A 71,910-nucleotide genomic window follows, 5' to 3' on the forward strand; every position below is an offset into this window, starting at 1 on the left:
ACCAGTTGATCTATGCTCGGCAGGGGATAGCTGTCCTTTGGACATGCCTTGTTGAGGTTAGTAAAGTCGATGCATATCCTAACCCCTCCATTTTTCTTAGGAACGACGACCATGTTGGAGATCCATGTAGGGTATTTGACTTCCTTGATGAAGCCTGCTTCTAGTAGTTTCCGAAGTTTTTTTCTACTGCCTTATGATACTCTGGTGCAACTTTTCTTATTTTTCCTGAAAGGTGGCGTGCCTGGTTTGATGCGCAGCTCGTGTTGGATTATTTTCGGATCAATCCCGGCATGTCTCCTAACTTCCAGGCGAATACATCCGCGTTTTTAAGTAATTTGGTTAAGGAATCTTCCTTTTCTTCATTATGGTCCCTACTTTGATCATCTTCGGGTTTTCTTCCGTTCCTATGTTGATTTCTTTTACGGGCTCCACTGGTATGAACACCGGCTTCGGGTCCCCGAGGACTGGGACGTTCTTTAATTGCTATTTGGTATGTTTCTGTTCTTCGTTGGCTGCTGAAGTACTTTCCTCTGTGTTAAGGACATTATCATCTTTTGTCAAGCCCTTCCTTGTGGTTTCCTTGAGAAACAGGTCTATGGCCTTTTCTTTCGCAGCTTCTTTATTTTTGATCCTTTGGGTTTTTCGCTGCTCTTCCTGTTCGTTGTTGATACCATCCTGAGTGGTCTGGCACTCTTTTGCAGAGACCTGATCTCCCTTGATTTCCATCACTCCCTCGGGTGTAGGGAACCTGAGATATTGGTAGTAAGTTGCTGCCGCTCCCTTGAGTTTATGTACCCACTTTCGTCCAATAATGGCGTTATAGGGGTATGGGGCGTCAACCACGCTGAATCGTGTTTCTACTTTCATGGGCCCGGCGTTCACCTGCAACACGATATCTCCCAATGGCTTTGTGGGCGCTCCATTGAACCCGTAGATGGTGTAATAAGAGGTCATTAGCTGTTCATCATGGAGCTTCATCCGTTTGAATGCGTCGTAGAATAGAACATTCACTGAGCTTCCCCCATCGATGAGGATCTTTTTGAGGTTACATCCGGCCACTGGTAGTGTGAGGACCAAGGTATCATTATGGTCTTCCATATCTTCTTCGATATCTTCAGTATCGAAGATGATAGGTACGTCCATCCACTCTTCGTGATCGTCCACCTCTACGCCATCAATCTTATATAATTCGCAGTGGTTTTCGAATTGCTTCCGTAGCCTCTTTCATATCTGCGCTGTAAGTGAGGGCCCTGCGGCTTCGGAACACGAGATGGTGTTGATTGTGCGGCTTCCCTCTGGAAGTTGGACTTGCTTGGTTCGTTTGGATCTGTCCTCGGTGACCTCCTTTCGTATGTATTGCTTGAGTTCGCCAGCATCAATCAATTTTTGGATCATTATTTTGAGGTTTTTGCATTTATCGGTCTGGTGTCCATTGAAGCAATGATACTCACAGTAATCTTTAGACTTCTCGGTTCTTGGGGGATGTTTTCCCTTAGACCACGGCCACTCCAAATTTTCCCTTCCTTTGATATCTCGTAAGATCCGAGCGTAGCTAGCATTGAGCTTCGTGTAAACCTGATCTTCGAATTTTCGATCGTCTTTTCGTCGTTCATCTCTTCGTTCCTTCCTATCTTCGTGAAGTCGTTCCACCGAGCTATTTCTTTTGGCCCCGCTGGTTTGTTCTGCGGAATTGGTACGGTGAGACCTCTGCGTTTGTGCCCTCGGGTTCTCACACTGGATTTCTTCAGGACGAGCGTACTTCTCAATAATTATTCGAAGATCTCCTTCTGTCTTAGGTACGCTTCCGTGGATCTCAACAAATAGTGGACTCATTCGGTCTAATCCCCACTTGTAGCAGTTGATACTTACTACGGGATCCACACTCCCTATGGCTTGGAAGATCTTGTGCCATCTGTTGTTGTATTCCCTCGTGTTCTCCTTGTAACCAATTGCCAGAGAAAAAGTTTATCCATTCCGGTGTTGACAGCTTTGTTGTACATGTAGGTCCTCAAGAATTTCTCTGCGAGTTGATCGTAGGAGTTGATGGAATCAGGTGGCAGGTTGTCAAACCAAGACAAAGCCGATACCTTCAGACTTGATGGGAAATATCTACAGAGGACGACATCGTTTTGACTCAATCGGGATAAGATACGATTATAATACCGGAAATGTGCCGCGGGATCACTTGATCCGTCATAGCATTCAAAAGTTGGGACATGACACTTTAACGGAATGGGGGTATTTTCCAGGCGATGAGTTAGGGGCGTGGAGTTAGCTTCTTTCATCACCTATTCAAGCCTTCCTCCGCCTTGTCTGGATTTTAACTGCCTGATCTCAACCATCATCTCATCACGCAGCTCCTCCATTGCATGGTAATATCCCACGTTCTCATGCTCAGTTGAGCGTTTCTTTCTTCGAACTTCGCTGTCATAATAGTCTAAGTCTTCAGCGGCATATTCCGGATCGGATGCACTGCTTCCCCTGGCGGTGTTTGCTAGGATGATTCTTCGGTCTCGATTAGGCTCTGGTGCTTTAGAATTTGCTTCCTCCAGTTGTTGTCTAGTCTTCGTGCTTTGGGCAATACTATCTTTCAAGTCTTGGTTCTCCCTAGCCAGAAGAGCTACGACATCTGCGTATACCTGCTGGCTCTTTTTCAATTCTTCGAGCTCTACCATCAGTCGGTGGGACTGGTTTGATCCCTGATTGGGAGTTCCGGCTTGTACCCCTACGACCATAGTTCCCCCTTCGTATACTGTGTGTATTAAGGGTGGCCGAGGATCAGCTTCAATTGTTGGTATCTCCAAGTTTGGTCCCCTCGGTTGAGCTTCCACTTGCGGTACTAAAACCACTGGTATGGTTTGATTCTGACCGTTGGTTGACGGCATTCCGAAGATTTCTGGATGTGCGGGCTGATGTGTCATAGATTCTGCCACCCCTTCTTTTTGTTGATGGATTTGGTTTGAAACCAAAGTCTTGTTAGCTTCTGTAGCCTGGAGGGACGCAACAGTCTTCGTGGATGCTGCTTTGAGAGCCGCGGCTGCAATGGAGTTAGTGTTCATAGGTGAGGTGATTTCCGCAGCATCCTGCCTCTGCGTAGCTGTTTTAGCTTTGTCTCCTTTCTGCTTGCTTCGGGTCATGACCGGGGTAATCCTCGGTGTCTCCTTTGATGAGGCTTTGGTTTTTCATGCCTCTAGTATCTTTTCCATTTTTAATTTTTTTCTGCATAGGGGAATAAATAAAGAGAACCAAATATATCCACGAGGATCGGGTTAGTGTCATTCGTATCCGCAAGATTATTGGAATAGAAGGAAATGAGCTGCCCAAGGGCCTTAAATAAAGAGAAATGTAAAGACTTCATCGGTATAATTTTTGCAATACAAATCCTCTAATAAACAATCATGGACCTTGTTTTCAGACTACTTTTGAAAAAGAAAACTCTTGAAAAGGCAGATCCGTCGCGAGAACTCATGAATCTGGATTATTAAGTCTTAGTTTTAAAAGGAAAACGCCTCACGTGCAAATATGTGATAGATAACCGTGGTTTTGCCTGCTTTGAAATGGTGTTTGTGAAAATGAAGACCATGAACCCAGAATAAAAAAGGTTTTGAAAGCACGCTGAACCCAGAATAAGGCACAACCATAATGCCCGTTTAAGGTGAAATCACAGGATAAGATAAATCTTTTACCGGGACAAAGTCGCTGTTTCTAGCGCCAGATTGTGAACACATAAATCACGAAGCCATACACGTGTTCACAAACAAAATTCGCATACATCCTAATTCTAGAATTGTACGTCGTATGCGTAACGAGGATGATTATATCGATTCATCGACTCGAAGCCTTCGGGATTGTCATTGTCTAGTCGAATATTATCATAAATAATGTTCGTATGAAGGAATAAACCAAGAATCAAGTATAAATGTAAAGAATATGAAGTTTAACGCTGAATGCAAGATGCTGAAATGTAAATAAGACAGATTTACGTGGTTCAGCACTAAGGCCTACATCCACGGGGTTGGTGTTTCACTATGTATTGAATGGTTACAAAGATAGTCGAATGACTTTAGAGTATACATAGGTCTGCGGAAGTAGGGGGATTACTTACTCTTCCTATTTCTCTCTCCTATATTCTCCTATAATTGCTCTCAATTGGTCGACCCCTCCTCTCTTAGTAGGGAGGGGCATTTATAGGGTTGGAATGTGGGTCCCATTTCTGAGGCGCCGTTGTAATCTTATCTTCTTGTGCTTTGTGCCTATTACGCAGAGGTCTTCGGCATATGCCGTGGCCTGAGCTTGAATACGAAGGATTATCCTCGCCTCTTCCACGAGATGATTGACACGTGTATATCTCTTTGGTATTTAATGCGGGTAGATGGATGTCTGCTCGTGTCAGACAAGTGTCTCTTTGTCTGGTCACATCTGTGTCATCCAAACTTTCTCTCGGCCGTTGATCTGGGATCTTCCTCGGGATTGGGTGTGATAAAACCCAGGGGGTATTATCTGGTGCTCCTTTGAGCCATCATACCTCTGTGATCCTCTGTCCCTGACCGTCAGATCTGCTGACCGGTGGCATCTTCTGATGAGATGCTTGCTATCATATTTTGATATCTTGTTTTGCATGCCTTCCACGTGTCTGTTTCTGTGCACGTGGTGGATGATGAAAGGTGTACATACAACTGTCATTCATTTTCTTCGAGCCTCGAACAATACCATCTCGGTCACGTCCAGGCATCATCTTCTTCATCACTGAATATCAATTCCATTATTTGGTAACAACAGCTGCTTGGATTTCTTTCCTTGCAATAAGAACATCACACCAGCTGGATAAGAAATGAAATTATGTGCTGAGAGAGCTATACACACGTTAGGCTCTGGTGGGTTCCACGTTTTTCCCTGGAGTGAACAAACACAATGGGCCGTTTCCCTTCTTGATGTGCTGGCTGTGACATTTAGCAAGTGGGCAATTAATTTACATGCCATGACAGATCTAGCTCTCTCCTTACGGCACTGTGAGCAGCATTCATTATTTCCTTCGTTACTGTCACTGTAACGCCCAATTAGCCATTTATCTCTAATTTATTGGAATTCAATTGTACTTTCTACAAACGCACTAAAATAGTGTCGTTAGCCAAAATATTGAGTCCTAACTAATATAAATATGGGTACAAAATGTAGCACATACGTACTTATCAATGCTCCAAATTGGAAAAAGATTATCCTAAAAAATAGTCATTCTGATTTCCCTTCAAGGAATCTTGAAGAGAATAACGGGAAGAAGAGGATACCGAAGAAATCAGTCTCATAAACACATGATCACAGTTTTGAACCTTCAGACAAGGGTTGATCATAAAATTTCTGATCTCAGAAAACAGGTTAACCAATTACAGGGAATTAGGAAAACAAGGAAAAAGATGAATTCAGATTTCAAACAGCCCAAAGGAAGATAACAAGAAAATGGGAATGATGGTTCCACGGGAATTGTTGAATTTTACGATAATCCTGTCACCATATCATGTTACTTTGCTCAAGAAAACTCAGAGTCAAGACCCTTTCATATGTCTCGAGATTTGGTCGGAATCATTATGAGTGACATCAAAGTTGTGTTCGAACAATTGTCTGCTGCCAAAAGGGATCTCAAGCTTCTTAATTCGGAATTGAGAAAAGCATCTGATGATCTTGGTTCTCTCAAAACACAAGTCGCATACTACATATGAGTTATAGTTCTTCTTTTTTTGTTTTTTTATTTTCTAGGAAACTTCTTGCAAGAATTTATTCTTACTTTTGAGAAGGATAACTAGGGTTTGCTATAGCAAATATTATGATTACATAAGTTATTTCCAACTTTTTTCATCTTGCATCTTATGAAATATATGTGCCTTTACGTTTTTCGTGAATCGAGCTGATATTTCATACATGCTCAGAAGTTAAATCTAATATGTTTTTTATAAACTGAAAAATATAACAAACTCTTTGAGAAATTTTATCGTAGCATCGATCTACTCGTGATCACACTTTTGTGTTATTACTGCAATATACATTTCGTTAGATTTTCTTATGTCGAGTCATACCGATTAAAATTATCTCTTTGTTCGTAACTGGTGTTGAGATTAATTTCAGTCGATATTAAGGATACAAATCCATGTGGTTTGTTAATGTCCGACAAAAATCCTTCTTTATTATTAAAGTAAGGTCACTCATGTTGTTCTTTTTGGAATAACAACAAATGGGGGAGAATTCTTAAATGAACTTGTGCTTAATTGTTATATCTTCGTGGGGTGTGTGGCTGTGGAATTTGAAGTGGATGCTTGTATCTTAAATCTCCTAGACGAGCGCTAAGTATTGTCGTACTATGTGAAATCATCTAAATAAAGTTGATATGTAACCACCTTGGAATCCTGAAGTATCTTTTGGTTGTATTCATTACGATCCCATGATTTTCATACATTTGCCAATTTTATTGAAAAAAAGGGGGACAATTAATAATATGAATGACTAAGTTTATTTTGTGATTCTTTGTTTCATTCTTTGTGATAGTTTTGATTGCATAGCTTGTTATGAATGATTATCTTATGCTTTGATTTCAATTTATGAGATGTTATTCTTGACGAAACTCAATAGATGATCATGTGAAAATCACCTGATAACATCTTACATGATTTGTGTGACACAGTTATTTGATGTAGGCTCGGAATGTTTGGTATTGATCATTCGATTACTTGAAAATTGCTTAGAAGCTAACAGTTTGTGTGAGACAGCTATTGTCGTCTTCTAAGAATGTTTCAATGATTGAAATGGGAGTTAAGAGATAAAACCTATGTCTGGACACATTACGGTTTTTCTACTTAGTGTACGAACTGTTTTGACGGATTTCAGGACCGGAAGTTTGCATACCCGTTTGCAAACTTATTCGACTGTTTAAGTCAGGGTACTTAAGTTTGCATACCCGTTCGCAAACGATTTAACTGTTGAAGTCCGGGAACCAAGTTTGCATACCCGTTCGCATACGGTTTCAACTGAATTCGGTCCGGAGCTAAAGTTTGCGTACCTGTTTGCAAACTGTCGGCTTGTGACCAATGTTCGGAACTTAAGTTCGCGTACCAGTTTGCAAACTTAAGTGGTTCAAGTTCTTAAATCGGTTATGTATGATTTCATACTCATGAAAAAATAAATTTATAAATTAAGGAATGCAATCTTTAAACCGCGGCTAAAATGTTCATGAACTGATTCTTTTGAATAAATACGATTTTGTTTCAATTGTGTCTTGTATGCTTCTATGAGAATATAAAAAATTGAACAACTCTATGAGTAACACAATTGGATTCATTTGATTATAAATCTAGAAGTGTTAAAATGAACAAGGTTAAGAGAAACGTGTTCATATGGCTAACTTCGGTTAACTGTTATTGAGCCAAGTCAATATACACGTTTAGGTACAGTTACCCATATCTAAATGAATGTATATTTCATCTGTGTGTAACAAGATAAAGACCATTTTACGGTGGAAAGATATTAGCTTGAATCTTGAATCAGGTTTCATCTAACGGCGAATATTGAATGCTTTGTTAATCAAGGTAACATTGATTGCAAACCCTTATTTGAAGACTATATAAGGGAGAACTCTAGCAACTGGGAAACTTAATCCCCACACCTCCTGTGTGATACTAGTTGCGACTAGAGTCGATTCTCCTTTAACCTAGGTTTTTCCTAAAACCATTATAGGTTAACGACTTAAAGACTTCACTGGGATTCTGAAGCCATACCCAACTATTTTCTCTGTAGTTGCGTGTTCTGATCTTACTTTGTTCTATTGTGTTGAGTATTATCTTCTCTAAGATTGATCGAGATTTATCTCCGATAGGTAAGATATAAAAAATAATCACAAAGCTCCTCGTCTCATTCTTTGTGATTTCACAATAACTTGTTCTACTACCATATAATTAAGTTATTGTGAGGTGATTTATATTTCTAGGTTGTTCTTCGGGAATAGAAGACTGGATTATCAATTGGTACCTGTTCACCTTGATTTATCAAAAGATGGAACAAAAACTTTGTAGGTATTTCTGTGGGAGACAGATTTATCTATTCTAATAGACTTTTCTATGTGAGACGGATTTGTTTATCAAGTCTTCGACTTTGGGTCATAGCAACTCTTAGTTGTGGGTGAGATCAGCTAAGGGAATCAAGTGCGTAATGTTAGAGCATCGCTCGGTTGAACCCATCAAGCGTTGGTATGTCAAGTTTGGTTGTCATATTTTAGTGAATCAAAACTCATCTAAGAGTCGCTTGATTATGTACAAGAGACAACTTCGTTTTGGTTAGACTAGAAAGTCTAGGAATGTTGAGACATACAAGTATTACTCGAAGACCTAAAGAATGTGAAGAACTAACGAGCTACAACGACGACATCATCCTTCCTATCGAGGTTAGTAATATTGACTTGAATTGTTTCATTCCTAACGTATCTTTCAAGTCGTGGTATATTGAAAACATAACTGCGAAGATGTGTATGGATATATTACTCTAGTAGTGAGACATGATCATATGATCATAGTATTAGGGAATTATACTACGAAGTATAACACTTATCTTTTGAGCTTCGTAGATATGACATCGACATGATATTATGAATGATGTTATGATTATATGAATGGGTAAAGGTGAAGATTTCATCCTAGGAAACAATGTTTTACATTTGTTTAAAAGAAGTACATTCATGAAATTGTTTTATGAATCGAAAGGTAAATCACTAGGCTTATTGGTACGATTATTCATTGCAAATATTTGGATTACCAATATGTGTGAGATGGTAGAACCGATCGTAACTTTGTTATCTATCTTGGTACAACTAATCACAATGCTTGACTTATGATTTGGTATGACTAGTTTTGATTAATTAGTGTAACCGATCCTAAGTAATCGCTTGAGATGGTATGGTCGATATTTGTAATTGGTGTGACCGATCCTAGTAATTGGTGTGACCGATCACAGAGAGTTGTGTAATCGATCCTTGTAATTGGTGTAACCGGTCCTAGTAATTAGTGTAACTGATCCTAGTGACTGGTGTGACCGATCACAAGCAATACCATGTGTATATGGTAACCGGTCATGGTAATTGATGTAACCGATCCTGGTAACTGATGTAACCGGTCCTGGTAACTTGTGTGACCAATCACAAGTGCTTCCATACGAGGGTATAACCGATCCTAGCGATTGGTAGAACTGATTGAACCATAGATGTGATTTAATATTTGATCAATCACATAGTTGTCTTGGAATACAGATGAACCAATTCAAAACTTGTTTGGAAATGTGGTATAATCGATTCCAAGATTGTAAATATGAAAGAGGATTTACAAAGAAGAGATGTCAACATTCTTTGAACACGTACAATAACTCTTATCTTTTATTGTTAAAAGATATTCCTTAGTACTCAAGGAGATCCTATTCCGAAATAAATTAAGAATCTTTTAATTAAGATTAGTAGTTTTATATGCTTTAATTACTAGCAATTAAATGCATATCTCTAAAGAATAAAAATTAATAACGTGCATTTACTAATTGGATATTTTCTATTGAGAGATTTCAGAAAATATTGGACAAAGAATTTAATGGAATTATGAAAAGCGAATGGGCATTTACTGCATATCTTGAGAATACTTTCGGTTTTGGAAATTCCTTGGTGTCCAAACTTCCTTGGTTTATAAATACCTAAGTTTGCATTTCTAGCAAACTATCCTAAGAGCTAGGCAAACTTCATCTTTTTGTTATTTCTGGTGGAGCCGTCTAATAGGAGAGGAAAGTACCCTAATTAGGCGAAATCTCTTACGACCGCTCGTTTAAAGACTTCTGTGGGATCAAGAAGCTCTATGAGTACCGTTGGTGGGAAACTAGATAATTGCAGTGTTATGTGTTATTTTTCGATTGATTTGATTGACAAACGGTTGTTGAAACTTTGATTGCACCTAGTTTTTTTATTTTTGAGAATCTTCTCTTCTGATAGAAGATTCACTCAAACTAGATCCAAGTATCAACAAGATCTTTAGAATTGTTTGTAGATCTAAATACATCTTGCGATAATCCATTGTTAACAGACTCCGTTCTGTGCTTAATTGATCACAAGAGATTCAAGTGGTGTTATGCAGGTTAATTGAAGATTAAAGAAGATTTGAAAATGAAGAAGATTTCTTATTGGTTTCTCATATCTTTGTGTTGCACCAACCTTGATCAGATGAGATTTAACTAGAATCGGATTTATTCGATTGATTAGTTGCGTAAGATCGGTAATGCCTAATAGTTCTCTTGATATCTATTTTAATTGTTACAAATCCGAATCTTATCACTTAGGTAATAAAGATTGGATTGATCTAACCAGGAAAAGGAGTTTATTAGCTTAAACGGAAGAGCCTTCGCATATGACTTGAGATATATTATCTTAAGAATCAATAGAGTTGTTACCAAATAGATTTGTTGTTCCTTTACTATTTGGAATACGATCCAAAGGAATTGTTCCAGTGCATGCACTCATCGAAGTCGGAAGCGCAGGTATAATGAGGAAACTGAGTGAACTAGGGGTAGTTTTTTGGTCTCAACTATACGAAGTTGGTTTATATTTTTCATAGCAGCTTAATTCTGAGAGTATTCAATTCTGGACTAGGTCCTGGGGTTTTTCTGCATTTGTGGTTTCCTCGTTAACAAAATCTTGCCGTGTCTTTTACTTTTCTATTTCCGCAATTATAATTGTTTATTATAATTAGAAGTAAAATACACAAACATTAACTCATCTTTACTTGATAGTGATCCTATAGAGTTTGGTTAAGTCCGAACCTATTATCAAGTAATCACACTTTGGTAGTCGTACTGTATCGATCTTGTATCCATGGACAATCACACAAAGTGTGAATAACGATTTGTAGTATTGTCTCGACTTTTCCATAGACAATCACTTTTGGTAAGAGTACATATTGGTGGATAAATAAAAGATTGTGGTGTACTTGGGTACCCTCGTCTTTTCACGTAGAGTCCTGCTGGGATTCAGAGACGTAAGAAACGCGAATATACCTTAATCATTGTGAGATTGGTTAGGGATCAACTACATTCTAGTCCGAAGTTAACTTGTAGTAGGCTAGAGTCTGTAGCGGCTTAATACAACGTGGTGTTCAAATCTGGACTAGATCCCTGGGTTTTTCTGCATTTGCGGTTTCCTCGTTAACAAAACTTTTGGTGTCTGTGTTATTTCTTTTCCGCATTATATTTTCTCTGTTGTTGATCCCATTGAGACTGATTTATCAGATGAAGATCTTGACAACTCAGTTTTACTGATCATAAGACAGTTTAAAGATCCTCTTTTGAATATAAGTAAACGGTTCATCAGAGATAAACCCAGGTCATAACTCAAACCTCATGACCATGCCCCTCCGAAAAATAAGGACACTGTCGATACTGATGATGAGGATATGCCTTAGTGCTTCATGTGTAAAGGTTTTGGTCATTTTTCTAATGAGTGTCAAAATCGTAGAAAATACACTGGGAACAAAGATCTTGCTGCAAATCTTGATGAAATGTCTGATCACTATGATTCAAACAATGATGAAAAGTCAAGTGTTGCACTCCTTGGTGAAAATCTTGATTTTGGTAATTGTAGCAATATGTACATCAATCTTGATATTATTCCTGGAGAAACTTCGATAACCACTATGAAGGATAAAATGGATTTTTCCTTGTCTACTGAAAATTCTATTTCACATGTTTTAGGTACCTCATTTTGTTTAGCAGCGTGCTCAGCTGTGGTGTCTGAACCGTCCTCCATATTGACATGTTCTTATTGTACTTTTAAGGGTCATGAACTCTGTAAGTGTTACAATTACAAGCATAAAACAAGATATATATAAAAACTTCAACGGAGAACAAATTAAGTAGCAAACAAGCTCAGTAGTCTAATTCATCTGAGGTATGTAAACTCAATACTTTTCCGAAAAAGTTAATTTCTAAAGAAAAAATTAGACCCCTTCCGAAAACAACAAAGTCTAAACATTATGTGAAAAGGGTATTAAGAATTTCGTACAAGAAGTGTATGGTGGAAAAAGTTTTGTTCACCCCAGCATAACTGAAGTGTGTTGAAGGTGCATCTTGTCTCATGTGCCTGATTTCAAAAGAGACAAGAGATGAGCACATATCAGGTTTTAGGAAAAGATTTTTTTGTTTTTTTCTTTCTCTTTGTTTTCCAGAACTCTGTTGATCTTTTCATAACATAAATTGGTATTGAAAAGGTTTCCCTTTTTTTCGGTCATTAAAAGAGGGTTAAAATCGACAATTCTACCTTCTTAAGGGTTATGGATTGGTCGTACGTGAATCCTATCATGTATAAAGGTTACCTAACCCTACATTCTTTTTTTCCTTCCCTGCAGACTCTTTTTATCATAATATTGCTTGTAGAGCTTTAATTGTGTATTTCGCTCACAATTCCATATTTGTATGGAGACTCCAAGCATTATGTATTCTGATGGAAAAGATGTTAATATGATTGCTAAGCCATCAATCATGAAGGAAAAATATAAATCTCATTCCTATACAACTTTAAAGATAAAAAAGAAGAATATGAAGAAACCAAGGGCTATCCCCTCTAATCTTGAGAAGTTTTATGGTGTTCTTGAAGAGTTGAAGGAAACAAGGAAGGAGATTCAACAAATAAAGGTTATTGTTGTGAGAGCTCTTGAAATTCATAAGGCCCTGGTTCGGCATCAGTCAAGAAGGTTTGTTGGAATTGAATCCTTTCTTCATGAACCTTATGTTCCAATGACTGTTGACGACAAGGAGTTCGGGGACGATAACGAATTTTTCAGAGGTCTTAATGTCTAGGAAACATCTTATGAGAATTTATTCTTGCGTTTTAAGAAGGATAAATAGGGTTTGGAATAGCATATATTGTGATTACACATAGCTAGTGCCAACGATTTTCATCTTGCAATGTTTTTTGATTTAATTATTTAAATTCTAAGTTATTTGGAAGATGATGTTGCAGTATAATCTTTATTGGTTTCATATATTGCAAATAATGTTATGGTATATGTATCAATGTGTGTTTACATCCGTGAACTATGATTGTCCCATATATGTCAAAAGTTAAGTCTATTGTGTCATTATGCAAATATTGATGAAAAATAGAATGAACTTTTGAATTATATGTCAAAGATTAATTCTATGGTATCATATGCAAATATTGATGAAAAATAGAATGAATCTTTGAATATTCCGCAGTATTGATTTTTTCCTGATCCACTTCTATGTGAAAGTACCGTGTGGCTCCTAAGTTTTCTTATGTTGATCATTTTCGATTAAATTAATCATTAAGGTTCCCTTGTGGTTACTTTAATTGAGTTTTCTGGATACAAATTCATGTTTCATGAGATTTGTTAATGTACAAAGAAATCCTTCTTTTCTTGAAAAAGTAAGATCGCTCTTGTTGTTCTTTCGGGAATGACATTTTATGGGGGAGAGTTCTTAATTGAACTTGTGCTTAATTGCCTAATCTTTATGGGGAGTACAGCTATGGAATATTGTAGGAGTTTTCTTGTATCTTTATAAACTCCTTGATGAATACACTAAGTTTCGACCACGTGAAATCATCGAAACAAAGTTGACATGTTCTGTTTTAGTCATGAAGTATCTCTTTGAGAATTTATATTGACAAAAAGGGGGGGAATTATTTTGTAGTTCATACTACATGTACATATGGTTTACGGATCATTATGTATTGACTAAGGGGCATTCATACATATCACCGTAGTATTATTGTCAAAGTTGTGATACAATTGAACTTTGATGTTGTGTAATAATACTATGACAGTGTATAACAAATAATTGAGAACAATTGTTTTCTTATTGTTATGGCTACGGATCTTCAACAACTATGATGCTGAGTTGAACACAGAATCACCGGAGTACTTGGAATGACGAAGAATTCAAGGAATGTTGAAAAACCAAGGAAATCAAGCATTGGATGAGAAACTACAAAGTTTATTTATTTTGTAATCCATATGTATTTGTAGTTTTGTCACTAAAATTGAAAAAGGGGGAGATTGTTAGAGCACTGCTTGATCGAACTCGCATGCATTGCTATCTCAAGCTTGTTTGTCAAGTTTAGTTGTCAAAACTATAAGTCTTGATTTCTAGTCTACTTATAGCTATGTCTCGGATTAGGATAAAATGTGTAGTTGAGCTTTATACTTCACGGAGTTCATCAATTGAAGACGAAGAACTACTAAGGGGAGATTGTGGAACTTCATCAACAAAAGGTATGTGGAGACTTAAAATCATCTATCACTCAGAGGTGTATTCTATTAAATCTCCTACTGAGACAAAAGTCGTATAGCTATATAGACTTAAGATTATACACATTATATATTTCGAGATGAGTTTAACTCACTTAATATCCTTTTCTAAATATGTGTTGGTAAGCTTTTTTATTTAACCACATTCATCATTATTCTTTATGAAAGTCAAAAGATGATCATGTGAAAATCACCTGGTAACATCTTACATGATTTGTGTGAGACAGTTACTTGATGTAGGCTCGGAATGTTTCGTACTGATCATTCGATTGCTTGAAAATTGCTTATAAGCTAATAGTTTGTGTGAGACAACTATTGTCGTCTTCTAAGAATGTTTCAATGATTGAAATAGGAGTTAAGAGATAAAACCCATGTCTGGATACATTACGGTTTGTGTACTTAGTGTACGAACTGTTTTGACGGATTTCAGGACCGGAAGTTTGCATACCCGTTCGCAAACTGATTTAACTGTTGAAGTCCTGGAACCAAGTTTACGTACCCGTTCGCAAACGGTTTCAAATGAATTCAGTCCGAAGCTAAAATTTGCGTACCTGTTTGCAAACTGTCGGCTTGTGACCAATGTTCATAACTTAACTTCGCTTACCCTTTTGCAAACTTAAGTGGTTCAATTTCTTAAATCGGTCATGTATGATTTCATACTCATGAACAAATACATTTATAAATTAAGGTATGCAATCTTTGCAAACCGTGGCTAAAATGTTCATGAACTGATTCTTTTGAATCAATCCGATTTTGCTTTAATTGTGTCGTGTATACTTCTATGAGAATATAAACAATTGAACAACTCTATGAGTAACACAATTGGATTCATTTGATTATCAATCTAGAAGTGTTAAAATGAACAAGGTTAAGAGAAACGTGTTCATATGGCTAACTTCGGTTAACTGTTATTGAGCCAACTAAATATACACATTTAGGTACGGTTACCCATATCTAAATGAAGGTATATTTCATTCGTGTGTAACAAGATAAAGACCATCTAACGTTGGAAAGATATTAGCTTGAATCTTGAATCAGGTTTCATCTAACAGTGAATATTTAATGCTTTGTTACCAAGGTAACATTGATTGCAAACCCTTATTTGAAGACTATATAAGGGAGAACTCTAGCAACTGGGAAACCTAATCCCCACACCTCCTGTGTGATACTAGTTGTGACTAGAGTCTATTCTCCTTTAACCTAGGTTTTTCCTAAAACCATTATAGGTTAACGACTTAAAGACTTCACTGGGATTCTGATGCCATACCCAACTATTTTCTCTGTAGTTGTGTGTTCTGATCTTACTTTGTTCTATCGTGTTGAGTATTATCCTCTGTAAAATTGCTCGAGATTTATCTCCGATAGGTAAGATATAAAAAAATAATCACAAAGCTCTTCGTCTCATTCTTTGTGATTCCACAATAGCTTTTCTACTATCATATAGTTAAGTTATTGTGAGGTGATTTATATTTCTAGGTTGTTCTTCGGGAATATAAGACCCTATTATCAATTGGTTCCTGTTCACCTTGATTTATCAAAAGACGGAACAAAAACTTCGTAGGTATTTCTGTGGGAGACAGATTTATCTATTCTAATAGACTTTTCTGTGTGAGACAGATTTGTTTATCAAGTCTTTGACTTTGGGTCGTAGCAACTCTTAGTTGTGGGTGAGATTATCTAAGGGAATCAAGTGCGTAGAGTCTTGCTGGGATTCAGAGACGTAAGGAACGCGAATGTACCTTAATCAATGTGAGATTGGTTAGGGCTCAACTACATTCCTGTCCGAAGTTAACTTTTTGTAGGCTAGAGTCTGTAGCGGCTTAATACAGTATGGTATTCAAATATGGATTAGGTCCCGAGGTTTTTCTGCATTTGCGGTTTCCTCGTTAACAAAACTTCTGGTGTCTATGTTATTTCTTTTCCGCATTATATTTTCTATATAATTGAAATATCACAGGTTCTGCGTAGTTCAATCAATTGGTAAATCCAACCTTTGGTTGTTGATTGAAATTGATTGACGCTTGGATATTGGTCTTTGGTACCATCCAAGTTATTTCTCATGTTGATCCGGCTTACTGATTCCTATCTGTTCGATTACAGATCGATTTGAGAAATTAAGATATAACTCTTGGATATATTTTCCTTGATTGAATCTGACTGTCTAGTTGATTCTCTTGGAATTATATTGGAGTTAGTTCATACAGATTTCCTAAACGAAATATTGAGTGTGGTTGTTAGACCCCGGCTTTTTCACAATTGATGAGATTTTTGTTTGGTATCATTCGGTCTTATAGCCATCACAAGCTTTGATTATTTGCCAAACTATTTTTTTTCCATGATGTCTTCTAGACACAACAATTCTCACAATGATTTTCACCAACATTTTTCAAATCTTCTTTCCAAAGAAAAATCCTCTTCCACCATCAACCTCAAACTTTCCTGGATCTAAACTCAATCATCAGAATTGTTTAGTCCCAAAAGTAATCGCCCCTAGAACTCCTTAAATCAATACTATCAGAGACATTCTTCGAAAATTATGGAGAACTAATCATGCTTATTATGTCTCATTGTTTATAGATGACACTTTTTTTGGTTAAATTTGAATCTCATGCAGATTTGGTAATGATCATGGAAGGTACACCATGGATAATTAAAGATGACGTGTATGCTTTAGATAGATGTGCTCCAGAGAAACTTCTTAGTGATTACAAGTTTGATTAAGTGGAATTTGTCTTGAAGATTCATGACCTTCCTGTTGAAAATCTCTCAGCTATGTTTGTATCACAATTGTGTAAAACCTGTCCTATCCATGTCTATCAAACAATTACTTTGGGGAAGTTTTCCAGAACCAAAACTCACATCGATATTAACCACCCGCTTTCGTAATCAATTTCATTCCCTCTCCATAACAACCTTATGCTGTTTCTCTCAAATACGATCGTTTCCCGACATTTTTTGTGTGTGTGGGTTTATAGGATATTTAATGAAAGTATGTCCTAAACTCAATGACTACAAGGATTACATCTTTAGGAATTACCCAGAAGATTTTCAGGAAGAGGCTTTGGGGATGATAAAACCAAAGTACTCTTCATCAATTAATGCTTCTGCAATCCGTTGAGGAATATGAAAATATAAAAATAACCAATAATATATCCCCAACCTCACATGTTGGAAAGAAATCTTCAACAACTTCTTTCAAGTTAACAATCCTTTCTCAATCCAATCATGGGTCTCAAAACATACTTAATTCTTTCTTCAACAACAAGATTGAGATATGAAATTGTGATTCCATAAAGGTTTATGGTGGAGAGAACTTCTGTTGATTTCTTCAACTTTGAATGTACTGATACCAGTACAGGCTTTGTTCAATAGGATGCAAGTCATAGGAATATATCTATAGGGAGAGGTAAACAAATTATGCAGTAAGGTAACAATTTTCAACAATGTTCTGCTAGGATGAACTCCTTGAATGCTTCAATATATGTCTCAGATATTATCCAAACTGTCACTGAAGATCCAACATGTCTCAACCCTATTATGGCATACTCAAGACTTGACGGCGTGGATAAGGGAAAAAGGTTGTTGCTAAGCCTCCGGGAAACTTCTCAGGGTAGAATGAAGAGCAATGATAAGAGCTTTAGGGTAGATATTTATGCCTTTGATTGAAAAATTAAGAGAACCAAAAACTCCTAAGAAAAGGAAAGATACATCGTACATTAATATCAACTCTCCCCATCCAAAGTCTCATCGAAAATTATAAACCAGTACTTCTCCTATCAATGGTAAAGCGGCAAACCCTCAACAACCGCAAGATAATTGTTGATGTTGGCATAGAATTATTGGGGACTTGGGAATCCCCAACAATTAGAGCATTGGAAATATTTCTCAGGGGTACAAATAATGTAATTTTTTCTCTCGGAAACAAAAATGCCAGAGCATTCTGCATTACAACGAGTTAATCAGTTTGGTTTTCAAAACCATTGTATTGTTGCTTCTGTGGGGAAAGTGGAGGATTGTGGTTGCTTTGGAAAGATGAGGTAAACTTTGAAATAGTGTCACATTCTTCAAATCTGATCCATGCTATTGTCCATCATGATGGTCCACGACATCCATGGCATTTGTTTAGTATCTATGGCCCTCCAGTTACTTCTCAAAGAGCAAACTTCTGGCAGAACATGACATCTTATGTTCATAATTTTAATGGTCTTTAATGCTTCATAGGTAATTTTCATGCTATTGTTTCCGGTGATGAAAATTTTGGTGGTCTACCGGCTTTGAACTCAAACATTCCATACTTCAATAACTTTATAAAACCGAATCATCTAATCGATTTAGGATATAAGGGGCCTGCTTATACATGGACAAACGGAAGAGATATCGAGGGTTTAATTCGTCAGCGTCTAGATAGAGTTCTAGAAAATCCAGAATGGTGCACTGGCTTTCACAACGCGACAGTACTACATCTACATAGAATGGTTAGTGATCATGCTCCAATCATGTTAAATACCTACAAGAACGTTGCGAGACCTCCTCCTAATTATAAATTCGAAGCTTTCTAGTTATCTCACTCGAAATTTTAAGATAAGGTTAGTGAATATTGGTATCAGGATGAGGAAGAGGATATTCAGTCGACGTTGAGAAAGCTTGGATCTTTTCTAACTGAATTGAATCGTAGAAGGATAGGTTGTGTCAAGCATAAAATAACTATTCTGAAACCAAAATTATTAATGATACAAGCTTGGCGTCCATCTTCATCTAATATTCAAAAAGAAAAGCTGGTGGTTGCTGAACTTAAAAAATATCCTATTATGGAGGCAACATATTGGGATCAGCGTATGAAACGACAATGGGCAAAGAGTGGTGATCAGAATACGCGATACTTACACCTATATGTTCGAAAAAGACGTCGGACAAAAACCATCATTCATCTTCTAAAGGATGATCAAACGTGGATGTCAGATCAAGGGGAAATATCACGTCAACTTACACATCACTTCCAAACATTATTTCAAGAAACAACTTCGCCAGATCCTCCTCAATTCATCATTCAGGGTCATGCAGTTTTTAACCTGGATAATGATGTATTATGTAATCAAGATGGGTTCTTTCACTTCACCAGGACCGGATGGTTATTCTCCCATGTTCTGCAAGAAGTGTTGGGATACGGTTTGTAATGATGTTTTCAAATTAATAAAAATTATATTTATGTTGTGTTTCTTGAATTACTAAATTACACTAACATCACCTTGATTCCCAAGATAAAAAAACCCAGCTACACCTTCAGATTGTGGACCGATATCGTTATGCAACATGCTTTACAAGATTGTCACAAAAATCTTATCAAAAAGACTCAAGCCATACCTAGAGGAGTTTATATGTTGGTACCAAAGTGCACTTGTTCCTAGTCGCTAGATTCATGAAAACATCATTATATCTAAGGAATTGTTGCATTCTACGAACAATTCTAGAGCCATTAATGGCCACTTTGCTCTAAATGTGGATATGGTTAAAGCATATGAACGAGTTAATTGGAGGTTTTTTGGTGACATGCTTCATGTTATCGGAATTACTGGAAATTATCTTTCCTTAATAATGGCTTGTGTTATGACCACTTCCTTCTCCATCAACATAAATGGTTCTCCACATGGTTTATTCAAAAGTGAAAGGGGTATATGTCAGGGATGTCCTTTATCGATTATTTTATTCATAATTTTTTCGCAGGGGTCTCTCCAAACTGAAGCAACAATATGAATCTCAAGGATTATATTAGGGTTATAAACTAAATAGATGGGCACCTACAATGACACATTTTATGTTCGTGATTTCTTTTTTGGTGAACATTCTAGGATAAATGTTAACAATCTGAAGAAACTCCTTCAACAGTACGCTGCTATGCCTAGGCAATTAACCAACTAAAATAAATCTTCGATTTATTTCAGTATGGGGATTTCAACTTTGCGGAAGGAAACCACTATTCAGGATCCGGGGGTTAGAGAGATAGAGACAGAAGATAAGTATCTTGGTATCTATCCTTTGCACTGCTATTTGGAGCAATTTATTAGAAGTTAGGCAAATTCTCGTGAACAAGGTCTTCTGGCAGATATCCAATGGAGAGAAAGTTCGCATTTGGGACAATCCCTGGTTATCTCAGAGTATGGAACATGTCATCTAAAAACCAGAATCTCTCTTCATAGATATTGAAAGGAAATCAGAACAACTGATGGCGGATTCTAGGGCTTGGAATATGCAGTTATTGAATGAGTTATTCCCCCCGGAAACTGTTTCATACGTCTCTGCTATTCACATAAGCCCTTACAATAATTTAGCCGACACTTTAATTTTGCCATGCACTCCTCCAGGTAAGTTTTCAACAAAGTCTTGCTACAAACTTATGATGAACAACTTTCCTTCTACTTCAGAACTCAATGCTTTTCCTTGGAAAATTGTTTGGTCTTTTTCGCATCTCCTTCCAAAGATTCAATTATTCATTTGGAAGATTCTGCATAACGGTATTACGGCAAAAACGAACATTGGTAGATTTATTACTCATGTTCAATCAGAATGTACTATATAATGCCAAGATAATGAAACTGTTCTCCATTTGTTATTTGAATATGACAAGGCAAAGATGGTTTTCGATACTGCTAGTTTGGGTACACATGATTATTTGCACGAAAATAGCGTCAACCAAATTATTCAGGATTGGATGGAGGACAATATTGTACAGAAATTCATCAAGAGAATGTGCATCTTCTGGAATATTTGGCAAACCAAAAATGATATTTCCTCCTGTCAGGGGAATTTCTCGGTTAATATTATTATCAAAAAGACTTATCAAGATTTCAAGCTGTGTATGGAGAATCCCCCTGAAAATAGAAGCAGTCAACATCGTCCAAATCTATCTCGGATACCTCCGTATAATCCTCATGTCAAAATAAATGTCGATGTAGCTTTCATTCCAACCAATGGAGTAGCAGAAGCGGTAACTCATGACTTCAATACAAGATTTTTGGGTTGTGCTTCGATCACATTTGACGCTATATCTTCGTTACTGGCAGAAACCATCGCTTGTAGGCTTGGAATGGAACTGGGTTGGGAGTATAAATTCAATAAAATTATTATAGAAGATGACGCCTCCAATGGGACTGCAACGGTTCAAGAAAATATTAGGGATATTCTGTGGAGTATTCGATCCGAAGTCCTCAAGATTAAGGACCTAGCTAGTTTCTTTGTTGATGTAAAATTTCAGCATGTTCTCAAATGTGCAAACTCTGTGACACACTTATTATGTCAACATGCTATGTATGATAATATAAATAGAAGGTGGAATGCAAATTCTCCGGTAGTTTAATAAATGTCTTTTCAAGCCCTTTTCCTCTTAAAAAAAAGAGAGGTAATAATTGAATTTTCTGATTAAAAAAAAAAGAAACAAGGTTACTAATAGGGGTAGCCGTTTACTGGGGAGATATCGAAATTCATATAAGAAACTGAAAAGTGCTTTATTCAGTGATACCCTTCTAGTAAATGGTACCCTGTCGGCAGTGTAAGAAAGATATGGCATAATTAGTTGTCCGGAACCAACTGGGACAGTTGGTTAGGTTATAGGTTAGGAGTACAATTTCAGCTGCTGATTAAAAAAGAAAAAAAAAAAAAGCTTCTGTCCACTCCACTAGGTTACAGCTGTTGAGAGGTGTGACTACTTGGGAGTATTACTGTTAGTCTATTGGCAACAAGGAAAACCGAGTGAGGGATCACTCCAGAAATCCATCACCAACCAAAAATCCCGCAGTTTAAATGGCGATTCGCAAGCTTGCAGTTATAATCGACAGCAATTCCAATGAGGATGAGTATCTCCTTGTGAAACAAACTCCACCACCAAAATTTGGCGAAGAAGAATACGATTCTTGCATTGATTCTGATCTATGGGACTTACCTTCTACTACATTAAACCCCTTGGTAGGAGGAGTATCTCACAAGTCTGAATTTTACATAAAAAATGCGGAATCTTGTTGTTCCAAGTTGAATTTGAAAATATTTGATGTTGAATCGGCTCTCAAACAGGTATGGGGTTCTTTTATTTTATCTGAATCGATTTGTGAATTATGATTAAGAAGCTGAACTTTGGGTTTTGGGTAACTTTGTAGGTTCTATCAGAAGTGGGTTTTCAAGGAAGGGGAGGAATTTGTGAAAAATGGGTGTTTCGGAAATATGATGAAGAGGCTGAATTTGGTCCTGGACCTCCTACTCAAACAGTTTTTATCTTCGGGAAGTTGGGGGCTGAAATTGAGATGATACCAAGTTAGTATATATATATACGTTTTTTTCTTTTCTTCTGTCAGTAATAATAGTGGAGAAATGATGAAGCAATGAAGCACAACATCATGCAAGTATAAGTAAATTTCATTTTGTTCCAGGGAGCTACACAAAGATATGGTAGTAGGACTGGTGAAAATTGTGTCTAGAATATGTATGAGAAGGAAAAAGGATAAAACATGCATAATGACTACTGGAGTAGTTTGTAACATCAGGAAAATGGCCATTTACTCATTTAGTGCAGTGGAAAATATGAATAATGTTTAATGCATATTGTAATATTGTGCATAAGTTCTTACTGTGTTTTCTTGCAAGTAATCCATGTTGTGTTGTCTATTGAAGAGGTTGTCTCTAAGGATGGATTTTTTTTGTGTGTGTGCGTGCGCAGATGTTTCTAAATGGATGTCTATCCAGAGTTGCAGAAATTTGTTATTGGAAGTGAACCCTAATAGTGATCGTGTTGGACCTTTGACGGCTGTTGGGCTTCTAAATGATCATCTGCATTGTGGAAGGTGCAAAGTCCCTTCTCCTTTGCGTTACCAGGTTTGCATTTTTCGAGTTTTGCTGTATCTGTTTTTTGGATATAATATTTACACCAATCTGGTCGCGACAGAAATGGGCTAATTAAGTGGACAGCAAGAGTTTAGGCATTATTTGTCTAATAGTAAGAATGGAATGGTTTAAAAACAGGACCACTTGATGTGGTTACATGACACTTGATAAAGTCTTTGTTTTTCATCAGGAGTACCCTCCAGGTGTCACACTTGTGCCAATGAAAAGCAAAACTCAAAAGCCGTTCCTTACAACAAACTTAGTTGTAATTGCACCGGATAATGTGACTGGTAGCCGTGGAGGTTCAGATTTTTCGGTGTATGGAGATGCACTGATAATGGATCCAGGGTGCTGTTCTGAGGGTCATACAGAGGTAATGCATATTGTTGTTGGTACTGATGTACTTGATATCCTTGTTTGCCTGTATTTTGGGACGTTAAATTAGAGATCAATTCCGACTCTACAAGTTGTACTTAAGTCTTCTGTTAGTCACAGTTGTCCTTGACTTAAAATTTTAGGTATGCTTTTGTTAATAAAATGTCATTGCAGGATGATTTTAGAGTTGACTGTAGCTTTGTATGTCTTCTCGAAGTTCTAACTTCTCTATATCTGATGCCGTGTAGTCTGTTTTCTGCACTTCTGGATGTTGACTCAGTACATTTGTTCTTAAGCCTATCAATTTCACTAGTATTTACAGTATGTCTTGGGGATACAGATCCAGCTTCTGGTGCCCATTTCTTCTTTTTATTCGTCTGAAATTTATGCTAGTTTACTTCTTATCTTTTCTCTGTCTAAGTAAGTTATTGCTTGTCATTGATCAGCTTATGGAAATTGTCGTCTCTTTGCCACGGAAGTTGGTGGTTTTTGTTACTCATCACCACTACGATCATGTTGAAGGTAAGTGTCTCTAGGAAGCTAAAAACAAATAAAACGGACTCCATTACATTCTGTCACTGGGTTTAGAACTAAGAATTTCGTCGTCTAGGGCCCCATGAGACTACCAACGTATCTGACATCCAAGGATATAAACACCTGATAGCGCCAGTGTGGAGTCAAATGTTCTAGTTTTTTGTGGCAATTTGATCTTATTGGCTTAATGTTCCTTGCAAGCCGCCAATGCTGCATCCTGCTGTTATCCTCATAAATCTTTATGTGGTTGAAGTTGGAGATTTGGCCGCATATAATAGCATTACCTCTGAAGAGGCATTGATAGTTCAATGGCATGATTTCAGGTCTCTCGGTTATTCAAAAATGCAATCCAGATGCTACTCTTCTAGCACATGAGAACACCATGCGTCGTATTGGAAAAGGTTATTACTTATATTATATCTTATTGCTCATATTTGATTTCCGTGGCATCATACAATGACTTAGACAACCTAGTTGAATAATTAGATACTTGAAGTACAATGCTTAAATCTAAAGTGTCTAATGACAAATCCATGCTTCAAATCTCGCGGTTTTACTACTATTATTATTATAAACTGCAACTTTATTGAAGAGAGCGAAGGAGTATTTTACACGAGGTTAGTTGGTAGCCTGGCAACAAGCTGGGCACCAACACTGCTGCAACTTTATTACTATTATTATTATTGCTGAATTGAGGAACGAATCTCGTTTGGTTATGAAGTGTATCAAGAATTAGACTATTTTTTTCATTAGAATACTGCTGCATGGCTTATAAAACCGATAAAGTTCTTATTTTATCAAAATCATGAAACATGTTGGTATGTGATTAGTTTTCTTATTATATATCATGAGTAAATGTTGGTGTATGATCATTATGTATTTTATTGTTTGTGTTGGATATACTATTTATCAGTCTACCATGGTTGTACTAATAGAAACACCAAAAGAAGAATCAATTTAACTCTCGTTTCTTCCCACAGATCATTGGTCTCTTGGTTATACAGCAATATCAGGAGCTGAAGCGATTTGCATTGGTGGTGAACGGTTAAATGTCATTTCTGCTCCGGTAACACACTTCCATCTTGTTTGTATGCAATTATCAATTATGCATATAATGTTGTTAAAATTAGATCTTTAGTTGGTACTTGGAGCGGTGGCGTGGGTTCACAGATCTAGTATTACTTAATTTTGTGGGTACCAATCTAGTATTGCATAAGGTACCGATTTTTTAAAGTGGTTCAAGCATTCATGACCATTTGCAATACTTGTATCTCTTTATTCTATTCAAAGGAATCGCTGAAGAATGCTTGCCCTGAAATTTAAAACATCTGTGTTTAACTGCTGACATGTTAGAAACTACTAGCACGTGGTTCGTGAACTTCGTGTATATTGCTAATGATAGTGTTTTTATAATTGTTGACTTGCCAAAACATGTTGCCGCATCAGTGGAGATTCTCGAGGTTAATTTTGTTACATCATTCCTTTTTCATGGTCTATCATTTGCATCGTATTAGCCTGCTTATACTTTTTAGCGTCAGTTCTATCCAAAACTTGCCATATGCCTAGTCCTGGTTTACCACTTTATCCATCTAATCATTGCTCAATTCCAGGGGCATACAGATGGTCATATGGCTTTGCTTCATGTTAGAACGAACTCACTGATTGTGGGGGATCATTGTGTCGGGTACGGTTTTCTGTTAAGAAAAAAATTGCATATTAAAGCAGCAGTTTTCGAATGCTAGTTGTTAAATAGACGGAAAACAAACAAAGAATGTATACAGTCATCAATTTGGTACCACCTTGTGCCCACACTGTTACACAATATCGTAATGCTTCTCTATGGATATACAATTCTGCAGAAATGCAGTAAGTTGATCTATGAAATACCAAGTGCATCTGTTTTAGCCAGTAGAATCTGTTCTGCTTCTGTCTGTAAACATAATCAAGAAGGTGGAAATGAGCTTTTACTGGGGAAAAATTTCTAAAACACATGTAGTGACATTGTTTTTTCTTATTTTTTTTAAATAATTTGCAAATTGAGTTAAAATTACTATATTTTCTCTATTGGCGTTGTGCAATGATTTATTATTTTGGTATGTCTATTGATTTTCTTGACCACTATAATTCAGTCAAGGAAGTGCGATCCTGGATATTCAAGCTGGTGGAAACATGAAGGCAAGTAAAGTCTATCCCAAAAGCTGCAATAGTGAATCATTATGATTTATGGAAGTTCTTTGTTGAGTGGAGAAATATGAGTTAGTATCGAAATCAGTTTTGATTCTCGAGCATCTGATATTTATGCAGGATTACTTTGAAACAACTTACAAGTTCTTGGAGCTCTCACCTCACGCTTTAATCCCAATGCACGGGAAAGTCAACCTCTGGCCAAAGCACATGCTTTGCGGATATCTCAAGTATATACTAGAACTTTTTACATAGATTTACTCGTTCCCGTTGGAGGAAGAGGAACTTACATATTTCTTGTTTTCAGGAACAGAAGAAACAGGGAAATGTCCATTTTGAAAGCCATGGAAGGTGGAGCGGAGACATTGTTTGACATAGTCGCGAAGGTATATTCTGATGTTGATCCCAGTTACTGGATTCCTGCTTCATCAAATGTGCGGATTCACGTTGAGCATTTGGCTCAACAAGATAAGTTACCAAAGGTAACATTCTTATTTCATTTACCTCATCATTTTAATTGTAAACATGATACTGCAACCCTAATATCCTTCAGCAAGGAGGCGATGGTTAAGAAGGTTGGGTTGTTAGAACTTGGAACACTCGAATTTGGTGCCATATTACTAAGGAATAATGTCGCAGCTGAAATGAAGGCATTGGTCTATGGACATTTTCCCACCAACTTTTCTTTCAGTGGCGAATATCTGGAAATGCATTTTGCGACTAAGTTTTTTACCACCTAAAGTTACACTCTTATTTGACTGAATGCCGTCACACCTTCCTTTGAAGTACTATTTGGAGGAATTTGGATACAATTCTTTCTTTTTGCGGAAAATTTGAGAAATTGATTACTTTTTTTTTCTCCATCATCAACACATATTAAGTATTGCAACATTTTGTGCAAGGGTTTGCTGCAGGGCTTCTTAGAAAGCTTCAGTCACAGTTGCCATGCATTTACTGATAAACTGCGTATTCATCATGAAACTCTAACGAGGAGAGTCGCTCTCTAGTAACCTAGTCTTTTTTGGTCGCTTGGTGTCCCCACGCTTGTAGGTTCAGATCAGTGTATCTAAGTTTTGTTAAGCTGGAGGTTCGATATGGATTGGAGTTGAATCCAGCTTATTAACTCATTTGTTCTGCATTTTGTGGCAGGATTTTTCGGTGGAGAAATTCCAGTCAACTTGCCGCCTTCTTTTTCTACAACGGTGGATATGGGTATTCCTGAAAAATGGCGCTTCTTTCCAATATCAGAAGCTTGGCAAAGTTAAACTCTTTTTTGCCACTGCTGTGGCGGGGTTTGCTATGTTGTATGCTGTCAAACGTAAGATAGTGACCAAATAATCCGTGTACTTTTCTGTTACCGTAATATGGAGGAGTTTCTTTATAAGGGTGTGTATCTGTAGGGAAAATGTTGGGTTGTGTCATGCATGTGTGCAGAGAGAGAGCCAGAGAGGAAAAAACTATACTGTAGATTTATAAATAACGCTAACAATTGGAAGTTTCAGAGGGAATAAATAAAGAAAAGTAATCATCTTACATCTTTAAGTAAACAAGAAACTGACACAAACTAGATTTTGGCAAACCAGTTAGGTTCAATCCAACTGCAATTTGAATACTCTTTCGAGTTATAAAAGCCTTTGCTGGAATAGTTGTTGCGGTCAAGAGAATAGCATAAAATGTCTTCTTCGCCGCGTAATGTAGCTAAGTATATCTTATTCTCCATATGACCGTTCGGAGCTACTGCTGAGAAACTAGAAGTGCTGCTGATGAACAACGCATGCTTTCCCAAACTTTCAATTTTAACCCAGACCTTCTTGGTGCGATTGAATTTAAAAATCTGAATAGACTTTCCCAAGTGTGGTAATTCCACCAGTAAGAGTTTTCCTCCGCACTCCACCAAGTAACATTGGTCGACACCGTTAAATGTTTCTTGTGGCTTAACGATAAGTTTACAGGAAAGTGCATCCTCGTCAAAATCTCCTAACGCGCCGCTATTGTCAAGACCATGCAAAGTTCCGTCGTAGTAAACCGGATTGTTAAGCATACATGGGTAAATGACTCGTCTTTATCCAACTTGGTGTGATGTAGAAATTTAGAACTCCATGACTCCATACCTCGTGCAATTGAGAAGACTTCGACGTGGGTAGAGGGCCAGTGGGAAATGGGGAAAACTACACAGTCTGAGGAAGTCGGTAAGGATGAGAATGTTATTCCTGCAAAGTCATAAGGGCGATCCCCTGGTATGTCCAGAAGTTGGATGATCTCTTTTGTGAAAGGTTTGTAGAAGAATACCTTTTTCATGCCTTTAGTCATTAGTAGCCAACCGCTCTTCCAGAAACGAATTGTGGCACCTACTAACAACTCAGAGACAACCTTTGTGAGGTGCTTGTTGTGGTTATGCATCGGATCCACGAAATTGTGCATGGTGCCGTTGTCTGTGAAGAAAACCAACCATGGAGAAACATATTTGGTCTCAGAAGATGGTAAGGCTTCTAACATGGAAATTGTGCATGGTACCGTCACCTCTGCAGCATGTTTGTCAGTCTCCAGCTTCCTCATCATGATCCAATTTGGCGAAGACCACGGTGTGTCGGTAGATCAAGACATGGCAATATTATTGTCGTCGCATTATCTTGGACATCATATGTGTATAAACTCTGATCGTTTGGCATTGTGTAAAACAAGCAACCCCTGGCCAGACCCATCGCAGCAGCTGAGCAAGATGCAGAGGTGGACTGGCCAAGAAATAACACTAGATCATCCAAACTGTCCACCTTCTCCCAAGCCATTGAAGAGAAGTTCAACCTGGAGATGTTTATGGAGAGAACTAGCTTGTCAAAACCTCTCGGATGACAATATTTATTCACCATGAAGATTTCTCTTCCATCGCAAGATTCCACGTATTCTGCTCGGGAAGGTGTAAAATTTCCGCCTATTAATGGAGCAGATACATAGCTGTTGTCGCTTATAGAGAATGGCTTAGTAGTTGAGAGTACAGTTTGACCATCGTTATCAATTAGTATTTGAATCTCTATGTTTAAATCCATGCGACCCATAACAAACAACTTACCTTCATTGTTAAGATAAACAAGGGATCGGACAATTACATCGCTAGGCAAATCTTGAGTTCGCCATTGTTTGTCTCCCGGATGACAAAACAGAAGAGTGTTTCTGTGATCGTCATCTAATCCCTCAAATAAAAAGAAAACCATTGAGGAAAATTTGTCAGGATTAGTAGTTGGAGGTGGTGGAGAAGTTAAAACGCAGTCGGTGAGATGATAATACTGTGGAGTAAGCAGCAGCATATGGTGGAGATTAGGTATGCAACCATCTCCAACGACACTGGATTCCACAAAAAGCAATCGCCGGAATTCCACTTGGTGGTGGTGGTGGTGGTGGTGTCGTTGTGATCGCATAGAATGACTAGCCATCCTTGATGGCAAGGCTTTTGCCAAAACGACTTTCGACTTAACTCTAGAATGCATTTTCTACAAGTTCTGTTATTGGGATTACATGGATTATAAAAAGCTTGATTTTTCATACCTTCCCCGCGAGGGTAAACAAGCCAAGGTGCTTCCATTGGCAATGGTGGACGATGGGTTTCACTTTTTCTTTGCTCGTTGAATTTTGTTTGAGCAGTAGATGTAAGTTGGTAGTATGTATTTATAGTGCCAGGGATGGATTCGGAATCCCTTTTAGGAAAGAATTTGGTGTACCCCTTTTTGAAGAAACAACTTAATTAAAGATTCCAAATTTAGGTGTACAGAGTCGGACCTAGTTTTTAGTGAGAGGGGGTGATGAGGTTATGGCCAATTTGGGTCCGCCAAATTGTGCATGGTGCCGTTATTTGTAGAGAAAACAACCATGGAGATAAATACACGGCTCACTGGCTTATACCAGCTCTGTCCCGTTGTAGTGCCAACCCCTGCAAGACCCATGGCAAAATAGCAAAATATTTGTCGCAGAGAACTTATTAAATTTCCTTGAATTTTACTGTTATTTTTGCGCATTGGTAAAACAGTCCAAGTGTTATCACGAACGATCATTGTTTCTATATTAACAGTCGTGACCCGTGAAAACATTAAAACAGACAAACACAAGACGGTTCCTTTTTCTCTCTTTTTTAGGTACAACCATCTAATTTCTTGTTGGACCAGTACTACATAGTTCCAAATCTGCTGGTGTGGGGTTTAATAAGGGTTTTTACATCCAAATTTCTTTGTTTGAACATGAGCTACAGGAAGAAAGAAAACATGGCTTCCATGTGTAGATCAACTGCGATGTCAGGTGTAGTCCATTGCTGCCTTACGGAGCCAAAACATAGCTCAAAACCCTTGTTTTCTCCAATCAAGTACATCATCATCATCTGAGTCACTTGATGACTCATCAATGTCTTCATCACTTGAAGATTTGTCAGCACCTGAAGCTTTTGGCGTATTAAGCGTAGCAGCCTTCAACTCTAGTTGCTTTTTCTTTAACATTTCCACCCTCTCTCTATATTCCCTGCACAAAAAGAAAATAAACACACATTAATCCAACGCTCCAACTATACTGCCTTTACGAGCATGTAGCTAAAGATGCATGTAACTTGTGCGGCTTTGCCTCACAAGTCAAAACTTACTTTTGCGCCAAAGACTCCTCCCCTTCTCTAATCTCAGCTGCATCTATCTGCAGTAGGCATCACAGCACCAGGTTATTTCAATTTCCAACAAATTGTTTGTTATATTTTGCAACCTAAATCACACAATTGTACCCAACAAGAAAACTTGATACTCACCTCTTCTTCTACCATACGTTCATCCACTTCATGCACGTCCTCTTGAATCGACTTCTCAAATTCCTTTAACTTGTCCCTGTCAGATGTTAAGACGAGCTTCAAATTAGAAGACCTGAAAACCTAAACCCTTTATATCCAATTGATACACATTTAAGACAAATACTGTGGTCGGGCAGCTCTTCATAAAATAAACAACAAAAGTAGCAGTTCATAAAAAGAAGGTTTAAAGCTCTAGGAACCTACTCTGGATCAACTTTAACAGGCTGGATACCATGAGCTCGTAAATCAGCTTCCTTATCATCAAAAAAGCCCATGGGCAGAGCTCCCTTAACTTGCTTCACATCTGCATCGCCCATTTTTCGTTTTGCATGAACATTATCTGTCTTACGAGAAAACCCATCAGTGTGGGAACCTCTGTGCACAATTTCAGGATAGACTTTCGTTGTGTCAGCATCATCCTTATCAAAGAAATTTTCAGGAAGCGCTTTCTTCAATGGCTTAACTTCTGAACCCACGTGTCCACTTGTTTCACCATCCTTTTTGTCAAAAAAACCTTTAGGAAGAGTTCCCTTCGCTGCCTTAATTTCTCTTCTCCCTTCTGTATCAACTTCTCTAAAATGGGGGGATTCAGTACCCAACCCTATAATGTAGCAGTTAGTCAACTGTTCTCAATTATACAAGTGAAAAAAAAAATACATAAGGACATCCAAAGTTGGTTATTACCAGTTTTTTGTCTTTTCGGGTCATTCTTATCAAAAAAATCTTCTGGCAGAGAGGCTGCTGGAGTACGGGTTTTAGGAGTAGACCCTGGCGGTGGCATGGATTTTGCAGCTGCGGTAGCCCTGATATTCTTAATTTCCTGTGAGAATAAGACCTCTTTTTATCACACTGAACATTGAAATTAACTACTTATCAGAAGCACCAAAAGACATATCACTGAGAATCATATTATCATAGTAAGTGTCACCACTTTTGGGCAGTGTAAAACTCACCTCATGATGTTTACGAGAAGCTTGATGTGCAGCCCATTGGGACTCAGACTTTAAAACGACGTCGCAAACACGACAAACAGGTTGATCAGATTCATTGTACCTAGTCAAACACACAGGAGGAAATAAATTAGCTATCCTCAATTTCACAAAATCACTTAGTGTAATTGCCCTATTGACATTTGCATCTTTTATTTGGCAAATATAAGTATTCCTACATATCTTCCCACCATAAAAACATTAAAAAAATAAATGCTCATAGTACATCCTCGCAGTGCCAGTTACCAGTTGTTATATTTGACAAAATAATCGAACTAAAATGATCTCCATAACCTTGGGATTGTGTAAGTGTAACAATCACCACTGAGCCAAAAAGGAAAAGTAAGTGCTACAAAGCCTATTTGTTCAGTTACATATAACACCAACTTTTCCATGTAATCCAATATCTTTGGTTCCCTTCCACACCTATCTCTTTCTCTATATCTATTCAACCACTTGCTATCGCAGCAACAGTGTTAATTCCCGTTCATTGCATTACTAAGTTTTCATTTCCTAGTAATCTTACAAACAGAAAAGAATTATCCTCAACAAAAAAGCTTTTCCCTAGCTAGGATACAATTACTGAGGCTAAAACCTAGGTCACAAAAAATATATAACAACAGGAAAAGTTTTCATTACCTAACTAGTGCAGAATCAATGCGTTTATCCCGTTTTAGTGCAGCTTCTTTCAATTTAGATCGATATAATGCCTTGGAGCTCATTGTTTGATTCCTGTAATAACACAATTTGAAAACCATAAAAATCAATCAAATCACTCAAAAATAACACAAACTAAACCCTAATTCCTTAGCCTACAATGAACGGAGCCAATTTTGAGATTATCTCAGGCAGTATGGAAACTAAACCCTAACCAGTTCGAATTTTAACAGTGAAACGGGTGCGGGAGAGAAGACGTACCTGGTTTCGTACGATTCGATCCTCCTTCTGTACAAAGGGAAGATAGAGAAAAGGAAAACAAAATTTTTATACAGGCGTAAGGTGGTCTTTGCCTTTTTCTATTCCGGAAAATTGGAAGTAGTGGTTCCAACTTTTTGGTTCCAAGAAGTAGGGATTTACGAGCACCAAACCAACGCTTCCTTTAAACCAAGTACTATGGTGTCTTCTATCCCTTCCCTCATATGTAGGGAAAAAACTATCCACTATGGTCTCTCATATTATCCCTCACTTTCCCTACTCGGAGGATCACATCTGATCCGTTTTGTAGGAAAGGAAAATCACACGGCTACTCGATTGTCGTACTTTTTTAAGCTTTACGGATACTGAGTAGCCGTATTACCGTTGATACAGCTACTGAGTAGCCGTAGCATTTTACACGGCTACTAATAGCCATTTCGATAAAAATATTTGTTTGATCTTTTTTCGTTTACACCTTTCTCACACCCGATTCTAACCATCCATCATTAATAACGACTTTATCTTCTCCACCGTCGGATTCCAACGGTTATTTTTTCAAAATCCTATATAAATACCACTCTAATTCTCTACTCAAATCACACCAAATACTCTCTTCTACAATTATTTTTCTTCACTAAAATCCCTTAAAAAAAATTCTTCTTTAAGTAATAGTTTTAAAATTTGTTTTGCTGATCAGTGTCGGAGACTCAAAAGCAAAAAATGAAACATAGAACGAGATTTAGTACTTTGGAAGATCATCACATTGATACTCAGAAATGTGCTCTTGGTTATAGAAGTTGTGAAGATAAGAATAATTTCTGGGAAATCCTTTTTCAAAAATTTGTGGAAGGTTGTGGTGGCAATCAACACGACCGTACTGTAAAAAGCATTCGTAATCGGTTTAGCATAATCAAGAATGAAGTGGATAACATTTACGATTGTGTTGCAAGAACCGTTGCAAGTAATCCGGGCTTGGACTCTATTAACCGGGTATGTTATCTAAATATGTTCATTATAGTTGTTGTATATGTTGTTTGTAAATAGTTTAATTTATGCCATCTTATTTATGGTTTTTTTACATTGATGTAGGTGTTAATTGCGAGAAGCTTTCATGTTGAAATACACAAAAAATACTTTACTCGAAATGCTGAGTATGAACTGTTTAAAGATGTTCCAAGTGTACCAAATGTACAAGTAGGTGTAGCCGAAGATATGGATCAAGATTCTAATCCTCCGTCATCTCAATTTCATGGAGATTTCTCTAATATGTTTAGTACTCCAACCCCATCTTCTCAAAATCCACCTACAAGTCAATTCGTCGAGACTCCATTTGCAAATCGAATTCCAAACGCTTATAATGTCCCTAGCGGTATCCCTTTTTCATTAGGATATACCCCTAATACGAACCCAAGTACAATACCTGGAACGTCGTCAGGTGGATTTATAGAAGATAAACGCAAGTCGAGAGTAGCGAAAAAAGCCCAAATTAATAAAAAGGTCGCTGGGACAAGAAAACCCGCCACATCATCCTCGCAAGACTCCCAGATGAGCGACGCGGGCAGTAAACTTGTTGATTATCTAAAAGAATACCGAATTTTCCCGCCACAGCATAATAAAAAGAATATCATGTATCTGCAAGGGGTATCTCTGGGACAAACAAACCCGCCACACCATAGTATCTAAAAGAATATCATGTCTCTGCAAGGGGTATCTCTGATCATAGTTGCCTCATTGGTTCTGAATTAGATTTTCCCAAGCCAATAAATTCTCCATTCAAATTTCAAAAGATGTGGTTTACTCACCCAAATTTTATACAAATAGTTAAAGACTCATGAGAAGAAGATATTATAGGTAATGTTATTTCTATTTTCTTGAATAAGTTGAAATGATTGAAGATTATTCTTAAAAAGTGGAATTTGGAAATCTTTGGCAATGTACAAGAAAAGTTGAAACAAGCTGAAGTTAAAGTGATGGAAACTAATATCCTATATGATGAAGATCCTTCTAATTTAAAACTTCTTAATAAGTATGTGACTGCAAGAAGAGAAAGAGACTTAGATGCTCAAAATTTGCATACTTTTTTAAGTCAAAAATCCAGAGTTAATTGGATTAAATTTGGTGATGCCAACACTTCTTTTTTTCATACTACCATAAAGTTGAGGCGTTCTCAAAATTCAATCACAGAATTGGTAAATGATACTGGTAATGTGGTTACCAATCAAAAAGACATGGTAAACCACTTCAGTTCAAATTTCTCAGCTCAACCAGTACAAATTTCAGACACTATACTTGATGTTGTTCCCCATGTTGTTACACCTGAAGATAACACTTTTCTTTGAACAAGTTTCTACACAAGAAGAAATCAAAAAAGTTGTTTTTGATCTTAATCAAGATGGTGCACCTGGACCTGATGGCTATACGAGAATTTTCTATAGATAAGCTTGGGAAATCATTCATGAAGACCTTGTCAAACCTATTTAATACTGCTGGTATAACCATTTAATCCCTTCTGGTCTTAATTCAAATTTTCCTGTACTTATTCCCAAAGTAACTGGTGCAAAGAAGGCTAGTCAATTTAGACCCATTGGTATTAGTAATTTTTGCTTCAAAATCTTTACTAAGATTATCACCTTAAGAATGAATTCTATTATTCAAAAGATCATATCCCCTCAGCAATGTGCCTTCATCAAAGGGGGAAACATCCATGAACAGGTCTTGTTGGCATATGAGATGGTAAATGAAATGAATATAAAGAGGAGAGGAGGAAATGTGGGCCTTAAACTTGATATATCCCAAGCATATGACACTCTCAGCTGGAATTTCCTAACATCTACTATGAAGAAATATGGGTTTTCTGATAAATTTTGTCATTGGATTCATGTGCTGCTACAAACCACTAAGATCTCTATTATTCTCAATGGTGGACCTATTGGATACTTTGGTGTGGGTAGAGGAGTTATACAGGGGGACCCCTTATCCCGTATCATATACATCTTGGCAGCAGATACGCAAGATGGTAAAATTCAGCCTATGGTCATAAGAAGAGGTATTTATCCTTCTCATATTTTCTTTGCTGATGACATCTTCATCTTCTGTAATGGATGCAAAACAACTCTATTACATCTTAAAAACCTATTGTTAGAATACCAAAATGCTTCATGTCAAGTTGTTAGTGCTGATAAGAGTAAATGCTTTGTAGATGGCACTACTCCTACTAGACAAAATCAGATTGTTGAATTGATGAATATGAGATTATCTTCCTTCCCAGATAAATATCTAGGAGTAATCTTAGTTCAAGGAAAATTTAAGGCTGAACATTTATGGGCTTTTTTAGATATGCTTCAAAGAAGACTAGCTAGTTGGATTGGTCTTTGCCTAATTTCCAAGAAAGAGTTACACTCATAAAATTTGTGCTCAGTAGTATCCCCCTTTATAGTATGTCAATTTATAAATGGCATATGAAACTAATAGATGCCTGTGAAAGAATTCTAAGGAATTTTATTTGGAGTGGAAATGCTGAAGAAAGAAAATACATTTCCATTTTTTAGGATAAAGTTTGCTCACCACTAGAGGAAGGAGGCTTGGGTATTAGGAAACTTGAAGACATTAATAAATCTCTCTTGATTAAACTACTATGGAAAATTATTAATTCTGAAGAAGACTGGGCTAAATTCTTCCTAGCTAAATTTCAAGATCAGCATGGCAATTGGATTTCTTATTATAAGCAATCTTTTATATTGCCTGGCATTAGATGGGTTCTACAGGATTTTGAGAACAATTCAAGATGGATAGTAGGGAAGGGGGATAATATATCTGTATGGAAAGATCCATGGATATTGGAATCCAGTATATTGAGTCATTTTCCTACAACTGACAACATTCAACAACATATTAACATGAAAGTCAGTGAACTGATTCAGAATAATACTTGGGTGATACCTGAGGAAATACTGACTTTTATCAATATAGATGACCTTCCTCCTCTCTCTCTGAAAGAAGACAAACTAATATGGATTGGAAATCAAAATGGGGAATTCACAGTTTCATGTGCAGTAAATGCTGTCAGGACAAAACAACCAAAAATGAAGTGGTATAAGGAAATCTGGAAATCATGTATCCATCCTTCAACTTCAGGGAATGTGCGGAAAATTAGTAGAGGAGCTTGTAATACATATGAAAATGCTTAAATAAAAGGGAATGTCTATTGCTTCCGGATGCTATTTGTGCAACAAGGAACAAGATTCTATGAATCATTTGCTGTGGGAATGTAATTGTGGACAAATTTTGTGGAGTTGGATTGGGGGTATTTTTGCTTTCAAGAATCCAAAATCCTTTGAAGACATCATGAATATCTGTAAAAAAAGGTAGCTATGTGGTTCAAGAATTATGGTACATTGCTACCTCCAACATTGTGTTGGCAATCTGGTTTGCAAGGAACACAGTTTTCTTTGAAAATTTGAAGACGTAGCTACATCAAAAAAGGGAATCTCCAGGATGTGATCCATGAATGTGAAGCTAGATTGAAAGGTTATATGTTTAACTCTTCCTATGATCTCCAAATTCTTAAAACTTTTGATATCAAGTGCAGGAAAGTAAAAACTGTAAGAGCTATTGAATGTTTTTTCTATCTGCCTGAAGATGGAATTACTCTGCTTTGTTGTGACGGGGCTTCAAGGGGAAATCCTTGCTATTCAGGGTATGGTTTTATAGCAAGAGATAGCTCTGGAAACTTTCTTACAGCAGAATCTGGTGGCCTGGGCATTACCACAAACTTTGTTGCAGAGATACTGGGTACTATCAGTGCTTTAGAATGGGCATTAATACACCTCAAAGATAAGTTGATTATTAACTCTGATTCTACTGCAGCTATTAATGCTTTCATGAAGAATAACCTCCCCTTGTTTGTACTGAGCAGATGGCAAATAATATGCAACAAGGTAAAATCTATCCATTTTAATCATGTATATAGAGAAATAAACTTCTCTGCAAATTTCTTTTCTAAGAAAGGAGTATATCTAGATAAGGGGAAATCTGTAAAATTTGCTACTAGACCTCCAAACATGCTCAAAATGGAGTTCCCTGGTACTCCATACTACATATTTGCTTGAATGGTTTTCCTGTAGTTTTCTACTTCTTTTCAATACTGAACTGCCTGAGACATGTGGTCCATTTTTTGCAGGAAATTTTCCATTTATTTTGTATTCTTTTGTACCATGTTTGGTTATTAATAAGATTTTTTGTTTTCTCAAAAAAAAAAAAAAAACAAAACAAAAACGAATGACAGTCGCACCTCATCAGCAACAACAAAACCAAATTATGATAAAGGTGGTTAGAGACAACACAACAACAAATTGAAGCTTCTCGAGAGAAAGAAGAAAGGGAAATAATGCAAATTGATCTCGAAAAGCTGGCTCCAAATGCAGAAAAGTACTTTGAACTAAAACTGAATGCCATATTGGCCAGGCAGTTGGAGAGGCAACAACATAATCAATTCAAATTTTAATAGCTTAGTTTAAGTGTTTTTTTTTTTTTAAGTAAAGTCGTGTCTCAGTTTCGGTAATGTAGTTTCATTTTTCTCGGTAACATTAATTTATATATTTCTAATTACGATAATTTGAATTATATTTTCTTATACCAACGGATCTTTAGTAACGTCTAATTTCAAGCGACTATATCCCAACGGCTAGTTTATAACTGCTACTTTATAACAGCTAAATTTGACGGATATTATAAATTGTGTTATCTATCTCCAAATAATAAACACCTATTTTCATACACTTTGCAAAACTTCTCACGTATTTGAATACCTCTCTCATAACTCTTTATACGAACACAACCATGGTATCATTTGATTCAATTGAAGATTTGACAATCATCAAAGCATGGTACATAGAAACTCGAGTAGTAGATCTCTCCCCTGTAATGGCAGAGCCCAAAACCTTTTGGGCGAAGATATATAACCAATATAGACAAGATTATGGGAATCCAAAGAGAAGAAGTCATCAACAAATTCATGATAGATACCAGATTATCTAAAAAGCCATTTGTGATTTTATATCTATTCAACAACAGATCTTCGATGCCATCCATATTAACCTGTCCCCTCAACAATTTGTAAGTATTTTAGAATTGCTTTCGTACAAAGCTAAATTGATTGATTTTAAATTACAACAATAAGTATATTGCGTTGTGTTATTGTAGCGCGAAGTCGTTAAAGCGCGTTATTTTGAGGAAAAGAGTGAACCATTCATATTTGATGAAAGCTATAATTTCATGGTATCCAAAATCCCAGAGTATCAATCGCCGGACAATTCGTCTGCTTCATCCTGTGAAGATTGAAAGTATAAAAAATGTTTGTGTAAATTTTGTGGGTAAATCTCTGTGTAAACCCTCACAAGACTATAACTCGTCCAATAGGGTCACCTAGGGGTTTAAAGGCTTGTTGCACGTGCTAAGTGCAATCGTGATTACTACGACAAGTGATTTGGTTTTTTATTCAATAGTTCTGAACTTGTTATCTATTTTGTGGAATTTAAGTTTTGTTTATGTTAAACTTTAATTAAATAAAATATAGAACATCATATTATATATAGATTGCAAGAAGACTTAAAGATAAAAGATTACATTAACTTAAGATAAAATATACAAATATAATCATTCTTTAGGATTGTTGTTCTGAAGACTTGATTAACATCTGATGCAGAAATACACACACAAAGACAGAAAACCACATAAATATAAGATAGAACATTCAAATATAATCATTCTTCAGGATTGATAATCCGGAGACTTGATTAACATCTGATGCATAAATACACACACAAAGACAGAAAACCACATAAATATAAGATAAAACATTCAAATATAATCATTCTTCAGGATTGATATTCCTAAGACTTGATTAACATCTGATGCAGAAACACACACACAAAGACAGAAAATTGAATCAAACCCACAGTCGTCTACAAGTTGTCTAGCATGTGGAAATCTACAAACTGCGGTATACATTTCATGAAGTTGACTTACACTACTTCGATGTTTCAGAGATTTCTGCCTCTTATCTGACGAGATAGGTGTTAGAGCACTGCTCGGTCGAACTCGCATGCGTTGCTATCTCAAGCATGTTTGTCAATGTTAGTGATCAAAACTATAAGTCTCGATTTCTAGTCTACTACAGCTAAGTCTAGGACTAGGATAAAAAGTGTAGTTGAGATCAAGAACTCCATGGAGATCATCATACAAGACGAAGAACTACTCAAGGAACTGGTGGAAATTCATCGACTAAAAGGTATGTGGAGAGTTGAACTTATCTATCACTCAAAAGTCTATCTACTCTATCTCCTATCTTGAGACAAAAGTCGTTTTGCTATATATACTTTGAATATACACATTTGTTATTTCGAGCCGAGTTTTTCTCGCATATCTATTTCTCAAAATATGTGTTAGTAAGCTTTTGCTGGCCAAGTTCATCTTTACCTAGTGACGAAAGTCATATTATGTTTCAATCACTTTGAAAATGGCTTTGACGAAAAATGGTTTGTGAATAACAACTATATAACGTCCTCTAAGAATGTTTCAACGATTGAAATGAGAGTTTAAAATATATAAGCATTGTGTGGCAACACATATATGTATAAGTCCTTATTCCTTGAACCAAAGTATGCGTACTTTGTTGATCAGGAAAACCGGAACAAGATCTATGAACTCAGTCCGTGAACTGGCGGTGTTCTCATCCCGAGAAAATCTGGTGGAGTTTTTGAACTCCTTCCGGGAACTTAAGTCTGCGAACCTAGTCCGCGTACTTGAGTTGATTATTTCTAAAGACGATTACTTATGAACTTATACTTATATAAATTAAGGAATGCAAGTTTGCAAACCATGGCTATAAAGTTCATGAATCGATTCGAGTGAATCAAAGCGTTTTTGCTTCGATTGTGTCTTGTATACTTCTATAAGATCTAAGCAATTGAACAACTCTCTCACTAGTTCATTTGAGTCATTTGAACTAGTTATGGGGAAGAAGAATATGGTTGATATGAAAGTGCTCATATGGCTAACCATTTGGTTAACTATTGTTGATCCAAAAAATGTACATGTTTGGATACGGTTAGATAAACCTAAAACCGTGCATTTCATTTGTGTGTAACAAGCTAAGTTTTCGATCCAACGGTTGAAATATATTAGCTTGAATCTAATAAGGTTTTCATCTAACTATGAATATTGAATGCTTTATTACTAAGCTAACATTGATTGCAAACCCTGATTTGAAAGACTATATAAGGGAGAACTCTAGCAACTGGGAAACCTAATCCCCACACCTCATGTGTGATACTAGTTGTATTAGCTAGAGTCGATTCTCCTTTAACCTTAGGTTTCTTCTTAAAAACCAGGTTAACGACTTAAAGACTTCATTAGGACTTTGAAGCCAGACCGATACTACTTTCTCGTAGTTGTGTGATTTGATCTTACTGTTTCTATCATACGAGTACAATCGCAAAGATTGGCTTGAGATTGATATCTCCGATAGGAAAGATATAAAAGTAGTCACAAACATCTTCGTCTCATCGTTTGTGATTCCACAATATCTTCTTTATCCGCGTCGATTAAGATTTTTGTGAGGTGATTGTTAATACTGAGCTGTTCTTCGGGAATATAAGTCTGGTTTATCAATTGGTTCCTGATCACCTTGATTTATCAAAAAACGGAACAAAACTCGTAGGTATGTCTGTAGGAGACAGATTTATTTATTATCGTAGACTTTTCTGTGTGATACAGGTTTGTTTATTAAAGTCTTTGACTTTGGGTCATAGCAACTCTTAGTTGTGGGTGAGATCAGCTAAGGGAATCAAGTGCGTAGTATCCTGCTAGAATCAGAGGCGTAAGGAGCATAAATGTACCTTGTATCAGTGTGATATTGATTGGGGTTCAACTACAGTCCAGACGGAAGTTATTTTGTAGTAGGCTAGTGTCTGTAGCGGCTTAATACAACATGTGTTCTATCTGGACTAGGTCCCGGGTTTTTCTGCATTTGCGGTTTCCTTATTAACAAAATTCTGGTATCTGTGTTATTTCTATTCCGCATTATATTTTGTTATATAATTTAAATATCACAGGTTGTGCGTTTGAATCAATCAATTAGAATATCCAAGCTTTGGTTGTTGATTTACATTGATTGATACTTGAACATTGGTCTTTCGTACCGTTCAAGTGATTTCTATTGTATTCAATTAGACTCGCAAATTTCTATTTGCTTGAGTAAGAATTGAATCGAGAAAGAGAGATATAACTCCTTGATATACTTTATTAAGATTGAGTCTAGTTGATTCTCTTGAAAGTATATTGGAGTTAGTCCATACAGATTGCTAAGCGAAATATTGGGTGTGGTTGTTGTACCGCCGCTTTTTCAATAGGGACTTTCAGTTTATGATCACTATGTTCTTTTGAAGAAACTGGAATTCTATCATTCATAATTCGTTGAAAATCATCGGAGTACATCTACAACACACATGTACACAAAATCATCACAAAAAAATCCATTTTATGAAAAAATTCTACAATGGATATTTATTGTACAAGGCCAACAAAAAAATTAGCCACATTATCTATCAAACTACAACAAAATAATAAATCAATCCTAAATTATCCATCCAAATACAATCTCTCTTCCAACAATCTTCATTTAATCATCCATCAATCCACAATTATCAATAACAATACCATATCTAAATCAAAACCATTCATAAAAAACAACCTCTTTGATTCAATCAACAAAATATTATAAATTCATCAACAATATCTCAGACTATCAAACAACATACAAGTACACATTATAATCAACCTAACATCTCCAATTAAATCATAATCAAACTCAAATTAAATTTAAACCCTAAAATTTGAAACACTCACCTTGGAGGATGTTGTTGATGAAACACGAAATTGAAAAAGGAAAATACTTCAGCGGATACTAATGAACAAACCCATTGAATTTTTAGCTCTTGAATCGCACCAGAGAGTCTTCAAATCGAAAGGGGTTGTGGAGAGGAGAAAAATCAAGAAGAAGAAGGAATAAGAAGAAGAAGAAATGGCCGAGGGAGGTCGCTCTTGAGGACTTAAACGTATGATACGGCTACCGAGTAGATGTATCATGTAGGGAAAAGAGGGAACCATAGTGAGGTTTCCTTCCTTGTGCTATCCCTTCCTTACATATGAGGGATAGGAAAGGGATACCAAGCACCGTAGTGCTTGGCCTTGGCAAGGTTTTCCCTAGAGATCTTAATATAAGCGGGAAGGCCTATGATAGCCATAAATCAAGGGATTAGGCTGGTTCCTATGCAAGGTGGCCATAGTTCTCCATTTGCATCGCACCACTATGAGAATGGTTCAGCGCAATACTTTCTATCGAGTGACGGTGTCTATAACGTCAGCGATAAAGAATCCACCGCTGGCATGATAGTCACACTGTTGTGATTTTCGAATTTAATTTTTACCCCAAAATTTTACACAATTTTTTTCTCTCTTTATCTTACTCAATCTAAAAGTTTTCTCAAATGTTTGGAAAAGGCAAAAATTCAAACTCAACTTGAGTTTTCTAGAGTAATACTTGAAGCTGCTGTAACAAGATATGTGATAGTTGTAAATAAATCCCCACGATTATGATGTGGTCAGGACACATACTTGAAGTATATGGCTCCTCTTAGATTTTGTACACATCATGTAAATTAGTCGCAAGTTAAAAAAAATCCAATTTTTTCTCTCAAAAATACGTATAACTGTTGTAATTAGTTTTCCCTGCAAAATAGTCGCCTCTAAATCCTCGTAAAAAGAAAAAAAAACAATTTTAAAAACGTGTCAAAAATAGGTAAAAAGCAAAGAAATCTTCAAGTCTTTGATATTAACCAATCCAAACATGCAGTTAAACGGAAAAGAATAGTTCAAGAAAACTGAAAATAAAGGTAAAGACAAAGTAAATTTGAAAGTTAACCATACTAGTAAGAAGAGCAAAGGAAACTCTCCTCAAAAGCACATGTATTCAAATGAAGAAAAGCATGAGGTCAAAAATTTTCAGAGATTTTTATTGAAGACTTTATTTATGTTCTTATTGTCCAACTTTATATCTTGTAAAATGGCTCGGTACTATCGGTTAATTTGAAGTACATATATTATGTAAAAAGGCGCAGTTGTCAATGAATTCGAAAATTTGACTTAAAACAAGAAGTATTGTTAAAATTAGACTTATATTTTTAATTCATCGATACTTAATTAAATTAAGAAAAATTAAAACTTACATTTAGACTAAAGTTGAGAATTAAAAAATTAATTAAATAAACATAACTAAAAGTAGCAAGGCTGGATTATATTTGGGAAAGACCTTTAATATCTCATAACAACTTTTATATTGGAAATCTTTTCTGTTCATGTGGAGTTATTCCGTCTGACACCTTTGTTAAAGGTCCCTCAGAATTTCACCACTTCTTATGTTTCGATCGGCGCGCATTACCTGCGCAGCATACAACGTTACTTCTTTATTGATTACAATGAAGCTACCACTCAACCCGCTCGCATCATGATAGAGGTTCATTGTTGAAATTTCTGAAATATATTTTTCCACAGACCGAAATCTTGTTGTTGTGTATCATTGATACAATCTTGGATAACATAAACATAACCCTGGAAAATACTTTCATCTTCGGGTGACAGTATATGTTGGAACCCAGTTTTTTTTTTTTTTTTTTTCCGATTTTGTACATTGGCCCAGTCAGCACATCTTTGATTTTCGTCGGCAGGTTGGTTTTCTATGAATTCAACCATGATGGTATTCACATGACGAAAAAAATTAGAAGAATGTTGAGAGGTATGGAAAAGGTGTGAAATTATGAGAAGTGTGGAAGAGATGTGAGTTGAAATAAGTTTGGAATTGAGTATTTATAGAGGGATGAAATTGTGACCATTGGATGATGAACTACAGAACGATAATATCAGCATTCGAGTGATAGTCTTAATAGAGCTTGTGTTGTGCTAACTAGCGAGCAATATTGATATCACCGGGTGTTGGAGTATCCATTGCAACCGGCTAAGTAGTGCATACCACTTAGACATATATGTTTTCCACTTTGCCATACCTATACTGGGTGCAAAAGTGGCAAACTATGGCACTTTGCATGCCCATATGAACCAGCATTATAAGATTAGGTATTCAGACTATACATAGAAGAGTAATATCCACTAAGTATTATTTTATTTATTTATTGTTTTTTTTCTTGTTTTTTGGATAAGCAGGAAGGCATGGTAGCCTTGGAGTAAAGGTTATGTGATATAATGTTCAGGCTATACGAAGGAGTATAATATCCAATATGAGAAGTATAAAGGGATATGGGATGAGGCCCTAGTTGTATAACTAAATTAAAGAGAATTCACTGGCACAAAGGAGACTGTTACTTACACTGAGGTAATCATATGGCAATGAACAAGTTGCTGGAAATTCTGATATTATTACTGGAAGATGCTAGAACCCAAGTTGTTCTCTCCAACCAGGTTCACACAGTCTATGTATCTCTTTCTTATAATTGAATATTTTTTACTCTACACAATTTTATTACTTTTCTGTTTTTTTCTCATTTGTGTTGCATTTGCAATATTTTCTAGAGTTCTTCTAAATTTCCTTTATTATAGATTTAGTCTCTGTATTACTATATCATATTCATCTCCTTTCGATATGAAACTTTTATCATGGAATATGCAGAAGATTGGGCCACTAATCACTAGAAATCATTTGAGACACTTGTTAAAACAACACAATTTTCCTCATGTATTTTTTCTAGCAGAAACAAAGTTTAATCTAAAGACATGGAAAAGTTAGCTAGGAAACTAGGATTCTCCGAAAAAATTTATGTGCCTAGAGTAGGTCTGTCGAATGGAATGATGATTTCTTGGAATAATAATGTTATAATGATCTGCATCTCTTTACACAATTAGCTAGTGTTATTTGAAGGAATTGATAATTTTGTTAATTTATGGAATGTTTTATGTATGTATGGAGCCCTTTCTACTCCAGAGAAACATTTTCAATAGGATGTTATTAGTTCCTTTGGTCTTAGAAACAATAATCCTTCGGTTATCGTAGGAGACCTTAACTTCATTCTTCATGTAAATTTAAAGGAATGAGGAGATAATAATTAACTCCAGTGCTACTTAAATATAATCCATTATATTATGCAAAACTTATTATAGTTCAAGGAGTTAAAAGGCTAGGTAGTCTAATTCTCGGAAAGGAACCTGATTTCTTGAACCTAATAGGGAAAATCAACTCTGTGTAACTCTGATTTGATTCTTAGGAATCCAATCCTCTCCAAAATAATATATTTCCATTGGACTGGTCTAATAGTGAAATTAAATTGAATTCTGGGATAAAAAAAGTAATTGAATTAACAAATTGGATTACCCCATAATTGAATTCATAGGTTCTAATTCTTCAACCAAACTAGGTATTAGAGTGTATCTCGGTTGAACCCACCAAGCGTTGGTATGTCAAGTTTGGTTGTCATATTTTAGTATCAAAACTCATATAGAGTCGCTTGATTAATTACTAGAGTCAACTTCGTTTAGGTTATACTAGAAAGTTTAGGAATGTTGAGATTTACAAGTATTACTCTGAAGACCTGAAGAATGTGAAAAAGTAACGACTATAACAAAGATATCATCCTTTCACTTGAGGTTAGTAATACTGACTTGAACTGTTTATATTCCTAACGTATCTTTCAGGCGCTCTATATTGAAAACATAACATGCAAAGCTATATTTATGAAACTCTATTATTAGACTTGGTCATAATAGTATGATCAAAATGTCAAGAAATCATATTGAATTACGAAGTATAACGGTTATCTTTTGAACTTCGTAAATACGACATCAACATAATCTATGTATTTAGTTACTTTTTTTAGAGCAATGCTCGGTTGAACCCACTAGCGTTGGTATGTCAAGTTAGTTGTCAATTTTAGTTGCCAAAATACATTCTTGATTTAGTATACTAAAGATAGTTTCGGACTAGATTAGGTCTACGAAGAGCTATTCTTGAAGGATGAAGACTGAAGATTACAGGAAGACATCGGACTTCATCAACAAAGGTATGTGGTGCTTGATTTCATTTGGATTCTTGTTCAATTATACCTTTCTAATCTACCGAAACAAATGCTCACTCTATGGAACAATTTCTATGACGGTTAATGTACATTAGTGATTTATTAAAGTAACAGTTTTAAGTATTGCTGAAACTATTACAGTTCGTTATTAGGCATGGACTGTTTGTAACGGTTCACGGACTTGAGCCCAATTACGTGACTAGAAGTCTTTTTTGGTCAAGTTGGTGATGTTTTCTTATCTAGGCAAGTTGGCTATTAATCCAAACATATTTTATTACCATATTGAAGTGTTTGTGATTCCTTCCTAAGTTAAAATGTGATTTATTCACATAAAATAGAATATTTGCTAATTAATTATTTATTTAATTATGTTGGAAAGAATTGTAACTTAGGAAAGACTTCCAAAATTAGGAAAGTATTGAAAAAGGAAAATAGCTTAGCGTAGCTTCCAAGTTACCTTTCACTATAAATAAAGGGTTCATGAGTGCTACACGTTTTTTATCCCTTTTGGAAAGTTGGTGTAAGCTTCATAAGGTTGTTTTCCATGTCTTATGTTCTTCATGAACAAGAGTGAGATAAAAGTCTTTGTTTTGGGGATCACAAAGCGAAGTTGAGTTTAATCTTCGTGATTGATTATACAACTTGTAATCTAGGTTTTTCACCTCTTGTCTATTCTAAGGTTTTCTCTTTTGATATAAAACCATTCAAGAGTTATTGATCATAAACCCTAGGTTTTGATAGATTTCAGTTTCCGATCGTATACCAACACTTGTTAGTCGAAATCGGAAGCTAGAAAGAAAACTTCGATTAAGGTATCTCGTAAAAAAACCTTAAGAAGTTTTAAACAAGATATCTCTAGATTTATTCTAGTTATTCTTGTTGTAGAATCATTAGGTTTCTCTTCATTTATTGAAGAGTATAATGATCCCTAATCTACAAGTTTGTTTGATATTACTTTTACCTAATAATTGTTTTTATCAAAATAAACACAAGATTTCCAAAACCTTTATTTACATCTAAAGAGAAATCAAATCGGTGCTTTGTGCAAACAAAAGATCGAATCGTATCAATCGTGTTGTTGTATCTTCTATAGAGATCCTTGGGTTCTGCTAGAAGATTTACGAGAAGAATTCCTAAAGACAATCGGTGTTGTGCTAGGAGTTTTATTAGTGCTGAAGCATGTATTACATCTAGTCCGAATAGGTAGTAGGAAATTGGTGTAACAGATTATAATCAATGTGCGTTTATTCTGGACTAGGTCCCGGGGTTTTTCTGTATTTGCGGTTTCCTCGTTAACAAAATTTCTGGTGTCTGTGTTATTTCTTTTCCACATTATATTGCTTATCTTTATAATTGAAATATCACAGGTTGTGCGTAAGTTCAATCAATTGGGAATCCAAACTTGGTTGTTGATTAAATTGATTGACAATTGGATATTGATATTTGATACCGTCCAAGTTATTTCTTATATTCAATCGGCTCGCAAATTCCTATTTTTTTTTATTGCAGATTGAATTGAGAAATAGAGATATAACTGTTTGATATACTTTAATTTTCTCAAGATTGAGTCTGACTGTCTAGTTGATTCTCTTGAAAGTATATTAGAGTAAGTCCTCTCAGATTGCCAAACGAATTTGTTGGGTGTGGTTGTTGTACACCTGCATTTTCAATTGGTATCAGAGTAGGCAAATACGCTAAGACCTCATAAGTCTGTGTTTGTAGCAATCTGATTCTATGGACAGAAGTGCTATCTCTATACACGTACCACCAGTCTTCGATGGCACGAACTATTTATGGTGGAAAATTGTTATGCGTGCTTTTATACAAGCGTGAGATTTTCAATCATGGGTTCGTATTGTTAATGGCCATGATCCTCCATTAGTTACAGTAGACGGTGTAACTATTGCAAAGGATATTGGTGATTATGATAAACTTGAGATTCTTGCTGCAATGCAAAATTTTGACGGATTAAATTCTATCATCCATGCCATTACCCCAGATCTTCAGCACCATGTTACTACATGTAATAAGTCTAAAGATGCTAGGGATATCTTAGAAACCGTATTCGAAGGGGATGCCGCAGAGAAAGAAGCAAGGCTTCAAAATCTAGCTTCTGACTGGGAAAACCTTCGCATGTCTGATGATGAAACCTTTGATGAGTTTAACCAAAGACTTTCTCAAATAGTTAACTCCTCATATTCATTACGAAGAACTTTTCCGGAGAAAGTTATTGTGTGAAAAATTCTCAGGTCTCTACCATCAAGATACGAGTCTAAGAAACATGCCATTGAAGAAGCAAACGATCTTTATACACTCTCCAGAAATACTCTTGCTGGAAAGTTAAAGATCTTTGATAATGAACACGCATCTAGAAAAGAGGTGATTTCTCTTAAAGCTGCAAACAATTCTGAATCCTCTAAGGATAAATCTGGTTCGCCAGATACTAAGGATGTTATTACTCCACGAAAATTTAGAAAACTCTTGAGAGACAGGAAAAAGAGTTTTTCTAAAGTTACAACATCTCCTAATGATGATGTACAATGCTATAACTGTCGTGGTTTCGAGCACTTGTCTTCAGTATGTCCTAACTGGAGCCGTAGACAATCGGCATATGCAACATCTTTGCCTACTCTTGATGATGGACCCGAATATTATGATCACCAATAGTACGCAGGCGAGGTTGCATTATCTTATGAAAAAAATTCTTTTGGATACTGATTCTGATTCTGTTGAAGAAGTGTTCCATAAAGATCCAGTTGCAAATAATCTTCTTAAGAAATGTCATCCGAAACTCTCGGAAGCTGAAAGCACAATACTCAGTGAGAAAGATAGATACGACATACTTCGTTGTCAGAATAAAGACTTGCAAGACCAACTTGATTCTATTGGTGCAAGAGATTATCTCAACGAAATACGAATGCTTAAGAAAAAATTGCCGGAAGTCGAGATCGGGAAAATATTCTTCAAGCAAAGCTAGATAACTTGGAGAACATTGAGATGAACTTGTTATTTGATTCAGAACGAGAAGATCTCAAAGTTCAATGTGAATCATCCAAGAATGATCTAGTTATTGCGCTCGAAAAGGTCAAAAGGTTGGAAGAAGAAAACTCGAGCTTAAAAGAGAGTTTGTCTAGAAATAACAGCTCAGAAAAATTAACCTCGATATTGGGAGCATGTAGAATTCATCGTGATACACGAGGATTGGGCTATGACGGAATACACGCTCCTGGTATTAGCAAAGAGGTAAAATTTGTCAGAGCTAAAGTTTCTTCTAAACCAAAACCTTCCATGGTTGAAAAAAGTGAAGGATCTCTAACTTCCGAGTTATGAGTGATTTATTAAAGTAACAGTTTTAAGTGTTAATGAAACTATTACAGTTCATTAGTAGGCATGGACTGTTTGTAACAGTTCATGGACTTGAGCCCAATTACGTGACTAGAAGTCTTTTTTGGTCAAGTTGGTGATGTTTCCTTATCTAGGAAAGCTGGATATTAATCCAAACATATTTGATTACCATATTAAAGTGTTTATGATTTCTTCCTAAGTTAAAATGTGATTTATTCACATAAATACAATATTTGCTAATTAATTATTTATTTAATTATGTTGGCAAGAATTGTAACTTAGCAAAGACTCCCAAAATTAGGAAAGTCTTGAAAAAAGAAAATAGCTTTGCGTAGCTTCCAAGTTACCTTTCACTATAAATAAAGGGTTCATGAGTGCTACACTTTTTTTATCCCTTTTGGAAAATTGGTGTAAGCTTCATAAGGTTGTTTTCCATGTCTTATGTTCTTCATGAACAAGAGTGAGATAAAAGTCTTTGTTTTGGGGATCACAAAGCTAAGTTGGGTTTAATCTTCGTGATTGATTATACAACTTGTAATCTAGGTTTTTCACCTCTTGTCTATTCTAAGGTTTTCTCTTCTGATATAGAATCATTCAAGAGTTGTTGATCATAAACCCTAGGTTTTGATAGATTTCAGTTTATGATCGTATACCAACACTTGCTAGTCGAAATCGAAAGCTAGAAAAAAAACTTCGATTAAGGTATCTCGTTAAAAACCTTAAGAAGTTTTAAACAAGATATCTCTAGATTTATTCTAGTTGTTCTTGTTGTAGAATCATTAGGTTTCTCTTCTTTTATTGAAGAGTATAATGATCCCTAATCTACAAGTTTGTTTGATATTACTTTTACCTAGTAATTGTTTTTATCAAAATAAACACAAGATTTCCAAAACATTGATTTACATCTAAAGGGAAATCAAATCGATGCTTTGTGCAAACAAAAGATCGAATCGTATCAATCGTGTTGTTGTATCTTTTAAAGAGAGCTTTGGGTTATGTTAGAAGATTTACGAGAAGAATTCCTAAAGACAGTCGGTGTTGTGCTAGGAGTTTTATTAGTGCTGAAGCAGGTATTACATCTAGTCCGAATAGGTAGTAGGAAATTGGTGTAACAACTTATAATCAGTGTATGTTTATTCTGGACTAAGTCCCGGGGTTTTTCTGCATTTGCGGTTTCCTCGTTAACAAAATTTCTGGTGTCTGTGTTATTTCTTTTCTGCATTATATTGTTTATATTTATAATTGAAATATCATAGGTATGCGTAAGTTCAATCAATTGGGAATCCAACCTTGGTTGTTGATTAAATTGATTGACACTTGGATATTGGTTTTTGATACCGTCCAAGTTATTTCTTATATTCAATTGGGCTCGCAAATTCCTATTTGTTTGATTGCAGATTGAATTGAGAAATAGAGATATAACTCTTTGATATACTTTTCTCAAGATTGAGTCTAACTGTCTAGTTGATTCTCTTGAAATTATATTAGAGTAAGTCCTCTCAGATTACCAAACGAATTTGTTGGGTGTGGTTGTTGTACCCACGTATTTTCAACTTGATTATGTGTGGGATATATGTGTGATTTCATCTTAGAAAACTATGTATTATTACATTGATTTAAGGAAGTAGATGTATGAACTTGTTTCATAATCAAAAGGAAAATCAATAAGTGTGTTGGTACGTTTTTCATTGAAGATTATTTGGTTGACCAATGCAAGATGACAAGGTAAAACCAATCTTATCTTATGTTGAAATCAAGGTAGAACCGTTCATAGCCGATGGAACTTCCCGAATTTCTAGCATGGCGCATGCTCAAATATGCGCCATGACATGAGATGAAGCTTCATCTCAAGTTTCCGCCATGTTAAGAGGAATATTGGCCTAGATCCAATGTTGCATCATCATGATTCATTAAGCTAGTTGGGTAGATGGCCTTGAGCATTGCAGCGTAATCGTTGCGCATTATGCAGACGATTGGCCTAGATCCAATATTGCACAATCATTGTGCATCAAGACAGAGAGGGATTGCCTCTGGCCGAGCGAATGTTGCGTAATCATTGTGCAACAGCCATCACGAGCGGTGCACAATCATTGTGCAACAGCCAGAACGAGCGGTATGCAATCATTGTGCAATATCCAGAACGAGTGTTACGCAATCATTGTGCAACAGGCTAGTGAAGGCCGTCCAGGTGGTGTTGCGTAATCATTGTGCAATACAGAAGTAAACTCAGCAATCATTGCCAGTTATTCAGAAATACATGCGTCCTGGCCTTGGGACTTGGTGAAGTCATTTTGCTCCCCTTACCGAAGTTGTAGAAATTGCAAGTTACATATATATGGAGGGGTAGTTGGTTGAAGGTGCATATGCGGACCATGCACCAATTAAGCTTCATAGCTTAGCCGAAAGAGTATAAATGATGCATAAGCCTCATTTATAGCTGTGTAGCCTTGCCAATGGGGCATATGATGCAAAGGAATCACTATGCCATGTTGCGGACCCGATAATGCGCAACTTTTGTGCATTTTGATGAAACGGACTATACAGACTAGACCATTACCATTATTGCAATGCCACGACCTTGCAAACGAGTTGGTTTAAGTTTCTGTCCCATCGAGGATGAACTACAGTATGTGCTTGATCCTTTTAGAGTACGGAAGGGTGCGTAGGCAGCCGCAATGAGTTAGCATTACCGGTCCAACACTTTGTCGCTCATATCATCTAATTGCGAGATGATTGCGGCATACTGGCCTTTCATATCACCTGGCTCGGTAACTCGACGCAAGAGATGATTGTGGACAAACTTGATGAAACAAGTTGATGCAAATGAGAAAGCTATAGCCTATTTGGTCCAAAAACCCGAGTGTCCTAATTTATCTCAAGGCGGGTCTAAATTGATTGGAAATGGACCAATGATCAAGACGTGATTTACGCATCACGGTCTTGGAATTTTAGCCAAATTCCATCATTTCGGGCCTCAAAAGGCCATTTTTGACGGTTTAGGAAAAGTTTTTGTTTTCTTATTAAACACTTCGCGGAACAAGGGTAAGTTGGAACGGTGTGGAAGCTACATTAGCTGCATCATGCTCCTTGAGCATATTTGCAAGGGCAAATGAACGTGCATTTGCCTTGTGTTATGGCCCGGTTAGCAGCATAATAATGGCGTATCGGGAAAGTTATGGCATGCACGCCCGGCGCGTCGGGCGTAACTTTCCGGTCCGTCACAGCCTGTATTATGTGACAAGGTATAACCGATCCTAACTAGTATTGGCAGTCAAGGTAACCGGTCATAGCCTATATCTAGTGACATGGTATAACCGATCCTAACTAGTATTGGGAAGTAAGGTATAACCGGTCATAACCTATATTTGGAGTCATGGTATAACCGGTCCTAACTTAGTTTGGGAGTCACTGTATAACCGGTCCCAAAAGCAAAACCGAATTTCCAATATTCACATGTTTCTTCATGTTGTGTGTGAATTTGGAATTAGGGTTTGCTAAGATAAGAAACTTCAAGATGTCGACATTATTTGAACATATGTATAACTCTTATCATTAATTGTTCAAAGATATTCTTGATGCTCAAGGTGATCCCAAACAGAAATATTGAAAAACATTTAAGTATGATTTTTGATTTTATATGTATTAATTACCAGCAATTAAAACATATATTCTAGAAAAGGTTTATTAGTTAATGTGCTAAACTAATAAAATAAATTTTCTATGAGAGATTTCAGAAATATTGTTTGACATAAATTGGAAATAGGAAAACCAAAATTAGGTACTATATGGAACATATTGAGAATATTTCCGGTTTTGGAATTTCCTTGTTGTCCAAACAACTTTGGTCTATAAATAGTTGAGTTTGCATTTCTTGCAAACTATCCTAAGAGTCAGGAAAACTTCATTAGTGTTGTTTCTGGTGGGACCGTGTATCTGGAGAAGAAAGTACCCTAATTAGGTGAAATCTCTTATGACCGCTCTTTTAAAGACTTTTGTGGGATCAAGAAGCTCTACGAGTACCGTTGGTGGGAAACTGGATAATTGCATTGTTATTTTAGTTTTTGATTATTAATTTGATTGACTAATGGTTGTTGAAACATTGATTGCCCCTAGTTTTTTATTCTTGAGAGCCTTCTCTTCTTACATAAGGGTCACTCAAACTAGATCAAAGTATCGACGAGATCTTTAGAACTGTTTTTATATCTAAAGACATCTTGTAATAATCCATTATTAACAGGCTCCATTCTGTGCTTGATTGGTCACAAGAGGATTCAAGTTTTTGTGTGCATGTACTTTAAAGATAATCGAAGATTTGAAGACGAAGAAGATTTATCTAATTAGTTTTCGTATCTTGTGAATTTTATGCACACATCTTGATTGGCTGGGATCCAACTAGATTTTTTTTTATCTTTGATAGACTTGTGATTATATAGTTGATAAGATCGCCATTACTTTATAGTTTCTCTTTGAGTTATATATTATTTGATTGCAAATCCGGAAATTGATTATTTCGGCAATTAAGACTAGGATTGATCTAACCAGACAAAGAAGTTTATTAGATTAAACATAAGAGCATTTGTCAACGACTCAACATATCTTTTCTTAAAGATTGAATAGAGTGGTTACCAAACAGATTTGTTCCTTTACTGTTTGGGATACGAACAAAAGGAGTTGAGTACATAAAGACTTTACTTTGTAAAGCAATTCGAGATAGTGACTCCTGTCTTGAGATTTTCTGTGTGACCAAAAGGTCGAAGACTTAGGGACAATGAGACAACTAAGTAACTATGGGTAGTTTACTTGGTCTCAACTATACGAAGTTGGCTTTTGTTCTTTGTATAACGGGTTAATTATGACAGTATTTAAAACTAGAGTAGATCCCGGAGTTTTTCTGCGTTTGCGATTTCCTTATTAACAAAATCTTGTTGTGTCATTTATTACTTCTGCATTATGATTGTCTTATTATAAAAAGTAAATTACACTTGTACGTTAATCTTAATCGCTTGACTTTGATCCCATAGTCAATCGTTCTTGTACCATAACTAGTGTCAAGTGAATATCAAGTTGTCGTATTGTTTCGACCATTGTCCATAGACAATCACACTTGGTATCGGATTTATAGGTTGGAATTAAAAGATTTTAGTGTATTTGGTACCCTCGACTTTTCACAAGTTAGTTGGTTTACTAGATCTGTATTACGAGGGAATATAATTCATGTTCACCTAATCTAATAACAAATAAGGAAAAGAAAATATATAAAAGAAGTACTGTTGTATAAAGATCGTAGGTGGCTGATTCACCGGAAAACACATCTTTGTGGGGCCCATGAATTTCAGTATGTACAAGACACGTACATGGACGTTCGTAAGCAACATGTTAATAGTAATCTGTTAAATACTTAAATGTAATGCTTATCCTACTCTTGTGAATATATATATACCCAGTTGGGTCGATGTACTAGAGAGTGAAAGAGAGACTTAAGGGAACCATTACTTCTAAAATCGAGAAGAAATGAAATGGGAACTCAATTCCCGTATTCTCCTCTTATATCTTTTTTGTTCTTTAGTTTTAAACTAATTAATTAATTAGCCTTGTCCAAGTATATCAAAGTCGTACGTGAATCACTAGTAACTTAATGCTTGGACTAATGACTTGAACTAAATAAGTCACGCTAATTATCAGACGTTATCAGCACGATGTGCTCTAACGATTATGGACTTAAAATTCAGTTCACATGCGGATGCAAGTTAGAGGCGATTCTGTGCAGAGTGAAAAGCATACTTATGAAGCTGGTCACACGGGGAAACGAAAAACAAAGATCTTCCTTTTCCTCTCTCTAGCTACTAATTGAATTATTCATTTAGTTATAATCTTTGTACGGTCTTGGCAATTAATGATTTGTTAATTTGTATTTTTATGTGGCCAGGAAATTAGCTGATCAAATAGATCAGAAACTCATGTACGGTGGGCGATGAGTGAATAAGCTTGTTATGTTAGTTCAAAAGCTTGTCTAGTTGGCTAATTATGGCAGTAAGTAGTTTCAAGTAAGTATAGATGTATGTATACTTCATTATTTTTATTTGGGGTTCTTTCTCTTCTTAAGTTTCAAACAAGAGTTGTGAACACGAAGATCTGGTGTCATCTGAGTATTCACTAATAATGCGCGCAGACTCATGACAATACAGTAAATAAGCTGCGCCTGAGGGGAATGGATAGGTTATGTCGAATCCTTGACTCAGAGTTCTAATACTCTTCCTCGTCTCATCAACTACAATCATTGTTCTTGGCTCATACAATAAGATAAATAGTGGATGAAATATAAAATGTACGAACATGATATACCATAAGTATCGAATTGAACATATAAAGTGTAAATGCATGAATTTAGATGAAACGATTAACTTATATGATTCATCACTCAGATCTCTGTCTATGGGTTTGGGTTTTTCATTATATGTATGAAGGTTACAGAAATAGTCGAATGACTTTGAGACCAATATAAGCCTGCGTAGCAGGAGGAACTTCACTTACACTTTCTCTATCTCTTTGTCTCTCTCCTATTCTCTTCTCAATGTTTTTCGGCCTCCTTCTTCACTTGGGAGAGAGGGGTATTTATAGGGAGGTTACGTGGGGTCCACTTCTGAAGCCCATTATAACCTTATCCTCTTGTATTTTGTGCCACTCACGCAGAAGTCTTCGTGTTCTGTCTGGATACGCAGTATTATCTGCACTTCCAATACAGGATGACTGACACATATGCTGTTTGAGGGTATTTAATGCGGGTAGTTGAGATGTCTGTCCGCGGTAGACAACTGTCCTCTGCCCCTGTCTTGTCTACGTCAGTCTGACTATCCCCAGCCGTAGATCTTAGATCTTTCTAGGGATAGGATAAAGTGACTCTTGGCTGTCCACGCGTGATATCATATCTTGATGCCCTTAGCCGCATGTCCTCCACGTGTGTCTTTGTGGGCACGGGGCGAAAGATGAAATGTGTACCTACAATTTGCCCCTTTTCCTCCTATTGGGCGGTTAGTCGAAGTGGGAAGAAAAAACGTGTTACTCTCTTCATCTTCTCTTTACTATTTTCATAGATTTTAGGGCACGTTCCCCACTATTTGTAATAACTTCTTCTTGGGTAATGGGGCGGTTTTTATTTCTCTTTGCATATATATATGAGAAGGAATGTGAAAATTCTCTAATCATAAATTTCATTCCTTCTCTTTCCTCGAAATTTTCATTCTTTGTTCTCTGCTTTTGTATCCTTGTTATTAACTGCTGCTGCTGCTACTGTTGCTCCTCAAAGTTTTCTGCTGCTTTTGCTACTGTTGTTCGTCGAGGTTTTATGCTGCTGCTACTGTTGTTCGCCGAGGTTTTCTGCTTAATTTTTTGTTTATAGGTAGGTGGTTTTACTGTGTCTTGATTATCTTTTGATGAACTGTTGCTATATGTGTTTGTGATGAAGAACATATATATAAGTGTGTGTATGATTGCCCCTGTTCGTTATTACAAACAGTAATGATTTCTTCCTTCGTATATGCTTGCCCCTATTTGTTATTTCCCCTTTTATTTAGGGTTTGTTCTTATTTTCCATCTGGTTCATGATTATGAAGAACTGGATGAAATTGGGTTTTTTTGATTTCTGTTTTGTCTTCGCGGAAATCTGAAATTTGTTTGTGTACTACGCAGACATGGCTGAACGTCCGCGGGTTTCTTATCAAACTCCACCGCCTAGTCCGCGTAGATCTCCTCCGCGTAGGGATCTTGATGTTTCTCCGCCTGGTGGAGGTTCGTCTAAATCTTCCCAAGGTGATGCCCGCGTTCATAGGGTTTCGTCTTCTTCTGGTCAGAGGCACTTATCTTCTAAGAGGGGTGAGTCGCATAGAGGGAATACGCAGAAGGGGGACCGGCCAAAAGAGGCTCCTGGCTCCCGGTATGCTGTTTCTCGTCCCTTAGTTAATCCGCGTGATGATCCTAAGAGAACGCGGGATGTCCTACCTCTTCGGTCAGTGGCGCCTCCTTCCGCGTCTCATCAACATCCTCTACCTCCCCCTCCAGTGTCTCAACCCAAGGGGAGGTCTTCGAAAGAAGTGGTTTCGAAGACTGATGTATCTAAGGTTCATCCTAAGAGGAAAGCTTCCGAGAGAAACCCTTCGAAGGGTTCTGCGTCTGATCCCGTGGAGGAGGAAGATATTTCTCAGGAAATACGTAGCGCCGCTGTTGGGGAGAAGAAAATGACCTTCAAACATATTGATCTGGAGGTTTTCAAGGAAAAGCATGGTCTTCAGCTATTCGATGTTCGTTTTTACGCCGCTGATGATGATATTACTTATGAGATGATATCGACATATAAGTTTGATGAATTTCATCTGCTGACCACGGTGGGGGCCGGGTCTTATGTTGCCTTTGTACAAGTCTGGGGATTCTTTTTATTATGATGTGCTGGCTGGTCGAGAGGGTTCTTCGAAGAACACACACTGTCGCTCTATTTCCCAACTTCATGGGAATTATCTTCGTGCACTGAGGTAGTGTTATCTTCGGAGCAAAGGAGAGACAATGATGACTCTTTATGTTCCCAATCCTGAGAAAAGGGAGTGGTATACGCCTGAGAATTTTAACAGGTCTTTCGGTGACTATGTTAACAGTAGGAATCGTAAACCGTGGAGTGTGAGTCTTCGGAATATTTCCGCTCCTCGTGGTGAGATCCGCCTTCTGAGTGAAGTAAGTGGTGGTAAGGTGAAGTACGTCCCGGGTACAGAGAATTCTACTAACAAACTGGTGTTTCCTACTCGTGAGCGGATCAAGCGTGATCATGACTATGAATGGCACACAACTGCTATTGAGGTTGTTGGTACCTGGGCTTGGGGGTGGGTTCCAGGTCCGCAAGGATGACGTCCTACCGCAGATAGCCAGATACGTGCGGCTCCTCCTGATCGTTATGGGAATTTCCGTCCTTGGCATTTGAATTTTGAGGGCATGAATTTCCAATATGCCCTCGATGTTGTTGATGTAGATGACGAAGAGAGTTCCGATGCTGATCTTCAGGCGAAGAATGCTGCGGTTGTCAAGGTAAGATTTCCATATGCCTTGTCCTTTAGTTGAGGCAGTTTTAATTCTTTTCAAAGTCAGGGATTTTTATTCTTGTGCCTTGTCTTTTTAGGCGACGAAGAAGAGGAGGATAAATCCCAAGCAGTCCACCACCGCAACAATCGAGGAGGTGAAGGTTTATGAAGAAGTTAACAGTCCTGTGACTGAGCTTGGAGAGGATGAAGATATGTCTGATATGGAAGAGCGTACTGATACATCCCCTCCAGGTCATGATGATGAAGAATTTGTTGAAGGGAATACTATCGCTGGTGGCAGCGGTATTGGTGGTGAAATTAATCCCGCAGGTTGTCATGATGCTGGTGCCGAAGCTAATCCTGCGGGTTACAGTGATGCTGGTGATGATAACACTAGCCTTGGTGATGAGGGTGTTGGTGGTGAAATTCCTGCTATGTCTCAGGAGTTTTCCTTTGGTCGGATTTATTCTGCGGAGGATAGTTTTGACATAAACGCCGTCCTGGGCCTGACTTCTGAGTTCAACCTGCTTTCCCCAAACGATGATTGGGATGTGCTTGGTAACTATAGCAAGGCGGATGGAAATGGAAAGGGAGTCGTGGATGCTAGTGATGTTCCATAGGGGAGCGGTTCTAGAGACCTTCCAGATTTGGATGCGGGAGTAACATCGAACTCTTCGGGTGCTAAATTCACGAACATGGGTAAGGCCTCGGTTGGGTCTTCTGAAGATGATTTTCCTCAGTCACTGATCCTTGAGGGTGATGATGCCATCTTAGCTTGGTTTAAAAAGAAGAACTTGATGTTCGTACCCAATCCAGCTCCTGTGGTGGAGGGTGAGAAGAAATCTGATGCCTATACCCGTAAGATGATGCAATTATCTCCCAAGGACCAGGTTGCAGAAGCGTGGGATAAGAATATTCGGGCCTTGGAGGCTGCTCTAGTAGTCTACGCTCCCTCGAGTGTTGCTGATATGATGGCGTTGGCTGATGGGTATCAGTATGGATTTCCCCAACAACGGATGTTAGAGGTGAGTTCTCTCATCATTTTTCCTTGTATCAATTTTTAGCAATTTTTAGAGTCAGGGTGTTCTAATCTTCTGATTCGCAGATGATGAGGAGTGAGCATTGCAATCACATGTTGTACCAGTTTTTTAAGGCCAAATACCTTAAGTTGGAGGCTAAGCTTCGTCTTCGGGAAGAGGAGCTTACTGCAGCTGAGACTGTCATTGCTGATAGGGATAGGGAGATATGTGAGTTGAAGAGTCTCCTCAAGGCTAAGGAGCAACAAGGCAAGGAGGAGGAGAATCTTCGCTTGGATCTCGCTATGGCTCGTAGTGAGTTGGAGGAGGCCAAGAAGAATTCTTCGGCTGTTACAGGTTTGATTATCTGTTCTCTTCCTTGATGTTGTCCATTACTGTAATTAGTGTTCTGTCTGAGTCTCCCTCCCCCACCCTATCTTCAGTGGGTGGAGTTCCTGAGTTAGTATGGCTTCGGAAAGAGCGGCAGCGTCAGAAATCTCGCATCGCAGAGTTGGTAGAGAAGATAAAGAGCGAGGCTGATGAGTGGAATGCTCGTGCCGATGAACATAATGCTCTGGCGGAGGAGTGGCGGGTCAGACTAGTCCAAATGATTGATATGCAGAACAAATATAACAATGATCATCGTTTGTTTAATGGAACGTTGTTGTGGACGCGTGATAATCTTCGTGAATCCCGAGAACAGGTCTCATCATTGGAAGCTAAAATCAATCTCTTGGAAGAAGAATTGCGTCAAGATCGTTCTTCTCAGTCTTATGATATTAAAGATTACATTCAACGTCTTGCTAGGGAGAGAGATGACGCTAGGGCTGAGGCTGGTGCTCTTAGCAAAGCTTTAGCTGCGTCTAGGGCTGATGTGGAACGCCAAGCTGAGTCTGAGAGAAATCTTGAAGTAAATATGTATCGGCTCAACAAGGTTCTGGAGGGTTTAAACAATGAGGTCAACCATCTTCGTCACTTGGATTTAATGAAACAGGTAGAATTAGATGCGAGTCAGTACGCCCTTTCAACCCTTCAAGCGGATTATAAGAAGTTGTTAACGAATATGAAATAGCTTCGGCGAGAGTCGAAGGTATATGCTTATATTATCGAGTGTGATTCTGTAATTTCCTGGACCTAACCATCTGCATTTTTATTTTCCTTGCAGAGCTCCAGGGACAGCTTCCCACTGCAAATGAAGAGCTTGTGGAGGCTCAATCTCAATTAGTGCATCAGAAAAGCCAGATTAATTATCACAAAGGTTTAGCTACAACAAGGGACGAGGCTTCCCAAGACGCTTCGAAGGAATTGAGTCTCCTTTCCTCGTTGTTGTCAAAGGCTGAGATGATGAATATTGTTATTGCGTACAAAGCTCGGTGTCAAATAGTGGAAGAGACTAACAAAATTCTGGATAACATCGAGTATGATATTAAGACCGAGCATGGCCTTATCAAGAGCTATCCGCGCCGTGAGAAACCCCCGCCCTCTACATCTGGTTCTTCAGGGCCTTCCTCGGGTGAGAGCGTACCTTCAACGCAGAAGGGGAAGATTGCTAAACCTACTGGTGGGGTTGAACCATCCAAGTAGATTTTTGTAGAGAGTTGATCTTTGTTGATTATGAGGCTTCGTGAGATTCCTTTTGTATTTTCTTGTTTCCGCGTATCATTGCCAAGCCTGTAATCGACTTTTAATGAATTGATCATTGTTTTAGCTTTTATTTGTGTTGTCCGATTTAATTTGGAATATAACTGAATGTAATCAGGGATAGCGGAGTGTTTGAGTGCGAACCCGAAGATATGTGTATCTTCGTGAACGTCTTGAGACCCGTCACCCCGCTGGCTAATCCTGGGCCAGAGGATTCCCAGACGGTGGGGGTCGGGGTAGTGTTCTAGGATATGAGTTGTTTGGAATGTACGTTCATTCCGTCAACCCGCTGCCATAAGATTGGTTGGGTATCTCTTTCTGCTGGATGCCTTCCCCATGGTCCTACACTTATAGATGCTGATAGTGGAGTCCCCAGAGATTGTAGGTGACTACTTTCCCCAAGTAAAATAGAACAACAATTAACACCAATGTTTACGTGGTTCGACAGCAGAGTGTCTACGTCCACGGGTGAAAGAGGGTTAAAGTGTCTATTCAGTTTGTTGAGTTACATTTAGAAGAATTCCATTGATGGAACCTCTGAGGTAGTAAATAGTAAAAAACAGGAGGATGAAGTATTGACGCGGAGGCTGTATTTACAGGTGTAGGGTTCTCGTGAGGTGTTATATTTACACGCAGTCGTCTTGTTACTATGTTGCTCCATGTATTGTGACTATTTTTTGCCAAAAGTTTGCTTGATTTATAGGTTGAGGTTTGCTATTCCTCTCTCAGAGATAGAAACATGTCGATCGCAAGCGTCGTTTTCTTCTTCTGGCGCTCTTCACGCAGATGCAGGTCTGCGTTGCCCTCTACGGGTAGTATGGCTTGAGATATTTTGCATTCCATGGGTGTTTGAGGATCTCCCCTTTTAGGTTGCGCAGATAATAAGACCCATTTACTGCAACATCATGTATGACGAAGGGTCCCCCCCATGTTGGTGCTAATTTGCCCCACTTCTTTTCTCGTTGGTATTGGGGAATGGTCCTCAGCACATACTGCCGTTCTACGAAATTTCTAAGCTTAACCCTCTTATTATACTCCCTTGCTAGTTTCCTTTGATAGTTTTCCATTTTTTGTAGTGCTGCCTCCCTCCTCTCTTCTAGATCATCCAACCTTTCCAACATCATGTCCGTTGTGAGGTTCTTCTCCCATGCTTCAGTCTTCGTAGTTGGCATGATTATTTCTGTTGCGATAATAGCTTCGGCTCCATAGGTGAGTAAGAATGGGGATTCTCCGTGGCTGATCTTCGAGTTGTCCTATAAGCCCACAAAACGTTGTGTAGTTGCTCACACCAACGCTTCTTGTATTCGTCCAACTGCTTTTTGAGGATGAGTGCGAGGGTTTTGTTTGTGGCTTCTACCTGACCATTGTTTTGAGGGTAAATTGGTGTTGACTTGTTCTTTCGAATTTTGAAAGTATCGAAGAGTAAGTCGATGTTTTTTCCCTGGAATTGCTTGCCAATGTCAAATACAATCTCAGCTGGTATGCCAAACCTGCAAATGATGTTTTGAAAAATGAATGTGAAGACATCTGCGTCTCGGATCCTTGCCAGGGATTTAGCCTCTACCCATTTGTTGAAATAGTCCGTGGCCACTATCAAAAATCTTCTCTTCCATGATCCTTCTATTAGGGGACCCACGATGTCTATGCCCCATTTTGAGAATGGCCAAGGGCTGTCTACTGGGTTCAACATTGTTGCGGGTGCGTGGATTTTTTGGGCGAAACGCTGGAATTCTTCGCATCTTCGTGACATTATTGCAGCGTCTCGTATCATTGTTGGCCAGTAATATCCTTGAGTTTTCGCCTTATCTGCTAGGGATCTCATTCCGCTGTGATTGCCTGCGTCGCCGCGGTGTATGTCTTTCAAAATCAAATGTCCTTCGGATCTGGATAGGCAACGTAATAATGGTCCGAGAAAAGATTTTTTGTACAAAATTTCTTTTCTCAGATCATATCTTCCTGCCTTTGACTGTATTTTTATGGCTTGCTTTAGATCCGAGGGTAGTATTCTTTCTTTTAGGAAAAGATGAATCTCAGATCTCCAATCTTCTTCTTTGCTGAAGTCTTCATCTTGATCTGCCTTAGCCATGATGTCTTCTTCTTGGAAATCATCCGCGATGAATTCTCCCACGTCATCATCTGCAATATCTTCTTCTGCGTGGTTCCTCTGCTGTGCAGCGCAGAGTTCTTGAATATCAATTGAAGGCTCGTAAATCCTGGTTACTTTGATTGCTTTGACGTCCTATTTTCTGAGCATCGATGATATGTAGGCCAGGGATCCGCGTGCCTGAGTTCCTTCCTTGCCAGGTGTCGGAATTTGATGTTTGGGATTTGTGATGCCAGTGTTTGCACCAATTCCATGTATGCTGACAATGTTTGTCATAAACATTATATTGCAACCCTATTTGTCGGATGACCAGCTGTGAATCGCTTGTCAGACGCACGTCAGTTATGCCCATTTCTATTATCAACTGAAGGGCATGCACCACTGCTTCATATTCAACTATGTTGTTGGTATGCCCCTTGAATTCTAACCTGAAAGCATGTATGATCCTGTCTCCTGTTGGGGTGGTGATTACGATGCCTATCCCGCCCCTTCTTTATTTTTCGACCCATCTACGAAGACTTCCCATTGCCTAGGATTTTTTGGTTCCAAGATGTCTATAGGGTCTTTACCTTCGTCCATTTCTGGTAGTCCTGCTGCCTTTCGTCCTTCGATGATGACTTCTTCGCAGTTATCCAATGGTAAGTCTGCTAGGAAATGCTAATACTTGTGACTTCTGAGAGTGTGTAGCTCATGGATGATATTGAATTGATCTAGGTGAGTATTCCATTTTGCAATTCTGCCTACTTTTCCTGCGTTTTTAAGGACTGCTTCTAGCGAGCTTTGCATGGGACGCGGACGTAGTGAGTCAAAAAGTAAGTTCTGAGTTTCAGGGTTGCCTAACTAATGCCAAGATGAGCTTCTCGATCTTCGTGTAGTTCCTTTCTGTTGCGTTCAGAGTCTTGCTGATGTAATAGATGGGCTCTATCTTCGTGTTGGTTTTAACCAATACTGCGCTGACTGCATCTTCTGTTGCTGCTATGTATAGTGCCAACACTTCATCAGGGTCTGGTTTTTGTAATATAGGGATCTCAGCCAGGTATTCTTTGATATTTCGAAAAGCTTCCTCGCACTCTGCCGTCCATTCGAATTTGCTTCCTTTTTTGAGAATGTTAAAAAAGTGCTTACATCTATCCGAGGACCTGGATATGAACCTCCCCAGCGCAGCCAGCGAACCATTGAGTTTCTGAACCTCTTTTAAATTCTTTGGGGATGGCATTCTTACGATGGCTTCAATTTTAGCGGGATCGACTTCAATGCCCCTCTTCGTCACCAAATATCCGAGGAACTTTCCGGAAGTGACACCAAAAGTGCACTTCTCTGGGTTTAACTTCATGTTGTGCACTCTCATTGCTTTGAAAATATCTTTTAGGTCTTGGTGATGATCTTTGCGCAGCTTGCTTTTAACGAGCATATCATCCACATATACTTCCAGCGTACTTCCAATCCATGGTTTGAAAAGTGCATCCACCATTCTTTGGTAGGTTTCCCCTGCGTTTCGCAGTCCAAAGGGCATTCTTACATAGCAATAGAGGCCGTGTGGTATATAGAATGTTGTATGTTGCTGATCTTCTTCTGCTAGGAATAATTGATTGTATCCAGAGTATCCATCCATGAATGACATTTCTTTGAATCCTTCAACTTCCTCGACAAGTTGGTCAATGCTTGGCAGTGGATAGCTATCTTTAGGGCAACCCTTATTGAGGTTGGTGAAGTCGATGCATATCCTTACTCTGCCATTTTTCTTCGGTACGATGACCATGTTAGAGATCCATGTTGGGTACTTAACTTCTTTGATGAATCATGCGTCCAGTAGTTTGCGGAGTTCCACTTCAACTGCTCGATGGTATTCTGGAGCTACTTTAGGCACCTTCTGCCTAAAAGGGGGGGTACCTGGTTTTATTCGAAGTTCGTGATGAACTAACTTTGGGTCAATTCCCGGCGTGTCCCCCAATTTCCAAGCAAAGATGTCCGCGTATTCCTTTAGAAGTTTGATTAGCGCGGCTTCTCTTTCTTCATCCATCAAGGTGCCTATTCTGATAACTTCGGGTTTCCCTCAGTACCTATGTTGACTTCTTTAGCTGCTTCGACAGGTGTAAACGTGGGTTTTGGTTCCCCCAAGAGAGGAACATTCTTTGATTGTTATTTGGTGGGATCTCTGTCTTCTTTTGTCGCGGAGGTGCTTGCTTATGCGCTGCCAGTGGTGCTTACGTTCAGAAGGATTTTTCCGAAGATTTCTTCTAGATATGTATCTACGGTTATCTCCTTATTTTTGGCTCTTCGGGACTGGTGCTTTTCTTCCCGCTCATTATTGATCTGATTCTGTAAGGTCTGACATTCCCGCGCAGTTACTTGGTCTCCTTTAATTTCCATGACTCCCTGGGGTGTTGGGAATCTGAGATTTCATGGTAGGTTGCCGCTACTCCCTTGAGCTTGTGAACCCATCTTCTTCCGATGATGGCGTTGTAAGGTGAAGGTGCATCTACGACGCTGAATCGAGTGTCCACTTTCATGGGCCCTGCGTCTACTTGTAAGACAATGTCCCCTAGGGGCTTTGTAGCTGCGCCGTTGAATCCGTAGATGGTGTCGTAAGATGACAGCAGTTGCTCGTCGTTGAGTTCCATACGTTTGAATGTGTCATAGAACAGGACGTTGACTGAGCTTCCTCCATCGATGAGAATTTTCTTGACATTGCACCCTGCTATTGGGAGTGTGAGGACTAGAGGATCATTATGGTCTTCCATGTCTTCTTCCACATCGTCTGCATCGAAAGTCATGGGCGCGTCCATCCATTGTTCGTGCTCGTTTACCTCTTTACCATCGATCTTATAAAGCTCACAATAATCTTCGAATTATTTTCTCAATCTCTTCCCAATCTGGGCGGTTAGGGATGGACCTTGAATCTCTGAACATGAAATCGTGTTGAGGGTGCGGTTTCCTTCTGGTAATTGAACCTGCTTGCCTCTCTTGGTTCTATCTTCGTTATCAATCTTATGTATATATTGCTTCAGGTCTCCTGCGTCGATTAGTTTTTGAATCATTATCTTGAGATTTTTGCACTTTTCTGTTTGATGACCGTTGAAACAGTGGTATTCACAGTATTCCTTTGATCTCTCTCAGGATGCGCGAATAACTGGTATTCAGCTTGGTATAGATTTGATCTTCAAATTTTCGATCACCTCTTCCTCTATCATCCCTTCGTTCTTTTCTTTCTTCGTTGGGACGTTCTTCTGTGATTCCTCTTTTGGACCCGCTGGCTTGATCCACGGAATTTGTGCGTGTGGGACGTTGAGTATGAGCTCTGGGATTTTCACGCTGAATTTCTTCTAACCTTGCATGATTTTCTATGATTATCCGGAGATCTCCTTCGGTGGTAGGGATGGTTCCGTGGATCTCGACAAATAAAGGACTCATCCTGTCCATCCCCCATTTGTAGCAGTTGATACTAACCACGGGATCTACGTTGCCAATAGCTTGGCAAATCTTGTGCCATCTATTAGTATATTCTATGATGGTCTCTTTGTATTTCATCTCCAGCGAGAATAGTTTGTCCATGCCGGTATTGACAACCTTGTTGTACATGTATGTTGCTAGAAATTTTTCTGTGAGTTGGTCGTAGGAGTCGATGGAGTTTGATGGCAAGTTATCAAACCATGACAACGTGGACCCTTTTAAACTTGATGGGAAGTATCTGCACAGTATGGAGTCTTCGTTATCCCAACGGGCCATCATTCGATTATAATATCGAAGATGAGCCGCAGGATCAGTTGATCCGTCATAACAATCGAAAGAAGGAACCGAACACTTTTGCGGCATGGAAGCCCTGGCCAAGTGTGGTGTCAGCGGGGTAGTGTTTGCTTCCTTCATCACTTTCTCTAGCCTTCCGCCTCCCTTCCTAGTCTTTAGCTCCTTGATTTCTGCCAGCATCTCAGCACGCAGACTTTCCATTGTGATCTGGTGTTCCTCATGAATGGTAGATTTTGCTCGTGGGAAGGTGTTACTCGTAGTAGTCCGAGTTCTCGGGATTGTAATCAGGGTCTGATCCTTGGCTACTCCTTGCTCCTCTTCGATTCTATGGAAGTGGGTTGTTTGCGATCACCATTCTTCTATCTTGATTAGGTGCTACAACCTTGGAGTTGGCTTCGTCGCGTTGGTTTTCTACCTCTGCGCTATGAATTATTCTTTCCTTTAGTGTTTGGTTCTCTTGTGCTAATATCGCCACAGCATCTGCGTATGCCTTCTGGTTCTTCCTTAATCCTGTCAGCTCGGCCATCATCTGAGCGGAATGATTTGACCCTTGATTTGGTGTTCCTGCCCGCAATTGCTCATCAACGGCTATGGTTTGTTCCTCATCCACTATCTGTATTACTGGTTCTGGTGGGTCTAACTGTGCACCTTGGGACCTCGACGGTTGTTGTGAGGGTTGGCCTGCTATTAGAAGCGGTTGCTTGGCTGGAAATGGTATGTTCTGTTCGTTGGTTAAGGGCATCCCATAGAGGGGTTGTTGTATTCCTGACTCTGCCACGACTTCCTGATGTTCCTGTAGTTGAGCATTGGTTACTCTGGGAGCCCCAACTTTGGATCCGCCAGCTCTTGAAGCTCCTGCTTTGGCTGCCGCGGCATTTACTGCGTTTGCTGCGATGATTTTGGCATTGATGGGGTCCATGCTTTCTGCATTATCCTGCGCCCTATCCGCTGCCTTTAGCTTTTCACCTCTCTGCTTACTCCTAGTTACCACTGGGGTTGTCCTTGGCATCTCTTTTGAAGGAGCTTTAGCCTTCCCGACATCTTTGCTTCTCTCCATCTTTTAATATTTTCCTGAAAGAGAGAGAAAAAATCACGAAGACAATGGGCCCCATGTGATATCTATTAGCGTTTTGAGTCCTCAAAGGTGTAAAATCTTGAAAATACTTAAGGCGTCCATCTGTGTAGATGACCGCAGATCTGTTCGAAGTTTTGATTTTCAAAGACCTAAAAACTTAGAAAATGCATGAAGAATCAGATCTACTTAGATAAACGCGGATCTGTTCATAATTTTGATTTTCAAAGACGTGAAAAATTAGAAAATGCATGAAGAATCAGATCTACTTAGATAAACGCGGATCTGTTAAAAATTTTGGTTTTTGAAATCATGATCGGAAAAAACCTTAGTGTTCCATACATCGTTATTTTCAGAAAACGAAGCCTGAAACAAGTCACAGGAGAAGATAAATCTTTTACCGGGATGAAGATCCCTGTTTCTAGCGCCAGATTGTGAACACAAAGATCTGGTGTCATCTGAGTATTCACAAATAATGCGCGCAGACTCATGACAATACAGTAAATAAGCTGCGCCTGAGGGGAATGGATAGGTTATGTAGAATCCTTGACTCAGAGTTCTAATACTCTTCCTCGTCTCATCAACTACAATCATTGTTCTTGGCTCATACAATAAGATAAATAGTGGATGAAATATAAAATGTTCGAACATGATATACCATAAGTATCGAATTGAACATATAAAGTGTAAATGCATGAATATAGATGAAACAATTAACTTATATGATTCATCACTCAGATCTCTGTCTACGGGTTTGGGTTTTTCATTATATGTATGAAGGTTACAGAAATAGTCGAATGACTTTGAGACCAATATAAGCCTGCGTACCAGGAGGAACTTCACTTACACTTTCTCTATCTCTTTGTCTCTCTCCTATTCTCCTCTCAATGTTTTTCGGCCTCCTTATTCACTTGGGAGAGAGGGGTATTTATAGGGAGGTTACGTGGGATCCACTTCTGAAGCCCGTTATAACCTTATCCTCTTGTGTTTTGTGCGACTCACGCAGAAGTCTTTGTGTTCTGTCTGGATACGCAGTATTATCTGCGCTTCCAATACAGGCTGACTAACACGTATGCTGTTTGAGGGTATTTAATGCGGGTAGTTGAGATGTCTGTCCGTGGTAGACAACTGTCCTCTGCCCTTTCTTGTCTGCGTCAGTCTGACTATCCCCAGCCGCAGATCTTAGATCTTTCTATGGATAGGATAAAGTGACTCTTGGCTGTCCACGCGTGATATCATATCTTGATGCCCTTAGCCGCATGTCCTCCACGTGTGTCTTTGTGGGCATGTGGCGGAAGATGAAATGTGTACCTACAAGAGTAACATATAAGTAAACAGTTTGTTTAGATAGCTCCTATCAAGATAATACAAGTTACAAGTTGCATTAATTTTCCAGAAAATGTTTAAGTAATTTGTATTCGTGGCTCGGAATAAGATGCACCATTTAAGCATGGTCGCCTTGCATTGGAAGGGATCTATGTGAAGAAAGACGTCTTAATTCATGCATTCAATGCGCTATGGCCGTGTAATTCACCCCGTATATGCAGTGGCTAGCATAAACAATTGTTGTGAGGATTTCCTCATTAGCTGAATGGAATTTTTCTTTCTCCGCGTCCTTTTACTGGATGGCGTTGAGAATAAAATCTTCCTTTGTTTCACCATAAATTTTATTTTGTGGAATATAGCTCGGCTTGATTTTTGAGAAGATATATTCGCCGTATAAAATGTTGTGGTGAGCAATAAGGAGAGCCACATATTTTTCCCCCTTATGTGTTCCCGCTAGCTTTACGGCATGAATTATATGCGTCATTATATGCATCGACGAGCTTTAAAGAGCTGGTGCTTAATTTGCACTTTGTATGTGTTGTGTCAACAACAACGAGCGCTGCATATATTAACTGCGGCTTCGTAGATATACAAACGTCGAGTGATAATGAGTGTTGCATTTTTTGTAAATGATATTTAGGGATAATATCATGTCTTCTTGCCGCCTGAGCTATTGCCTAAATCCTGAATTTGGTGAATTAAATTTGCATTTATACCTATGCAAATATTAGTCTATTTTTGGCAAATAAATAGACACAAAAAATGAGGAAGATGCAATTTTGGTAGACATATTTGAATATGAGAACCACAATAATTATCAGGTCTGAGAATCTGGTAAACCCCGTACCACCAGAAGTGGAGGAATACGGGACGGTAGCATAATGATTGGGTAAATAAGCCATTTATGAGCCTGGTAAAGCTCTGCTATCGTTGTGACAGACACGATACGTGCATCTGAAATGCCGTTTACTGTTGTTGATCTCTGTCGGTCGTCTTGGCAGGACTGGAACTGATGTTGAGATAATGTCTATGCTCACAAAATTTATTTTATAGTTTAATGTTGATTTTACATGGCAATGTAAATTCTTAAATTTATTCCAGCTGGACAGTAAACGAGAGAGGAAACCTGTCGATTCTCTCATGGGTTGCGCATTACTATCGATTTATGCACCCAGTTGCTCCCTCGATAGGTAGAGTAATGCAGAATTGAATGTTGTGTTGATGAGACATTCCCGTCTGAGGATCAGGGGGAGAATCGTCGACGATATAGGTTAATTTCAATTGTGTCTCATCGAATTCTCACACCGAGAGATGGCTGAGGTGTTGGAGATTAATCTCTTGCTAGGTTTAGCAAGAATGCGCTTGCTTGATTCGACATAAATTAAAGTCCTTGCAAGGCATGCCATGAAATCGCAGCGACTGTTTCGTCTGAAAGTATGCTGATGAATAAACGAAAACCTCTA

The 71,910-nt window shown here is 37.9% G+C and overlaps 5 protein-coding genes across 6 annotated transcripts; 3 read left to right on the forward strand and 2 right to left on the reverse strand.

The window, feature by feature from the left end:
* Positions 1-18,254: 18,254 nt before the first annotated feature.
* Positions 18,255-19,501, forward strand: LOC113272478. The gene is made up of 3 exons (XM_026522305.1): positions 18,255-18,345; positions 18,549-18,802; positions 18,935-19,501. Exons 1-3 carry the CDS (start codon positions 18,255-18,257, stop codon positions 19,499-19,501), a joined length of 912 nt encoding a protein of 303 aa, XP_026378090.1.
* A 2,509-nt stretch (positions 19,502-22,010) lies between these two features.
* LOC113275391 lies at positions 22,011-27,818 on the forward strand. Of its 2 annotated transcripts, XM_026524876.1 has the most exons (13): positions 22,011-22,388; positions 22,472-22,625; positions 23,029-23,183; positions 23,383-23,565; positions 24,014-24,089; positions 24,425-24,502; positions 25,082-25,167; positions 25,712-25,785; positions 26,231-26,276; positions 26,406-26,515; positions 26,593-26,767; positions 27,200-27,331; positions 27,435-27,780. In XM_026524876.1, the coding sequence occupies exons 1-12, from the start codon at positions 22,122-22,124 to the stop codon at positions 27,290-27,292; spliced, it is 1,497 nt and encodes a 498-aa protein (XP_026380661.1). In that variant the 5' UTR covers positions 22,011-22,121; the 3' UTR covers positions 27,293-27,331; positions 27,435-27,780. The 2 variants fall into 2 exon arrangements, with proteins under 2 accessions (XP_026380661.1, XP_026380660.1); XM_026524875.1 differs by lacking the exon at positions 27,200-27,331 and having other exon boundaries at positions 27,435-27,818.
* Positions 27,819-28,262: 444 nt separating this feature from the next.
* LOC113272479 (F-box/kelch-repeat protein At1g57790-like) lies at positions 28,263-28,841 on the reverse strand. The gene has a single exon (XM_026522306.1). It carries the CDS (start codon positions 28,839-28,841, stop codon positions 28,263-28,265), a length of 579 nt encoding a protein of 192 aa, XP_026378091.1.
* Positions 28,842-30,237: 1,396 nt separating this feature from the next.
* Positions 30,238-33,140, reverse strand: LOC113275392 (zinc finger protein 830-like). Its single transcript, XM_026524877.1, has 8 exons — positions 33,006-33,140; positions 32,727-32,819; positions 32,052-32,151; positions 31,783-31,918; positions 31,303-31,699; positions 31,060-31,135; positions 30,904-30,950; positions 30,238-30,785 (listed from the first exon to the last, which is right to left on the reverse strand). Exons 2-8 carry the CDS (start codon positions 32,807-32,809, stop codon positions 30,608-30,610), a joined length of 1,017 nt encoding a protein of 338 aa, XP_026380662.1. The 5' UTR covers positions 32,810-32,819; positions 33,006-33,140; the 3' UTR covers positions 30,238-30,607.
* A 2,499-nt stretch (positions 33,141-35,639) lies between these two features.
* On the forward strand, positions 35,640-38,110 carry LOC113272480. The gene is made up of 3 exons (XM_026522307.1): positions 35,640-36,394; positions 36,754-37,092; positions 37,591-38,110. Exons 1-3 carry the CDS (start codon positions 35,640-35,642, stop codon positions 38,108-38,110), a joined length of 1,614 nt encoding a protein of 537 aa, XP_026378092.1.
* Positions 38,111-71,910: the final 33,800 nt, after the last annotated feature.

This window comes from Papaver somniferum, chromosome 4, assembly GCF_003573695.1.
Source record: "Papaver somniferum cultivar HN1 chromosome 4, ASM357369v1, whole genome shotgun sequence".
NCBI classification, from domain to species: Eukaryota; Viridiplantae; Streptophyta; class Magnoliopsida; order Ranunculales; family Papaveraceae; genus Papaver; species Papaver somniferum.

Excerpts from the sequence above, each read along its gene's own strand:
- LOC113272478 (XM_026522305.1), top strand. The coding sequence starts at position 18,255 with ATGCCAGAGCATTCTGCATTACAACGAGTTAATCAGTTTGGTTTTCAA. Across the intron at positions 18,346-18,548 it reads GGGGAAAGTGGAGGATTGTG|GTAATTTTCATGCTATTGTT; the intron begins GTTGCTTTGGAA and ends AATGCTTCATAG. Across the intron at positions 18,803-18,934 it reads TACTACATCTACATAGAATG|GATGAGGAAGAGGATATTCA; the intron begins GTTAGTGATCAT and ends TATTGGTATCAG.
- LOC113275391 (XM_026524875.1), top strand. The coding sequence starts at position 22,122 with ATGGCGATTCGCAAGCTTGCAGTTATAATCGACAGCAATTCCAATGAG. Across the intron at positions 23,184-23,382 it reads CTTCTCCTTTGCGTTACCAG|GAGTACCCTCCAGGTGTCAC; the intron begins GTTTGCATTTTT and ends GTTTTTCATCAG. Across the intron at positions 24,090-24,424 it reads CCACTACGATCATGTTGAAG|GTCTCTCGGTTATTCAAAAA; the intron begins GTAAGTGTCTCT and ends GCATGATTTCAG.
- LOC113272479 (XM_026522306.1), bottom strand. The coding sequence starts at position 28,841 with ATGAGGAAGCTGGAGACTGACAAACATGCTGCAGAGGTGACGGTACCA.
- LOC113275392 (XM_026524877.1), bottom strand. The coding sequence starts at position 32,809 with ATGAGCTCCAAGGCATTATATCGATCTAAATTGAAAGAAGCTGCACTA. Across the intron at positions 32,152-32,726 it reads ATTGATTCTGCACTAGTTAG|GTACAATGAATCTGATCAAC; the intron begins GTAATGAAAACT and ends GTGTTTGACTAG. Across the intron at positions 31,700-31,782 it reads CCCGAAAAGACAAAAAACTG|GGTTGGGTACTGAATCCCCC; the intron begins GTAATAACCAAC and ends GCTACATTATAG.
- LOC113272480 (XM_026522307.1), top strand. The coding sequence starts at position 35,640 with ATGAATTCTATTATTCAAAAGATCATATCCCCTCAGCAATGTGCCTTC. Across the intron at positions 36,395-36,753 it reads TGCCTAATTTCCAAGAAAGA|ATGGGTTCTACAGGATTTTG; the intron begins GTTACACTCATA and ends GCCTGGCATTAG. Across the intron at positions 37,093-37,590 it reads AAACAACCAAAAATGAAGTG|GAAAGTAAAAACTGTAAGAG; the intron begins GTATAAGGAAAT and ends TATCAAGTGCAG.